Source organism: Pithys albifrons, chromosome 27 (assembly GCF_047495875.1).
Source record: "Pithys albifrons albifrons isolate INPA30051 chromosome 27, PitAlb_v1, whole genome shotgun sequence".
NCBI classification, from domain to species: Eukaryota; Metazoa; Chordata; class Aves; order Passeriformes; family Thamnophilidae; genus Pithys; species Pithys albifrons.
Genome location: NC_092484.1, coordinates 2,301,304 through 2,369,923, shown reverse-complemented (window position 1 = coordinate 2,369,923; position 68,620 = coordinate 2,301,304). Strand labels below are relative to the sequence as shown.

Sequence of the window (68,620 nt, the reverse complement as noted above, 5' to 3'; positions counted from 1 at the left end):
AAGGCAGAGTCCAGGGGAAGGGTCACTGCCCTGGGCCTGCTGGCCACGCTGGTTTGGATACTGTGGGACTCCCAATTCACAGAATCACAGAATCAGTTGGGTTGGATCCAGTGTATCCTCAGCACTTTCCCACCTTTCCCTGAGTTTGAAGCTTTCTCTGAGCCAGAAAACTCCCATCTTTTAATCCCCCACTTTTGGAGTCTCTTCCGAGTGAAGTTTGTGGAATTCAAGCCACAGGTGACACCTGGAATCAGAGAATCATGGAATGGGTTGGGGTGGAAAAGCCCTCTGAGATCAGCAAGTCCAATCCTTGATCCAACCCCACTGGGATCACCAGCCCAGGGCACTCCGTGGGCTCCAATAAAAGGCAGATAAAGAGGAAAAAAGGAACAACTTGGAGGCAAAGTGGAATTCTCAACATCCCTTCAGAACTGAGGGTTTTCCTTGGAGTTGGGGAAGGAATTCCTGGTTTTCTAGCTCCTCATTTCACTCTGGACTTCCTTTTGGGCACCAAAGCCAAAGGTTTGGGAAAGCTCCTCAGTTATTCCAGGATACTCCTTGGCCACCTGGAATTCCCAAGGAATTCCTGGAATGCACCAGCAAAGCTCTGGAGTTCCATTTGGTCACCAAAGCCAAAGATTTGGGAAAACACAACCAGGTTTTTCCTGATCCAAAGGAATTCCACTGGAGTTTCAGGAGGATTTGGGAGACTCTTTGCCCTGTTTATTCCAAGCCTTTATTAACATTATTTCCCTTAATCCCCTGCTAATTCCAACTGCAGATCCCTCAGGATTCCTCCCTTCCATACTGGGTCATTCCATAACCTGCTTTCCTGCTCTAAATTTAGGATTGATGGGATCACTTATTACTGGTGGGAATTTTTTTTTATTTTCCAGCAGATTTCAAGGGAAAAGTTTTCCTAAAACTGCTCCTTGCTTGGAATTTGGAGAATTCCTGAACTCCAAATCCCAGAGCTGAGACCAACCCCCTGGAATTAATGGGAGTTTTTAATGGAAAATCAAGATTAGGAGGTTCCCTCTTTCCAAAATAACCTTGGATGTCACTGGTATTCCCAAATTCCAGGAGGAGTTTTGTCAGGAATACAGGGGAAGAGAGAACCAGATTGAGTTGTGGAAGGTGAAATCCATCCTGGACAACAAATCCAAGTATTTCTGCTGGGAAAAAGGGAGGGAAGACCCTTCCAAGAGATGAGAAAACCTCCCAAGAGATGGGAAGACCCTCCCAAGGGATGGGAAGACCCTTCCATGGGATGGGAAAACCTCCCAAGGGATGGGAAAACCCTTCCATGGGATGGGAAAACCTCCCAAGGGATGGGAAAACCCTTCCATGGGATGGGAAAACCTCCCAAGGGATGGGAAGACCCTCCCAAGAGATGGAAAAACCCTCCCAAGGGATGGGAAAACCTCCCAAGGGATGGGAAAACCTCCCAAGGGATGGGAAAAGCCTCCCCAGGGATGGGAAAATCCCAGGAATGCCACCCAAAGCTGAACTGAAATCCATCCTGGACAACAAATCCAAGTATTTGTGCTGGGAAAAAGGGTGGGAAGACCCTCCCAAGGGATGGGAAAACCCTTCCAAGGGATGGGAAAACCCTTCCAAGGGATGGAAGACCCTCCCATGGGATGGGAAAACCTCCCAAGGGATGAGAAAACCTCCCAAGGGATGGGAAAATCCCAGGAATTCCACCCAAGCTGAGGCAGCCTTGGTTTCCCTGGCAGGAGGAGGAGGAGGAGGAGGAGGAGGAGGCTGGTCCTTCATCTGCAGGATGCCCATGGAAGTGAGAACTCCAGGGAATTGTGTGGGATCATCAGAGCTGGTTAAGAAGGAGCAGGGCAAGGACAGGCCAATCCTTCTCATCCCTGGGGGTTTGACATCCTTGGCATTGTGTCCTCAGAGGAAGGAAGTTTCTCACTTCCCCAGCTATTCCAGTTACATAAATCAGTTGTTGGGTGGCTGCTCAGGGCTCTATCCCTGGATTTGGGCCTGGGGGATATTTATCCAGAAATTCAACATAGAAACCTTTGTCATTCCTTCAGAAATTCCAGGGAAAAATGGTGGAATTCAACAGCCAGAAAAGCCCCTCCTGGAGTTCAGCCCCAATGCCAAGAGTGTTCCCAAATGTGAAGCCTTTGCACCCAAATCCCAGATTTTTCACTGAATATTGACACCTTTTCCAGCCTCCTTGGAACTTTCCCCAGGGGTCAGTGCTGGGGCCAGGCCTGTTCAACATCTTTAGTGATGATTGAGGTGAGGGGATTGAGTCCATCAGCAGCAAATTGGCTGATGGCACCAAGCTGGGAGGGAGTGTCGACCTGCTGGAAGGATGGAGGGACCTGGAGAGGGGTCTGGAGAGGCTGGAGGGATCTGGAGAAGGATCAGGACAGGCTGGAGGGATCTGGAGAAGGACCTGAACAGGCGGGAGGGATTTGGAGAAGGACCTGGACAGGCTGGAGGGATCTGGAGAAGGATCTGGACAGGCTGGAGGGATCTGGAGAAGGACCTGGACAGGTTGGAGGGATTTGGAGAAGGACCTGGACAGGCTGGAGGGATCTGGAGAAGGATCTGGACAGGCTGGAGGGATCTGGAGAGGGACCTGGACAGGCTGGAGGGCAGGAGGGCTCTGCAGAGGGACCTGGACAGACTTGAGGGATGGGCTGATCCCAATGGGCTGAAGTTCAGCAAGGCCAAGTGCAGGTCCTGCCCTTTGGCCACCCCAAGCCCTGCAGCGCTCCAGGCTGGGCACAGAGTGGCTGGAGAGCAGCCAGGCAGAGGGACCTGGGGGGACTGAGGGACAGGAAGCTCAACAGGAGCCACCAGTGTGCCCAGGTGGCCAAGAAGGCCAAGGGGATCCTGGCCTGGATCCAAACTAGCGTGGCCAGCAGGCCCAGGGCAGTGACCCTTCCCCTGGACTCTGCCTTGGGGAGGCCACACCTTGAGTGTTGTGTTCAGTTCTGGGCCCCTCAGTTGAGGCAAGAGATTGAGGGGCTGGAGCGGGGCCAGAGAAGAGCAACGAGGCTGGAGAAGGGACTGGAGGTGGCACTGAGTGTCCTCTGAAACACCTCCAGGGACAGGGAATCCACCAGGTCTTGATCCAACCCCACTGGGATCACCAGCCCAGGGCACAGAGTGCCAGAGTGATCCCAGTGGGGTTGGATCAAGGGTTGGACTTGATGAGCTCAGAGGTCTCTTCCAAGCCAAGTGAGAAGAGAAGAGCAACGAGGCTGGAGAAGGGACTGGAGCACAAGTGCTGTGGGGAGAGGCTGAGGGAGCTGGGGGTGTTCAGGCTGGAGAAGAGGAGGCTCAGAGGTGACCTCAGCACTGTCTGGAACTGCCTGAAGGGAAGTTCTGGCCAGGTGGGGGTTGGTCTCTTCTCCCAGGCACTCAGCAATAGGACAAGGGGGGCTCAAGCTCTGCCAGGGGAAATTGAAGTTGGAGATCAGAAAGAAATTCCTTACAGAGAGAGTGCTCAGGGATTGGAATGGGTGGATTCTCTGTCCCTGGAGGTGTTTAAGAGGAGACTGGATGTGGCACTGAGTGAGAATCCACCACGTCTTGATCCAACCCCACTGGGATCACCAGCCCAGGGCACGGAGTGCCAGAGTGATCCCAGTGGGGTTGGATCAAGGGTTGGATTTGATGATCTCAGAGGTCTTTTCCAACCCAGCTGATTCTCTGATCCCTTCAGAACACTTTTCTCTCCTGGTTTCCCTGGCTGTTGGATGCACAAGCCACTGAAGCACCTTCAGAGGGCACTGACTGGGGCTCCTCTGCAGTGCTGAGTTGCACATTTGGGTGTGGATGTTTCCAGAACTCTGCCTGTGACAGGCCTTGCTTGGCCACCCCCTGAGTGAAGGGAAGTTCTGGCCAGCTGGGGGTTGGTCTCTTCTCCCAGGCACTCAGCAATAGGACAAGGGGGGCTCAAGCTCTGCCAGGGGAGGTTTAGGTTGGAGATCAGGAAGAAATTCCTTACAGAGAGAGTGCTCAGGGATTGGAATGGGCTGCCCAGAGAGGGGGTGGATTCCCCATCCCTGGAGGTTTTTCAGCTGAGCTTGGCCGTGGCACTGAGTGCCATGATCTGGTAAAGGGACTGGAGTTGGACCAAGGGTTGGACTTGATGATCTCAGAGGGCTTTTCCAACCCAATCCATTCTAGGATTCTATGGATGTGGCACTGAGGGAGAACCCACCACTTCTTGATCCAACCCCACTGGGATCACCAGCCCAGGGCACGGAGTGCCCTGGGCTGGTGATCCCAGTGGGGTTGGATCAAGGGTTGGACTTGCTGATCTCCATTCTATGAGTCTCCAGATGGAGCTGGGAAGCAACAGCCTGGCCCAGGGGATGCCTTTGGAGTGACATTCCCTGTCTCCAATGCTGGAAGAGGATTCATTGGGAGCTTTGCTGCAGCTCCCCCAGCATTTCATGGCCTATCGATTGGGAGCAAAGTCCTCCCGGCCGACCGTGCCCGAGGGATGTGCCAGGGACTGTGTGAGCCCCCAGAGCCAGGTTGGCACTCCCTGAGCCACTTCCCTGCCAGGAATGCCTCTCAACAAGCACCTCTGCTCATTAGGACCTGCCCCTGATTAAAAAGGAGAATTAATCAGTTTTTCCAAAGGGAGCACAGAAGGTGCAGGAGCCTCTCCTGGAGGTGTCTCAGCTCCCAATTCTTGGTCCTCTGGACCATCAAACCCCTCAGGAGTTGCATTTGTGCTTCTGCCAAGACACTTGTGGTGCTCAGGAACTCGTTTATCCTGTTCATTCCCCCAACATTCCCAGCTTCCCATGACTCCCAAGGCTCCCAAGGCAGGTGACCAACCCACCAGATCTCACCAGCTTTGCCTCTTCCCCTTCCCTGACCTGCTCTGGGAGAGGCTGATTGTTCATCTCCTCAAGGAGAGGCTTCATCTCCTTTGTCTTCCTCCTTCCCTGACCTGCTCTGGGAGAGGCTGATTGTTCATCTCCTCAAGGAGAGGCTTCATCTCCTTTGTCTTCCTCCTTCTTTAGCCTGAATTTTCCAGGGTTTTTTTTTCCCTCCCATCCCAATCCCAAATTCTTCTCTCGCCTCCCCCGAGTTCCCCTCGTGGTGTGTGTTGTGTTTGGGGAGGTATTTTCTGAAGTTTGGTGTTAAAATGCACAGAAAAAGGTGATTTAATCCACATTATTTATGGAGTTTGTGTTTGGAAGAACAGCTGAATAGTTGGAATTTGCATCTCCAGGAAAAAACTGGGATGAGATGTTTGGTTTTATTGTGGGATTGATGCTACAAAACACCCAACTTGGGTTGAAAAAAAGGAACATTTATGGAGTTTGGGAACATTCCTGAAGGAAAATCAGACCCAAGGGAACACTGAGGGCACTTTGATCCAAACAAACAGAGTGGGGAGGAGGGAACCACCCACGGGGCTCCAGGGAATGCCCTCCTGGCACATCACCTGAGTGACACACCCCAGGGGTGCCACCCACCTTCCCCAGGGGATTCCAGCCCTCCCTCTCCCACTCTGGCCTTAATTAAGCAGCTTTAATGAGGCCCAGGTGGGAGTGCTGAGGTAACAGTGCCCAGGTGTTGCTTTTCCACCCCTGGAGGTGCCCACGTGGCTCTCAGTGCCCTGGGCTGGGTGACAAGGTGGGCATCGGGCACAGGGTGGGCTCTCTGGGCTTTCCCAACCCTCAGTAATTCCAAGATTTTGGGACTTTGGGCAAAAGCTTTGCAGAAGTTTCTGTTTGTTGACAGAAAACAACCCCTTAAATTCTTTAATTTAAATCTCTTTAATTCAGATGCAAATCCAATCATCTTAATGAGAGTTTTAATGAATATCCAGAGTCCCAAAAAGGAGGATATTGAGGATGGAGGATCTGAAGGTGCTGGGAGGGTTTGAGGGGCTGTTTTTAGGACTGCTCTAATGGAAGGTGAACTTTAAGGTCTTGTATCCTGGGATTCTGTTCCAGTTGGGATTGGGAATTCTGGGCCCATCCCCTCCCACCTGGCACAGATATTGATGAATTAAATTAGGAATCAGATACCATTAATTAATTACTGCCTGTTGGACCCAAGTAGTCTCAGCTTTATTTTTCCCTACAGAATTCCATCCCAAATCCCAACTTTTTCAACATCCAGCTGGATTTTTTTCCCCCTGGCACCATCAAGTGGGAATGTTTGTGGTTTAATCCCAACGGGAAGTGGTGCCAGTTCCTTTCCCTGTGTTTGAAAAGGCACCTGTGGCTTTGGACAGGGATTTTTTTTTCCAGCATTTTTAATGTCATCAAATAATTAGGAAGCTTTTGGAAGATGTGAGAGGGAAAGGGATACAGAGCAGAGTTGACTCTCTTGGAATTCCTTAGGGCTGGAATGTGGGGTAGGACAAGGGGATGTGACCCCCCCCAAAGGGGCAGAGGAGGATCCCTGAATCCAATTAGAGCAGCCCCATCATTAATTATTCTGCTTTTATTCCCTAAATACCACTTGGAAACCCAGCTCTGGTGGGATAATGATTTTTAGGGAATTCCATCCCTGATTCCTGGTGACATCCCCCCTGTTGGGACCTCCCTGCTCCAACTTTCACCCACCATGTGTGAAATGGGACTGTGGAGCCCAAAAGTTCATCCCTTGGGGGAGGAAGAAGGGCCTGGAATGGGGTGGGAATTCCTGAGCTGGGAATTCCTAACCCGGGAATTCCTAATCTGGGAATTCCTAAGCTCTTGTTGCCAGGGGGGTGAGTTGGGAGCCAAAAAAGAACCTTCCAGAATGGGGGGAAACGGGTGCTGGGGTAAAGAAATGCTGGAAATGGGGAGAGGGAATGGGGGAGAGGGAACGGGGGAGAGGGAATGGGGGAGAGGGAATGGGAGCCGGGAAAAGCTCCTGCCCCGCGCCGGGAGCTGCTTTGGGGAGGATTTGAAGTGGAATATTAAGGAAGGATTTGAAGGGGGTTTGAGGCCACGCGGGGAAATCGTTGACTCGCTGTTGGGGGCGCGGAGCGTCCCTGTCCCTGTCCCTGTCCCCCTCCCCGTCCCTGTCCCCGTCCCTGTCCCCATCCCTGTCCCCCTCCCCGTCCCCATCCCTGTCCCTGTCCCCGTCCCCGTCCCCGTCCCTGTCCCCCTCCCCGTCCCCGTCCCTGTCCCCGTCCCTCTCCCTGTCCCCGTCCCTGTCCCCGTCCCTGTCCCCCTCCCCGTCCCCGTCCCTGTCCCCGTCCCTCTCCCCGTCCCCATCCCTGTCCCTGTCCCCGTCCCTGTCCCCATCCCCGTCCCCGTCCCCCTCCCTGTCCCTGTCCCCGTCCCCCTCCCTGTCCCCGTCTCCCTCCCTGTCCCTGTCCCCCTCCCCGTCCCTGTCCCCGTCCCCGTCCCTGTCCCTGTCCCCGTCCCTGTCCCCGTCCCTGTCCCCGTCCCCCTCCCTGTCCCCGTCCCCGTCCCTGTCCCCGTCCCCCTCCCTGTCCCTGTCCCTGTCCCGGGAGCGGCTCCGCGGGGCCGCCCCGAGCTGGTACCGGGCCCTGCGCGCGTTATCCGCGTCCTCCGGGGGCACCCGCGGGCACGACGGCGATCCGTGTCCCGGTGCATCCCCGGTACATCCTCGGTGTACCCCCGGTGCGTCTCCGGTGCACCCCCCGTGGGGATGCCCGGTGTATCCCCTCTGAATTCCCGGTGTATCCCCGGTACGCTCCCGGTGGATACCCGATGTATCCCCGGTGTGTCCCCAGTGCACCCCCGCTGGATCCCCGGTATATTCCCGGTGCATCCCCTCTGTATTCCCGGTGCACTGCCGGTGTGTCCCCCTTGGATCCCCTCTGTATTCCCGGTGTCCCCGCGCTGTATCCCCGGCGTGTCCCCGGTGTATCCCCGGAATATCCCCGGTGCCCCTCCCCATGTCCCCGCCGTGTCCCCTCTGTATCCCCGCCGGATTCCCGGTATATTCCCGGTGCCCCCCGCTGTGTCTCCGCCGTGTCCCCGGTATATTCCCGGTGTCCCCCGCTGTGTCGCCGCTGGATCCGCCGCCGTGTCCCCTCTGTGTCCCATCCGTGTCTCTGGTGTATCCCCGGTATATTCCCAGTGCCCCCCGCCGTGTCCCCTCTGTATCCCCTCTGTATCCCCGGTATATTCGCGGTGCCCCCCTCTGTATGCCTGCCGTGTCACCGGTGTATCCCCGGTATATTCCCGGTGCCCCCCGCCGTGTCCCCTCTGTATTCCCGGTGCCCCCCCTCTGTATTCCCGCCGTGTCCCCGGTGTATCCCCGGCATATTCCCGGTGCCCCCCCGCCGTGTCCCCTCTGTATCCCCGGTATATTCCCGGTGCCCCCCCTCTGTATTCCCGCCGTGTCCCCGGTGTATCCCCGGTATATTCGCGGTGCCCCCCCGCCGTATCCCCGCCGTGTCCCCGGTATATTCCCGGTGCCCCCCTCTGTATCCCCGGTATATTCCCGGTGCCCCCCCCTCTGTATTCCCGCCGTGTCCCCTCTGTATCCCCGGTATATTCCCGGTGCCCCCCTCTGTATCCCCGGTATATTCCCGGTGCCCCCCCCCTCTGTATTCCCGCCGTGTCCCCTCTGTATCCCCGGTATATTCCCGGTGCCCCCCCGCCGTATCCCCGCCGGGCCCGGCGCGGCCGCTCCACGTGGCCCCCGGCGGGACCCGCGCCCCGCGCCCGCGGCTCAGCCAATCAGGGCCGGGCTGACATCCGTGCGCGACCCCTGCGGCCAATGGCGCCCCGCGACACAAACCTGCTGGTGCCGCCGCCGCCGCCGCCGCCGCTGCCGGCGGGACCGTGCGGGGCCGGTGGGTTCCCCCTACCGGGATCTGCCGTACCGGGATTCGCCATACCGGGATTTGCCGTACCGGGGGTTGCGTTGCCGGTGGGTTTGCGTGGCCGGTGGGTTTGCGGTGGCCGTGCTTGGCGGTGCCCGGGGCTTTGCGGTGCCGTCCCCGCTCCCCGGGGCTGTCCCCGCCCCGCCCGCCGCCCGGCCCGGCGCATGCTCGGCGAGTGACGCCGAGACTCCATGTGTGAGAGGCGCATTATTTGGCACCGGCGGAGCGGCGGCGGCGGCGGGCGGGATTAACCGGGGACATCCCCCTGCCCGGCGGCCCCGGGAGCGGCGGAGGGGCGCGGAACGGAGCGCCGGGCAGGGCTGCGGGCAGAGCACGGCGCGGGGCGCGCCCGCACCCCGAGGAGGTGCCCAAACCGGCGGAGTCCGCACGTGAAAAGTTCTCGGTGGGTTTTATTGTCTGCGGGAGGCGGAGGCGGCGGAGCGGGGGGTGGTGCGGGGCGGGGAGCGCCCGGGATGCGGGAGCGCTGCCGGGGAAGTTCCGGGAGAGCGCGGGGAGCGGGGGGAGAGAGAGCAAAGTCCCGCCGGCCGGGGCTGAGCCGGCACCGCCGGGCACCGGGGCCGCGCTCGGAGAGTGGGCACCGGGGCTCGGCCCCCCCACCCCGGCACGCCCGAACTTCGGTGCCCGCCCAGCGCCCCGGGTCGCCACCGGCTTTTGTTCGGCGCCTGCGAGGCGTTTGTTTCGGAAAGTTGTTACGGGCTTTCCGCCGTGCTGCTTCCTCTTCCTCCTCCTCCTCCTCCTCCTCCGTCGCCGCCCGGGCCGGCTCGGGGCGAAAGCGACGGGCAGGGATCCCCACCCCCCCCCCCCAAACCCCGCAGCCCCCTTGGCACGGCGGGCACGGGCAGGCGGGGCTGGGCCCGCTGCGGGGGCGGTGCGGGGGCAATGGGGGTCCTGGCCGTGCCCCCCGGGATTCCCACCCCCTCGGGGCACCCCCTGTGCATCCCCCCCCGGCGGGTGCGGGCAGTGCCCCCCCCGTGCCCCGCAACCCCCCGTGCCCCCCGCGCCCCCCGCTCGGGCAGCCCCGCCGTGGCCCCGGCCCTGGCCGGGCGGGCGGCCGAGCCTCGGCCCGTGTCACAATAAGAGTCCCCGCACGCCCTTCCTGCGGCTCAAGGTGCGCCAGGCTGAGCCCCCGCCCCGCTCCGGGGGCAGCGCGCCCACCTCGGGGTGCCCACCTGGGGGGTGCCCACCCGGGAGGCTGCGGGAGCTGGGCAATGCCCACCTGGGGGGGTGCCCACCCGGGGGGCTGCGGGAGCTGGGCAATGCCCACCCGGGGAGTGCCTGCCCTGGGGGTGCCTACCCGGGGGGCTGCGGGGTCGGGCAGTGCCCACCCGGGGGTACCCACCCGGCGGTGTTCACCCGGGGGGCTGCGGGAGCTGGGCAATGCCCACCCGGGGAGTGCCTGCCCTGGGGGTGCCCACCCGAGGGGCTGCGGGAGCTGGACAATGCCCACCCGGGGGTGCCCACCTCGGAGGTGCCCGCCCTGGGGGTGCCCACCCGGGGGGCTGGGCAATGCCCACCCTGGGGTGCCCACCTCGGAGGTGCCCGCCCTGGGGGTGCCCACCCTGGGGGCTGCGGGGGCTGGGCAATGCCCACCCGGGGGGTGCTCACCCGGGGATGTTCACCCGGGGGGCTGCGGGGGCTGGGCAATGCCTGCCCTGGAGTGCCCACCCCGGGGGGCTGCGGGGCCGGGCAGTGCCCACCCGGGGGGGTGCGTGGGCCGGGGGTACCTATCTAGGGGGTGCCCATCCGGGGGTGCCCACTCAGGGAGTTGCAGGACTGGCAGTGCCCACCCGGGGTTGCCCACCCGGGGATGTTCACCCGGGGAGCTGCGGGGCCGGGGGTGCCCACCCAGGAGGCTGCGGGGCTGGCAGTGCCCATCCGGGGGTGCCCACCCGGGGGGCTGCGGGGCCGGGGGTGCCCACCCAGGAGGCTGCGAGGCTGGCAGTGCCCACCCGGGGGTGCCCACCCAGGAGGCTGCGAGGCTGGCAGTGCCCACCCGGGGGTGCCCACCCAGGAGGCTGCGAGGCTGGCAGTGCCCACCCGGGGGGCTGCGAGGCTGGCAGTGCCCACCCGGTGGTGCCCACCCGGGGGGCTGCGGGGCTGGCAGTGCCCACCCGGGGGGCTGCGAGGCTGGCAGTGCCCACCCGGTGGTGCCCACCCGGGGGGCTGCGGGGCTGGCAGTGCCCACCCGGGGGTGCCCACCCGGGGGGCTGCGGGGCTGGCAATGCCCACCCGGGGGCTGCGAGGCTGGCAATGCCCACCCGGGGGTGCCCACCCGGGGGGCTGCGGGGCTGGCAGTGCCCACCCGGGGAGCTGCAGAGTGCGGGACAGCCCCTCACACGCACGCGGCGGGCACCGGGAATTTCGGGAATTGCAGGGAGCGAACCCCGTTTTGGGAAGCGCCCGCTCGGGCTGCTCATCCCTCCCTTCTCCCTCTTTTTCCCAGGATTATTTCCACACTATCTCGGGTTTACTTTCACTTATCTTTTTTTAATTTATTTTTTTCCTGGATTGCCCCACGCTCTCCCTGAGCATTCCCAGTCCCAATCCCTGAATTCCTGAATTGATGGATACGGTGCCGGCTCTCCCCAATCCCGGGAATGTCACTCGGCCCCTCTCGCACCTCCCTCTTCTCCAGGTGTTCCAGGAGGTCTCTCTTGTCTCCCAGAGCAGCTGGAAAAGGTGGTGGAGCTGCTGGTGGAGAGAGGGAGAGTCACACAGGAAGTGAAAGCAGAGGGGCCTTTGGGAATTGTGGCATTCCAGGAGGTTGGATCGGCCCTGGATTGGCCCTGAATCGGCCCTGGATTGGCCCTGGAGCAGGCGCTGATCCCTCCCAGCCAAACCATTGACCGGCTCTTCCCAGAGAGGGGAGGGAGGAGCAGGAGCTGCTGGGGGGGCACCGAGGGCAGGGATGGCACAGGGAAGGGAGGAATGAAGGGGCATGGAGGGAGTGGGCAAAGCTTTCCATGGCCTGGGTGGGGACAGTGCCAGCAGCTCTTTGGATGGGGCACACTGGGATGTTGGTGGTCCTGCGCTGGTGCCCACTGGGATGTAGGTGGTCCTGTGCTGGTGCCCGCTGTGCCCTGGTGCCCACTGGGATGTGAGTGATCCTGCCCTGGTGCCCGCTGTGCCCTCGTGCCCACTGGGATGTGGGTGATCCTGCTGTGGTGCCCACTGGGATGTGGGTAATCCTACCCCGGTGCCCACTGGATGTGGGTGATCTCACCCTGGTGCCCACTGGGATGTAGGTGGTCCTGTGCTGGTGCCTGCTGTGCCCTGGTGCCCACTGGGATGTGAGTGATCCTGCCCTGGTGCCCACTGGATGTGGGTGATCTCACCCTGGTGCCCACTGGGATGTAGGTGGTCCTGTCCTGGTGCCCACTGTGCCCTGGTGCCCACTGGGATGTGGGTGATCTCACCCTGGTGCCCACTGGGATGTGGGTAATCCTGCCCTGGTGCCCACTGGGATGTGGGTGATCTCACCCTGGTGCCCACTGGGATGTGGGTGATCCTGTGCTGGTGCCCACTGGGCTGTGGGTGATCTCACCCTGGTGCCCACTGAGATGAGTGATCCTGCCCTGGTACCCGCTGTGCCCTGGTGCCCACTGGGATGTTGGTGGTCCTGCCCTGGTGCCCACTGTGCCTTGGTGCCCACTGGGCTCTGGGTGATCTCACCCTGGTGCCCACTGGAATGTGGGTGGTCCTGCCTGGGTGCCTGCTGTGCCCTGGTGCCCACTGGGATGTGGGTGATCTCACCCTGGTGCCCACTGAGATGAGTGATCCTGCCCTGGTACCCGCTGTGCCCTGGTGCCCACTGGGCTGTGGGTGGTCCTGTCCTGGTGCCCACTGGGCTGTGGGTGATCCTTTGCTGGTGCCCACTGGGCTGTGGGTGATCCTGTGCTGGTGCCCACTGGGATGTGAGTGATCTCACCCTGGTGCCCACTGGGATGTGGGTGATCTCACCCTGGTGCCCACTGGAATGTGGGTGATCTCACCCTGGTGCCCACTGGAATGTGGGTGGTCCTGTGCTGGTGCCCACTGGGATGTGGGTGATCCTGTGCTGGTGCCCACTGGGATGTTGGTGGTCCTGTGCTGGTGCCCACTGGGATGTGGGTAGTCCTGCCCTGGTGCCCACTGGGATGTGGGTGATCTCACCCTGGTGCCCTCTGGGATGTGGGTGATCCTGCCCTGGTGCCCACTGGGATGTGGGTGGTCCTGTGCTGGTGCCCACTGGGATGTGGGTGATCTCACCCTGGTGCCCACTGGGATGTGGGTGATCCTGTGCTGGTGCCCACTGGGATGTGGGTGATCCTGCCCTGGTGCCCACTGGGATGTGGGTAGTCCTGCCCTGGTGCCCACTGGGATGTGGGTGATCTCACCCTGGTGCCCACTGGGATGTGGGTGATCCTGCCCTGGTGCCCACTGGGCTGTGGGTCTGGAGAGGCCAATAAGCCCCCCCAGGCCCACAGTGTGGGGGGCAGAGCTGGGTGCCACCCCCCAGTGCCACCCCACCTTCCCAACTCTCTCACTCCATGACTCCCTCTGGCATCGCCGTTGGCAGGGCAGGAATGCCAAGGTTGGGGGGAACATCCTGGGATTCTGTGGCTGGAATTTGGGTTGGGATCCCAAATCCTGCCCCTCTCAGGCTTGGGAACTGCTCTGATGGCTCTAAAATCTGCCCCCTGTGCAGGTGGGGCACCAACAGCTGGTGCCAGGGCAAAGGGGCATCCCCAGGGAGACTCCCTGGGTGGGCAAAGCACCAAGTTCTGGGTGGGCAAAGCACCAAGTTCTGTCCTTGAAGGCACAACCACCTTGCTGAGAGTGCTGGGAAGGGGCAGCTGCCCCTCTGTGGGCACTCAGTGCCCAGCAGGACTCGGGCAATTCCCTTTGCCCAGAGGAGCAGCTGATCCCACCCCTGGCAGGCACCCAGGAGGTGCCACCAGGGTGGGTGATGATGCAACAGAGCTGGGGTGTGAGGCAGTGCCAGTGTGGCACAACTGCCAGATGACTTTCTGCTGTAATTATACCCTTGCCAGACCTGTGGGGAGCAGCTCCCAACCATCCCTGGGGGGCACTGAGGGTGGCAGAGACCTCCAGGATCATCCACCCTGTGCCTGATGCCCACCTTGTCTCCAACCCAGAGCACCAAGTCCTTCCTTGGGCACCTCCAGGGGTGGGCACTTCAAACCTCCAATTCCTGACCACCCCTTTCCATGAGGAAATTCCTCCTCATGTCCAGCCTGACCCTCCCCTGGCACAGTTTAGAATCATGGAATGGATTGGGGTGGAAAAGCCCTCAGAGATCAGCAAGTCCAACCCTTGATCCAACCCCACTGGGATCACCAGCCCAGGGCACGGAGTGCCCTGGGCTGGTGATCCCAGTAGGGTTGGATCAAGAAGTGGTGGATTCTCCCTCAGTGCCACATCCATAGAAAGACAGAATCAGGTGGGTTGGAAAAGCCCTCTGAGATCATCAAGTCCAACCCTTGGTCCAACTCCAGTCCCTTTACCAGATCATGGCACTCAGTGCCACGGCCAAGCTCAGCTGAAAAACCTCCAGGGATGGGGAATCCACCCCCTCTCTGGGCAGCCCATTCCAATCCCTGAGCACTCTCTCTGTATGGAATTTCTTCCTGATCTCCAACCTAAACCTCCCCTGGCAGAGCTTGAGCCCCCCTTGTCCTATTGCTGAGTGCCTGGGAGAAGAGACCAACCCCCAGCTGGCCAGAACTTCCCTTCACTCAGGGGGTGGCCAAGCAAGGCCTGTCACAGGCAGAGTTCTGGAAACATCCACACCCAAATGTGCAACTCAGCACTGCAGAGGAGCCCCAGTCAGTGCCCTCTGAAGGTGCTTCAGTGGCTTGTGCATCCAACAGCCAGGGAAACCAGGACAGAAAAGTGTTCTGAAGGGATCAGAGAATCAGCTGGGTTGGAAGAGACCTCTGAGATCATCAAATAAAACCCTTGATCCAACCCCACTGGGATCACTCTGGCACTCCGTGCCCTGGGCTGGTGATCCCAGTGGGGTTGGATCAAGACGTGGTGGATTCTCACTCAGTGCCACATCCAGTCTCCTCTTAAACACCTCCAGGGACAGAGAATCCACCCATTCCAATCCCTGAGCACTCTCTCTGCAAAGAATTTCCTTCTGATCTCCAACTTCAATTTCCCCTGGCAGAGCTTGAGCCCCCCTTGTCCTATTGCTGAGTGCCTGGGAGAAGAGACCAACCCCCAGCTGGCCAGAACTTCCCTTCAGGCAGTTCCAGACAGTGCTGAGGTCACCTCTGAGCCTCCTCTTCTCCAGGCTCAACACCCCCAGCTCCCTCAGCCTCTCCCCACAGCACTTGTGCTCCAGTCCCTTCTCCAGCCTCGTTGCTCTTCTCTTCTCACTTGGCTTGGAAGAGACCTCTGAGCTCATCAAGTCCAACCCTTGATCCAACCCCACTGGGATCACTCTGGCACTCCGTGCCCTGGGCTGCTGATCCCAGTGGGGTTGGATCAAGACCTGGTGGATTCTCTGTCCCTGGAGGTGTTTCAGAGGACACTCAGTGCCACCTCCAGTCCCTTCTCCAGCCTCGTTGCTCTTCTCAGTTGGGTTGGAAAAGCCCTCTGAGATCATCAAGTCCAACCCTTGGTCCAACTCCAGTCCCTTTACCAGATCATGGCACTCAGTGCCACGGCCAAGCTCAGCTGAAAACCCTCCAGGGATGGGGAATCCTGACCCACTCCCAGGCCCCAGTTGCCCCCAGTTGCCTCCAGTTGGCCCCAGTTGCCTCCAGTTGGCCCCAGTTGCCTCCAGTTGGCCCCAGTTGCCTCCAGTTGGCCCCAGTTGCCTCCAGTTGCCTCCAGTTGCCTCCAGTTGCCTCCAGTTGCCTCCAGTTGGCCCCAGTTGCCTCCAGTTGCCTCCAGTTGGCCCCAGTTGCCTCCAGTTGGCCCCAGTTGCCTCCATTTGGCCCCAGTTGCCTCCAGTTGCCTCCAGTTGGCCCCAGTTGCCTCCAGTTGCCTCCCGTTGGCCCCAGTTGCCTCCCGTTGGCCCCAGTTGCCTCCCGTTGGCCCCAGTTGCCTCCCGTTGGCCCCAGTTGGCCCCAGTTGCCTCCAGTTGGCCCCAGTTGCCTCCAGTTGGCCCCAGTTCAGACAGTGCTGGTGTCATGTGGGATGTTGGGGAGGTTTGTGCCAGGCAGGGGAAGGGTTTGGATCCCTCTTCCCCACCTGTGTGTCCCTCCAGCCTTTGGGCTTCCCAGGGCTGAGCTGGAGTTTTTCCCTTCTGCTGGAATTGTGGCAGGAACTCCAAATTCTGTTTCCTCCTCAGCCCAGGTGGGGTCTGAGGATCCTCCTTCCTTCCTGGGTCACATCATTCCTTTGGGAATGATGGTTTGGGAGAGAGGGAATGATGGTTGGGAACAGAGGGAATGATGGTTTGGAGCAGAGGGAATGATGGTTTGGGAGAGAGGGAATGATGGTTTGGGAGAGAGGGAATGATGGTTTGGAACAGAGGGAATGATGGTTTGGGAGAGAGGGAATGATGGTTGGGAACAGAGGGAATGATGGTTTGGGAGAGAGGGAATGATGGTTTGGGAACAGAGGGAATGATGGTTTGGGAACAGAGGGAATGATGGTTTGGGAACAGAGGGAATGATGGTTTGGGAACAGAGGGAATGATGGTTTGGGAACAGAGGGAATGATGGTTTGGGAGAGAGGGAATGATGGTTTGGGAACAGAGGGAATGATGGTTTGGGAGAGAGGGAATGATGTTTGGAAGAGAGGGAATGATGGTTTGGAACAGAGGGAATGATGGTTGGGAACAGAGGGAATGATGGTTTGGAGCAGAGGGAATGATGGTTGGGAACAGAGGGAATGATGGTTGGGAACAGAGGGAATGATGGTTTGGAGCAGAGGGAATGATGGTTTGGGAACAGAGGGAATGATGGTTGGGAACAGAGGGAATGATGTTGGGGATGGAGGAAACCAAACTGTGACACTTTTGAGGTTTCAAACCCAACCCTGGAGCTCCCTGGGGTGTGTTGAGGCCACCCCTGAGTCACCTCCTCAGTTCAGGGACATTCTGGAAGTTCTGGAGATCCCTGGGCTGGCACCAACCAGCCAAAATTCCAAATATTTCCTGGAGTGCCTTTAGGTTGGTCCCATCTTGACCATCCTCTCACCACGTTCATGGAATCAGAGAATCCTGGAATGCAAACCTGGGTTAGTTAGTCCTGGGCAAACCTGGGTTAGTTAGTCCTGTACAAACCTGGGTTAGTTAGTCCTGTGCAAACCTGCCTGGGTTGGTTAGTCCTGTGCAAACCTGGGTTAGTTAGTCCTGTGCAAACCTGGGTTAGTTAGTCCTGTACAAACCTGGGTTAGTTAGTCCTGTGCAAACCTGGATTAGTTAGTCCTGTGCAAACCTCCTGGGTTAGTTAGTCCTGTGCTAACCTGGGTTAGTTAGTCCTGTGCAAACCTGGGTTAGTTAGTCCTGTGCAAACCTGGGTTAGTTAGTCCTGTGCAGACCTGGCTGGGTTAGTTAGTCCTGTACAAACCTGCCTGGGTTAGTTAGTCCTGTGCAAACCTGCCTGGGTTAGTTAGTCCTGTGCAAACCTGGATTAGTTAGTCCTGTGCAAACCTGCCTGGGTTAGTTAGTCCTGTGCTAACCTGGGTTAGTTAGTCCTGTGCTAACCTGGGTTAGTTAGTCCTGTGCAAACCTCATGGGTTAGTTAGTCCTGTGCAAACCTGCCTGGCTGGGTTAGTTAGTCCTGTGCAAACCTGGCTGGGTTAGTTAGTCCTGTGCAATCCTGGCTGGGTTAGTTAGTCCTGTGCAAACCTGGCTGGGTTAGTTAGTCCTGTGCTAACCTGGGTTAGTTAGTCCTGTGCAATCCTGGCTGGGTTAGTTAGTCCTGTGCAAACCTGGCTGGGTTAGTTAGTCCTGTGCTAACCTGGGTTAGTTAGTCCTGTGCAATCCTGGCTGGGTTAGTTAGTCCTGTGCAAACCTGGCTGGGTTAGTTAGTCCTGTGCTAACCTGGGTTAGTTAGTCCTGTGCAAACCTGGGTTAGTTAGTCCTGTGCTAACCTGGGTTAGTTAGTCCTGTGCTAACCTGGGTTAGTTAGTCCTGTGCAAACCTGTCTGGGTTAGTTAGTCCTGTACAAACCTGGGTTAGTTAGTCCTGTGCAGACCTGGCTGGGTTAGTTAGTCCTGTGCAAACCTGGGTTAGTTAGTCCTGTGCAGACCTGGCTGGGTTAGTTAGTCCTGTGCAAACCTGGCTGGGTTAGTTAGTCCTGTGCAAACCTGGGTTAGTTAGTCCTGTGCAAACCTGGGTTAGTTAGTCCTGTACAAACCTGGGTTAGTTAGTCCTGTGCAAACCTGGGTTAGTTAGTCCTGTACAAACCTGGGTTAGTTAGTCCTGTGCAAACCTGGGTTAGTTAGTCCTGTGCAAACCTGCCTGGGTTAGTTAGTCCTGTACAAACCTGGCTGGGTTAGTTAGTCCTGTGCAAACCTGGCTGGGTTAGTTAGTCCTGTGCAAACCTGGGTTAGTTAGTCCTGTGCAAACCTTCTGGGTTAGTTAGTCCTGTGCAAACCTGGCTGGGTTAGTTAGTCCTGTGCAAACCTGGGTTAGTTAGTCCTGTACAAACCTGGGTTAGTTAGTCCTGTGCAAACCTGGCTGGGTTAGTTAGTCCTGTGCAAAGCTGGCTGGGTTAGTTAGTCCTGTGCAAACCTGGCTGGGTTAGTTAGTCCTGTGCAAACCTCCTGGCTGGGTTAGTTAGTCCTGTGCAAACCTGGGTTAGTTAGTCCTGTGCAAACCTGGGTTAGTTAGTCCTGTGCAAAGCTGGCTGGGTTAGTTAGTCCTGTGCAAACCTGCCTGGGTTAGTTAGTCCTGTGCAAAGCTGGCTGGGTTAGTTAGTCCTGTGCTAACCTGGGTTAGTTAGTCCTGTGCAAAGCTGGCTGGGTTAGTTAGTCCTGTGCTAACCTGGGTTAGTTAGTCCTGTGCAAACCTGGCTGGGTTAGTTAGTCCTGTGCTAACCTGGGTTAGTTAGTCCTGTGCAAAGCTGGCTGGGTTAGTTAGTCCTGTGCAAACCTGGCTGGGTTAGTTAGTCCTGTGCTAACCTGGCTGGGTTAGTTAGTCCTGTACAAACCTCTGGACACAGAATAAAAACTTCCAAAGGTTTCCTGGTCCAGAAGGGGAATCCCAACTGTCCAACTGGGAGTTTTTAAGCTCCAAAAATCCCAAATCCTTCACAGAATTCCAGGAGCAGCTCCACCATCAAGCAATTCCCAGGGGATTGATGGATCCTGATCCTGATCCACCCCCTGGTGTTTCCCGGGATATCCCAAATTCCAGGTGGACTCTGCCCAACCTCCCCCAGCTGGAGCCTCTCCCAGAGCCCTCCTGGGGGGAGGGAAAAAGCTCCTTCCAGGAGCTCCTTAATCCCAGGATTCCCCCTGATCCCGGCAAATCCAACTGGTGGCAAATTAAGAGTCTCTCCCACTCCCTCCCGAATTCCTGTGCCAGGGAAAACACCCAGGGCAGGGCATGGACAGCCTTGGGATCAGTGGGAGCAGGGCTGGGATAACCCTGGAGGGATCCAGGGCTGGGAATGCAGGGCTGGGATAACCCTGGAATGATCCAGGGCTGGGATAACCCTGGAGAGATCCAGGGCTGGGATAACCATGGAATGATCCAGGGCTGGGAATGCAGGGCTGGAATAACCCTGGAATGATCCAGGGCTGGAATAACCCTGAAATTATCCAGGGTCTGGAATGCAGGGCTGGGATAACCCTGGAGGGATCCCGGGCTGGGAATAAAGGGCTGGGATAATCCTGGAATGATCCAGGGCAGGGAATGCAGGGCTGGGATAACCCTGGAATGATCCAGGACTGGGAATGCAGGGCTGGGATAACCCTGGAGAGATCCAAGGCTGGAATAACCCTGGAATGATCCAGGACAGGGAATGCAGGGCTGGGATAACCCTGGAATGATCCAGGACTGGGAATGCAGGGCTGGGATAACCCTGGAATGATCCAAGGCTGGAATAACCCTGGAATGATCCAAGGCTGGGATAACCCTGGTGAGATCCAGGACATGGAATGCAGAACTGGGAGGATAATGGGATGTTTTAACCTCCTGATTTTTGGGATAAATCTGTGCTGAGTTTCCCTGGATTATTATTATTTTTATGGGAGTCAGGAATGTTGGTGGTTCTGGAATTCTGATGGAGAAATTCCAGCATTATTTCAGGGGAAAAAAAAACTGGAAGAAAACTTGGAATGCCAAAGTAGGACCTGAACAAACAGACCCGGCTCTGATTAATGAGACCCACTCTGGAATGAAGGGCAGGGAGAGAATTCCCAGGATTTGGCTTTCCTGGAGCTGCAGGGAGGGGACAATTCCATGGATCCCGTTTTTCCCATGGAAAAGCCTCTGCTTTGCTTTCCAGGGATTAACTGTTGAACCTCCAGTTGCTTCCAAAGGGATCATTCCTGATCCTTCTCCTGCATCCTGAGCTGTTCCATCCAACATTCCCACCCTGGAGGAGCAGGAGGAGCCTCAGGAAGGGCTGGAATTGGACGTGGATCTGGGAGATCCATGTGGGAATTTCCCAGCCTGGAATGTGGCTCTGAAGGGCTTAAAAGTTCCTCAGGAATCCCTGAAGGAGGAAAATTATTTTAGAGCCGTGACAGGGACATTCCAGAGGGAATTTTGGACATGGAAAATGGTCTGGGAGGAGAAATCCCAATCCCTGGGAACCCCTGCCTGGCCCATCCCGGGAAAACTCCTCGGGAAGCTCCAGCTCCGGAGGGAAAATCCCACCTGGAGGATCCTCAAAGCAGCTTTGCCAGGCACAGGAATTCCCTTCTTGGAATTTTTAGTTGGAAAAGCCTTCAGATTTTTGAGGATGGAGCTCCAGGGAAATTCAGGACAAAGACCTGGGAGGTTTTGTCCTTCCCAAGGGAAGTTCAGGAATGGGAATGTTGATTCCAGGAGGAGTTTGGATCCTGCCAAAGGTGTGGGATGGTGGATTTTCTCCTGGCCTGGAAGCAAAGACTGAGGAAATCCGCGCTGAGAAACCCAAGCCTGACTTGCACTTCCTTCCCTGAAATCCTGGGATGAGGGTTTTTCCCTCTTTTCCCAAGATTTGGGATCAGGGAATGTGTTTTAGGGTCAATCCAGGTGTCCTGACCCTCCTCTGTGTCCCCTCAGGATCTCCAGGACGTGACTTTGCTGCCCCTCGGCCCCGCCAGGATCCCAGGGGGACCCCATGACCTTCCCTGAGAGGTGAGACTTGGGAATTCCGTGGGATGGGAGGCACAGGCTGGAATTCCAGGACTTGGGAATGGGGAATTGTGGCCTGAACCTTCAGCTCCCACCTCAGCCAGGCCAGGGGGGACCAAGAGAGGAGATCTGGGATTGAACATTCCCAGAAGTGCTCACCTGTCCCTGTAGGGGCTCACCTGTCCCTGTAGGGGCTCACCTGTCCCTGTCTGTGCTCACCTGTCCCTGTGTGTGCTCACCTGTCCCTGTGTGTGCTCACCTGTCCCTGTAAGACCTCACCTGTCCCTGTGTGTGCTCACCTGTCCCTGTCTGTGCTCACCTGTCCCTGTGTGTGCTCACCTGTCCCTGCGTGTGCTCACCTGTCCCTGCGTGTGCTCACCTGTCCCTGCGTGTGCTCACCTGTCCCTGTGTGTGCTCACCTGTCCCCGTCTGTGCTCACCTGTCCCCGGGTGTGCTCACCTGTCCCTGTGTGTGCTCACCTGTCCATGTAGGACCTCACCTGTCCCCGTCTGTGCTCACCTGTCCCTGTGTGTGCTCACCTGTCCCTGGGTGTGCTCACCTGTCCCCGGGTGTGCTCACCTGTCCCTGTCTGTGCTCACCTGTCCATGTAGGACCTCACCTGTCCCCGTCTGTGCTCACCTGTCCCTGTGTGTGCTCACCTGTCCCTGTGTGTGCTCACCTGTCCCTGTCTGTGCTCACCTGTCCCTGTCTGTGCTCACCAGTCCCTGTCTGTGCTCACCTGTCCCTGTGTGTGCTCACCTGTCCCTGTCTGTGCTCACCTGTCCTTGTATGTGCTCACCTGTCCCTGTGTGTGCTCTCCTGTCCCTGTCTGTGCTCACCTGTCCCCGTGTGTGCTCACCTGTCCTTGTATGTGCTCACCTGTCCCTGTCTGTGCTCTCCTGTCCCTGTCTGTGCTCACCTGTCCCAGGATGTTCTCACCTGTCCCTGTGTGTGCTCACCTGTCCCTGTGTGTGCTCACCTGTCCCTGTCCCTGTCTGTGCTCACCTGTCCCTGGATGTGCTCACCTGTCCCTGTCTGTGCTCACCTGTCCCTGTAAGACCTCACCTGTCCCTGTGTGTGCTCACCTGTCCCTGTGTGTGCTCACCTGTCCCTGTGTGTGCTCACCTGTCCATGTAGGGGCTCACCTGTCCCTGTAAGACCTCACCTGTCCCTGTCTGTGCTCACCTGTCCCTGTGTGTGCTCACCTGTCCCTGTGTGTGCTCACCTGTCCCTGTCTGTGCTCACCTGTCCCTGTAGGGGCTCACCTGTCCCTGTCTGTGCTCACCTGTCCCTGTCTGTGCTCACCTGTCCCTGTAAGACCTCACCTGTCCCTGTGTGTGCTCACCTGTCCCTGTCTGTGCTCACCTGTCCCTTTATGTGCTCACCTGTCCCTGTCTGTGCTCACCTGTCCCTGTGTGTGCTCACCTGTCCCTGGGTGTGCTCACCTGTCCCTGTCTGTGCTCACCTGTCCCTGTGTGTGCTCACCTGTCCCTGTGTGTGCTCACCTGTCCCCGTCTGTGCTCACCTGTCCCCGTCTGTGCTCACCTGTCCCTGTCTGTGCTCACCTGTCCCTTTATGTGCTCACCTGTCCCTGCGTGTGCTCACCTGTCCCTGCGTGTGCTCACCTGTCCCTGTCTGTGCTCACCTGTCCCAGGATGTGCTCACCTGTCCCAGGATGTTCTCACCTGTCCCTGTCTGTGCTCACCTGTCCCTGCGTGTGCTCACCTGTCCCTGTGTGTGCTCACCTGTCCCTGTCTGTGCTCACCTGTCCCTGTCTGTGCTCACCTGTCCCTCTTTGTTCCCACCTGTCCCTTCAGGATCTCCCTTTTTTTCCCGGATATCCCAAACCCATTTCCAGAATTCCCGCCTGGAATTTCCGTCCCAACCCCGAGGGAGGTTCAGGTGAAATCAAATCCCTCCCAAACATCCCCAAACTCGTCTCATTTTCCAGCTCTCCTTGGAAAAAAATCGGGATATTGGGTGGAAAAATTTGGGAATTCCGTGGGAATTGGGATTTCCCTTTTGGTGCCTTTGTGTCCATTCCCGGGGGCTGGGGCCGGGTGGGAATGACCCAATTCCTGTTGGGAATGACACAGTTCCCCTTGGGAATGACCCAATTCCTGTTGGGAATGACCCAATTCCTGTTGGGAATGACCCAATTCCTGTTGGGAATGACCCAATTCCTGTTGGGAATGACACAATTCCCATTGGGAATGACCCAGTTCCTGTTGGGAATGACCCGATTTCTGTTGGGAATGACCCAATTAAATTTACTAATTAATATTTGACATTTGCTAATTAATATTTTCAATTTGCCATTTAATGTTTGAAATCATTAATATTTTAAAATCACTAATTAACATTTGAATTTGCTAATTAACATTTAAATGTACTAATTAATATTTTAAATTTACTAATTAATATTTTAAATTGACTAATTAATATTTTTGATTGACTAATTAAAATTTTAATTGACTGATTAATAGTTAAATTTACTAATTAATATTTTAATTGACTAATTAATATTTTAATTAACTAATTAATTTACTAATTAATATTTGAAATTTACTGTTTAATATTTTTTTAAATTACTATTTAATATTTGACATTTACAACTTAATAACTTCAATGTACTAATTAATATTTGAACTTGCTAATTAATATTTGAAATTTACTCCTTAATGTTTTCAAATTACTCTTTAATGTTTTAAATTTACTAATTAATATTTTAAAAATTACTGTTTAATAGTCTAAATTTTCTACTTAATATTTAAACTTGTTAATTGGTATTTCAAGTTGCTAATTAATATTTAAATCTCCTGATTAATATTCAAATTTACTGATTAATATTTTAGAGTTACTGTTTAATATTTGAAATTCTCTAATTGGTATTTTTAATTTATTATTTGCTATTTCAAATTTATTTATTATTTCAATTTTCTTATTTAAGATTTCAAATTTATTAATTAGTATCTTTAATTAATTATTTAATATTTTAGATTTATTATTTCAATTTTATTAATATTTTACATTTATGAATATTTTTAGTTAATTAATTAATTTTTAATTTATTAATTAATATTTAAAATTTAATATTTGACATTTACTATTTAATATTTTTAATTACTATTCAATATATTAAATTCACCAATTAATATTTTAAATTCGCTAATTAATATTTAAATTTGTTAATTACCATTTAAATTCGTTAATTAATATTTAATTTTACTAATTAACATTTAAATTTTTAATTACTATTTAAGTTTGCTCATTAGCATTTGTTAAGACTATTTAATTTCATTAATTACCATTTAAATTTGTTTAATTATATTTAAATTCCCTAATTAGCATTTAAATTCCTTAATTAATATTTAATTTCCTAATGAGCATTTAATTTTTATTACTATTTAAACTTGCTAATTAGCATTAAAACTAATTAATTGCCATTTAATTTTACCAATTAACACTTAAATTTCATAATTAATATTCAAATTTGCTAATTAACATTTAAATTCGTTAATACTGTTTAATTTTATTAATTAACATTTAAATTTGTTAATTAATAGTTAACTTTGCTAATTAGCCTTAAATTTGTTAATTAATATTTAACTTTGCTAATTAATATTTAAATTCGTTAATTAATATTCAAATTTGCTAATTAGCATTAGAATTTGTTAATTGCTGTTTAATTTTACTAATTAACACTTAAAATTGTTAATTAATATTTAAATTTGCTAATTAACATTTGAATTAATTAATAATTACCTTTGCTAATTAACCCCCCCCCCCCCCGGCCAATCAAACCCTCCCTCAATTTTGGGCCCCAATTAAGGGACAAATCCCATTAATTACCAATTAACAGCCACATTCCCGGACATTCCAAACCCGGGAGGAAATTGTGGGAATTCCCTTTGGAATTTTTTCCCCCCTTTTCCTTCCCCAAATTCCCCAATCCCTGAATTGGGAGCCCCCGGAATTGTGTCCCAGGGTCGGATATTCCCAAATTCGGGAATAACAAACAGCGGGAAAAACATTCCGGAGGGAAAACCCTTCCTGGTTTGGTTCCTTTCTTAAGATTCCCCTCCCAAAACTCCTCGGAATTCCCAAAAATTCATGGAATTCCATCCCTAATTCCTCCTCCAGAGGGTGGTTTTCCCAGGGAGGAGCTTTTCCCGCTTTTCCAGCTCCGGCTTTTTTTTTCTGGGATGCTCCTCCTTTTCCAGAGCTCCCAACTGAGTCTCTTCCATCCCCTGGGAATCTGGGAATTCCAAGGTTTTCCCAACCCTCAGCCTGGAGAGGATCCCAGTGGGAGTTGGGAAAGTTGGGAAGCAGAGGGAATTTTTGGGAATGTCTCATTTCCTGGAGGGGAATTTTTGGGAATGTCTCATTTCCTGGAGGGGAATTTTTGGGAATGTCCATTCCCTGGAGGGGAATTTTTGGGAATGTCCCTTTTCCTGGAGGGGAATTTTTGGGAATGTCCCTTTCCTGGAGGGGAATTTTTGGGAATGTCCCCCCCCCAAAGCTCCGGAATTCCCAAGGCTGGAAGTTCCTCCTTCCTTATCCAGCACCACGTGGGTTGTTGCATCCCACATTTTTCCATTCCCTCTTCCCAGCTTTTCCATCACTCTGGAAAACATTCCCAAATTCCAGAAACTTCCCAGATATTCCAGCCCTTCCTGGCATAGGAAAGGGGGGATAAGGAGGGGAGGGGGGGCTCTGAATCCTGGGAATTCCAAGGTTTTCCCAACCCTCAGCCTGGAGAGGATCCCAGTGGGAGTCGGGAAGGTTGGGAAGCAGAAGGAATTTTTGGGAATGTCCCTTTTCCTGGAGGGGAATTTTTGGGAATGTTCCTTTTCCTGGAGAGGAATTTTTGGGAATATCCTCCCCAGTTTTCCAGAATTCCCAAGGCTGGAAGTTCCTCCTTCCTTATCCATCACCACGTGGGTGTTGCATCCCACATTTTTCCCTTCCCTCCCTTTTTTCCCAGCTTTTCCATCACTCTGGAAAACATTCCCAAATTCCAGGCAACTTCCCAGATATTCCAACCCCTCCTGGAGAGGGAACTTCTGGGGAGGGGGGAATAGGGACAGGGATTCAGTCTGAATCCTGGGAATTCCGAGGTTTTCCCAGCCCTCAGCCTGGAGAGGATCCCAGTGGGAGTCGGGAAGGTTGGGAAGCAGAGGGAATTTTTGGGAATGCGGAGGGAATCCATCGGGAATTCGGCCAGGGAAGGGTTAAGCGCTGCCATTTTGTTACGTAACTCCCTTAATGGACACCTCGGGAATGGCACCGAAATGGCAGCACTTTAACCCTTGGAATGCCGGAATTCCCGCCGGAATTCCCGCCGGGATCGGGCACTGCCAGCGCTGGCTGAGCTGCAGAATTCCCAGGATTTGCCTTTTCCCAAGGATTCAGCCCCCTGAGCTGTCCCAGTGACACCCCCCACCCCCCCCCAACCCCTCCCTGCTCCCCCCCCCCCAGCCAGGAAAAACTGGGAATTTTCCTTTTCCAGGTGGATTTTCCATCCCTGGGATGTTATCCCAAAAATTCGGTGCCTCCAACCTGGAATTCATCCCGAATTTTGGGGGATTTGAAGTGGATTTCTTTAATTAAGGTCGTGAACTCTCCGTGCCCGTTTTTTCCATGGATTGTCCTTGCACTTGGATTCGGGAATTCTCCATTGGGAGGGATCTGATTCCTTGAAAAACTCCCTTTAAGGGATTTTTCCAGGTTATTTCACTCCAGGAGTTTTTAGGGAAAAAAAAAAACTTGTGGCATAACTTAAAAAATCAGCTCAGTCCAACAGGGAATTCCCAGGGGGAAAGGAATTCCCAGGGAATGTTCCACATCCTGCAGGGAGAAGGGAATTCCCAGGGGAAAGGAATTCCCAGGGAATATTCCACATCCTGCAGGGAGAAAGGAATTCCCAGGGAGAAAGGAATTCCAAGGGGAAAGGAATTCCCAGGGAATATTCCACATCCTGCAGGGAGAAGGGAATTCCCAGGGAGAAAGAATTCCAAGGGGGAAAGGAATTCCCAGGGAATATTCCACATCCTGCAGGGAGAAGGGAATTCCCAGGGAGAAAGGAATTCCCAGGAGATGGGGATGGAGAGGAGGAGGAGGAGGAGGAAGAGGGAAAAAGAGGAGGAAGGAGAGGAGGAGGAGATGGGAATGGAGAGGAGGAAGAGGAGGAAGAAGAGGTGGGGATGGGGAGGAAGAGGGTGTGGAGATGAGGAGGAAGAAGAGGAGGAGATGGGGATGGAGAGGAAGAGGAGAGGAGGAGGAAGAGGAGAGGAGGAGGAAGAGGAGAGGAGGAGATGGAGGTGGAGAGGAGGGGGAGGAGGAGGAAGAGGGGAAGAAGAGGAAGAGGAGATGGGGATGGGGAGGAAGGGGATAGGGAGGAGGAGGAAGAGGAGGTGGACATGGGGAGGAGGAGGAAGAAGAGAAGGAGAAGGAGGTGGGGAGGGAGAGGAGGAGGAAGAAAAGGAGGAGGAGGAGGAGGAGGAGAAGGAGGAAGCAATGGGGAGGAGGAAGAGGAGGAAGAAGAGGAGGAGATGGGGATGGGGAGAAGGAGGAGGAAGAAGAGAGGAGGAGACGGGTGGAGAGGAAGAGGAGGTGGGGATGAGGAGGAAGAGGAGGAGGAGATGGGGGTGGAGAGGAGGAGGAGGATGGGGAGGAGGAGGAGGAGGAGAGGAGAAGGAGATGGGGATGGAGAGGAGGAGGAGGAAGAAGAGGAGGAGAAAATGATGGGGAGGAGGAGGAAGAGGAGTAGATGGTGGGGAGGAGGAGGAGATGAGGAGGAGGATGGGGAGGAGGAAGAGGAGGAGGAGGGGAAGAAGAGGAGGAGAAGATGGTGGGGAGGGGGGGGGGAGAAGGAGATGATGAGGAGGATGTGGAGGAGGAGGAGAAGGGGGAGGAAGAGGAGGAGGAGATGATAAGGAGGAGGAGGAGGAAGAGGAGAAGAGGAGGAGGAGGGTGGGAAGGAGGAGGAGGAGATGAGGAGGAGGAGGGGGAAGAAGAGGAGGAGGAGGGTGGGAAGGAGGAGGAGGAGATGAGGAGGAGGAGGGGGAAGAAGAGGAGGAGGGTGGGGAGGAGGAGGAGGGTGGGGAGGAGGAGGAGGGTGGGAAGGAGGTGATGTGGAGGAGGAGGAAGCGATGAGGATGGAGAGGAGGAGGAGGAGGGGGAAGAAGAGGAGGAGGAGATGATGGGGGGGAGGAGGAGAGTGGGGAGGAGGAGGAGGAGCGCAGGGCAGGGAGGAAGGCTCCGGGCCGGCCCCGCCGCGGGCTCAGCGGGTTTCTGGAAAGCGCTTTGTCTCCCGGGCTGCATCCTGGGAAGGGTCATGTGGAGCCCGGGATGTCACGGGATCGCAGCCTGAGCCAGCCCGGCGGGGCCGCCGGCACAGCGCGGGTTAATCCCGGGAAAAGCCTCGGGAATAGCCCGGGAGAAGGGAAGGGCCCGAGCCGGGAGTGCCAGCGGAGAACTCCGGAGTTGGCATTCCCGAAACTCCTCCCGGTGGGAGCCGCTCCTGGGGAGGGCAGGGCAGGGCGGCCATCCCGGGAAATCCCGGTCAGGGAGTCGGGAATGGCATCCATGGGCACGGCTATCCCGGGAAATCCCGGCCAGGGAACCGGGAATGGCATCCATGGGCGCGGCAGGGCGGCCATCCCAGGAAATCCTGGCCAGGGAACCGGGAATGGCATCCATGGGCACAGCTATCCCGGGAAATCCCAGCCAGGGAACCGGGAATGGCATCCATGGGCACGGGAATGGCATCCATGGGCACGGCAGGGCAGCCATCCCAGGAAATCCCAGCCGGGGAGTCAGGAATGGCATCCATGGGCACAGCTATCCCCGGGAAATCCGGCCAGGGAGTCGGGAATGGCATCGATGGGCACGGCAGGGCGGCCATCCCAGGAAATCCTGGCCAGGGAACTGGGAATGGCATCCATGGGCACAGCTATCCCGGGAAATCCCAGCCAGGGAACCGGGAATAGCATCCATGGGCACGGCTATCCCGGGAAATCCCGGCCGGAGAACCGGGAATGGCATCCATGGGCACGGGAATGGATCCATGGGCACAGCTATCCCGGGAAATCCCAGCCAGGGAACCGGGAATGGCATCCATGGGCACAGCTATCCCGGGAAATCCCAGCCAGGGAACCGGGAATGGCATCCATGGGCACGGGAATGGCATCCATGGGCACGGCCATCCCGGGAAATCCTGGCCAGGGAACCGGGAATTGCATCCATTGGCAAATCCAGCTGCTCCTGCTGCTCCCGGGGCTTGGAGTGGGGGGGGCTGGAGGGTCCCGAATTCCAGGGAGTTGTAATTCCAGGGGGGACAAACTGGAATTCCAGGGAGCTTTAATTCCAAGGAGCTGGAATTCCAGAGGGGCCAAACTCTGTGGCATAGAGTGTGGAGGGGCTGGAGTTGCGCCCATGCCTTAATTCCTTAATTCCATGGAGCTCTAATTCCATGGAGCTGGAATTCCATGGAGCTCTAATTCCATAGAGCTGTAATCCCAGGGAATTGGAATTCCATGGAGCTGGAATTCCATGGAGCTGAAATTCCATGAAACTGGAATTCCATGGAGCTCTAATTCCAGGGGACTTTAATTCCATGGAGCTCTAATTCCATGGATCTGTAATCCCATGGAGCTGGAATTCCAGGGAATTGGAATTCCATGGAGCTCCAATTCCAGGGGACTTTAATTCCATGGAGCTGGAATTCCAGGGAATTGGAATTCCATGGAGCTGAAATTCCATGGAGCTGGAATTCCAGGGAATTGGAATTCCATGGAGCTCTAATTCCAGGGGACTCTAATTCCATGAAGCTGGAATTCCAGGGATCTTTTATTCCAGGGAGCTCTAATTCCAGGGAATTGTAATTCCAGAGGGCTCTAATTCCATGGATCTGTAATCCCATGGAGCTGGAATTCCATGGACCTCTAATTCCATGGAGCTGGAATTCCAGGGAATTGTAATTCCAGGGGGTCTAATTCCATGGAGCTCTAATTCCATGGATCTGGAATCCCACGGATCTGGAATTCCAGGGATTTCTCTGCCCTGAGCCCCCCAAGGGCTCTCTCTGTGTTTCCCTTTCCCGTTTCCTTCCCACCAAACCCCAACAAGTGCCCGCCTGGCACTGCCAGGGCTGCCCCCTCCCCATCCCAAGGGATTTGAGACTCATTCCATCCTGGCATCACTTCCATGACTTTTCCAGAATTTTCCAACCTTTTCTGTGCCTTTCCCCCCCCCTCTCCAGGACCTCACAATGACGGAGGAAACATGTCGGACCCGGAGCCAGAAACGCGCCCTGGAAAACCCGCCCGGCGACGGGGACAGTAAAAAACTCCGGATGGAAAAAGGGCTGGAACTGAATTCCGAGGGGGACATGAAAATCCAGGGAGAGGCCGGAGCTGGGAAGGGGCAGGGGCTGCTCAAGGAGGTCAAGGCGACCATCAAGGTGGAGCTCCAGGCTGGGGATGAGCCCGTGGACATGAGCACGTCCAAAAGGTGGGTCCATCCAGCTGGGAATGGCTGGGAATGTTGGGATGGGGAGGTGGGAAGGGAGCTGGAAGTTCATCCCAACCCTCCCATTGCCATGAGCACCTCCCAAAGGTGGGTCCATCCAGCTGGGAATGGCTGGGAATGTTGGGATGGGGAGATGGGAAAGGAGCTAGAAGTTCATCCCATCCCTTTCCATGAGCACCTCCAAAAGGTGGGTCCATCCAGCTGGGAATGTTGGGATGGGGAGGGTGGGAAGGCAGCTGGAGGTGAAGGGAGTTATCCCTGGGTGTGGATCTTCTGGATCTTCTGAGATCCAGCAGCTCCTTCCTGACTTCCATGGGCTGCTGGAAGTTCATCCCAACCCTCCCATTGCCATGAGCACCTCCCAAAGGTGGGTCCATCCAGCTGGGAATGTTGGGATGGGGAGGTGGGAAAGGAGCTGGAAGTTCATCCCATCCCTCCCCTTTCCATGAGCACCTCCCAAAGGTGGGTCCATCCAGCTGGGAATGTTGGGATGGGGAGATGGGAAGGGAGCTGGAAGTTCATCCCATCCCTCCCCTTTCCATGAGCATCTCCAAAAGGTGGGTCCATCCAGCTGGGAATGTTGGGATGGGGAGGTGGGAAGGGAGCTGGAGGTGAAGGGAGTTATCCCTGGGTGTGGATCTTCTGGTTATCCCAGAATCCTGGAATTTGGGGTTAATCCCTCAATCCTGGAATGCTTTGCCTTGGAAAGGCCCTTCCAGCTCATCCATCCCGTTGGATGCTCACTGGGAATGCTCTCCCTGTTCTGGGAATGCTCTCCCTGCCCTGGGAATGCTCTACCTGTTCCTGGGAATCCTCTCCCTGCTCCTGGGAATTCCCACTGACCTGGGAATGTTCCCTTTGCCCTGGGAATGTTCTCCCTGTTCCTGGGAATGTCTTCTCTGTTCCTGGGAATGCCCTCGCTATTCCTGGGAATTCCCTTTGCCCTGGGAATGCTCTGCCTGTTCCTGGGAATCCTCTCCCAGCCCTGGGAATGCTCTCCCTATTCCTGGGAATTCCCTTTGCCCTGGGAATCCTCTCTCTATTCCTGGGAATGTTCTCCCTATTCCTGGGAATGCTCTCCCTGTTCTGGGAATGCTCTTCCTATTCCTGGGAATCCTCTCTCTATTCCTGGGAATCCTCTCCCTGTTCTGGGAATCCTCTCCCAGCCCTGGGAATGCTCTCCCTATTCCTGGGAATGTCCTCCCTATTCCTGGGAATATCCTCCCTATTCCTGGGAATATCCTCCCTATTCCTGGGAATGCTCTCCCTGTTCTGGGAATGTCTTCCCTATTCCTGGGAATATCCTCCCTTTTCCTGGGAATGCTCTCCCTGTCCTGGGAATTCCCACTGCATTGGGAATCCTCTCCCTATTCCTGGGAATCCTCTCTCTATTCCTGGGAATCCTCTCCCTATTCCTGGGAATTCCCACTGCCCTGGGAATGCTCTGCCTGTTCCTGGGAATCCTCCCCCTATTCCTGGGAATCCTCCCCCTATTCCTAGGAATCCTCTCCCTATTCCTGGGAATTCCCACTGCCCTGGGAATGCTCTGCCTGTTCCTGGGAATCCTCCCCCTATTCCTGGGAATCCTCCCCCTATTCCTGGGAATCCTCTCGCTATTCCTGGGAATTCCCACTGCCCTGGGAATGCTCTGCCTGTTCCTGGGAATCCTCTCCCTATTCCTGGGAATGCTCTCCCTGTTTTGGGAATTCCCACTGCCCTGGGAATGCTCTCCCAGCCCTGGGAATCCTCTCCCTGTTCCTGGCGGACACTCCCCCCTCCCTCCACCTCCAGCACCCAATTCCACCTTTCCCATGCCCGTTTCTCCCGCTATTCCCAGCGACTCCAGGCGGGATCGGGATGGGGATCGGGATGGGGATGTGGATCAGGATCAGGATCGGAGGGTCCCCTCTCCCGACGTCATCGTCCTGTCGGACAACGAGCCCTCCAGTCCCCGCCGGAACGGCCTGACCCGGCTCAGCCTCCAGGAGACCAACACGGAGACCCTGATGGTGAGTCCGGGCCGGGGACGCTCCGCGGGCCCCGACGGAGATTCCCGGGATTTGCCAACGGGGGGGGGGAATTTCGGGGGGTGTCGTTTGGCTCGGGAAGAGCCTCGGGATTGGTCCCGGGTTGGGAATTCCATCCGGGCTGGAGTTGGGGGTTGGGATCTGCCCCTGCTGGGGGGGCCCAAAACGGGTTTGGTGGACCTTGATTGGCCTTTCCTGACCTTGATTGACCTTGATTGACCTTTATTGACCTTTATTGACCTTTATTGACCTTTTATGACTTTTATTGACCTTTTATTGACCTTTTATGACCTTTATTGACCTTTTATGACTTTTATTGACCTTTTATTGACCTTTTATAACTTTTATTAATCTTTTATGACCTTTATTGACCTTTCATAACTTTTATTGACCTTTTCTGACTTTTATTGACCTTTTATAACTTTTATTGACCTTTCCTGACCTTTATTGCCCTTTTCTGACCTTTCTTTGCCCTTTTCTGACCTTTATTTCCCCTTTTCTCACCTTTATTTGTCCTTTTCTCACCTTTATTTCACCATTTTTGACCTTTACATCATTAATCTTTTTTTACCTCCATTTAACCTTTTTTAATCTCCATTTAATTTTTTTTAACCTCCATTGGCGTTTTCTGACCTTTTTTTCCCCTTTATTTCCCCTTTTCTGACCTTTCTTTGTCCTTTTCTGACCTTTTTTTCCCTTTTATTTCCCCTTTTCTGACCTTTATTTCACCATTTTTGGCCTTTAACATCTTTACCTTTATTAACCTTTTTTAACCTCTGTTTAATTATTTTTAACCTTTATTTGTCCTTTTCTGACCTTTCTTTGCCCTTTTCTGACCTTTCCCCTTTTCTGACCTTTCTTTGTCATTTTCTGACCTTTCTTTTTCTTTTTCTCACCTTTATTTGTCCTTTTCTGACCTTTCTTTACCCTTTTCTCACCTTTATTTGTCCTTTTCTCACCTTTATTTGTCTTTTTCTGACCTTTCTTTGCCCTTTTCTGACCTTTATTTGCCCTTTTCTGACCTTTTTTTCCCCTTTATTTCCCCTTTTCTGACCTTTATTTGCCTTTTTCTGACCTTTATTTCACCATTTTTGGCCTTTAACATCTTTACCTTTATTAACCTTTTTTAACCTCTGTTTAATTATTTTTAACCTTTATTTGTCTTTTTCTGATCTTTCTTTACCCTTTTCTGACCTTTCTTTGTCCTTTTCTCACCTTTATTTTCCCTTTTCTGACCTTTCTTTGCCCTTTTCTGACCTTTATTTCCCCTTTTCTCACCTTCATTTGTCCTTTTCTGACCTTTATTTCACCATTTTTGACCTTGACATCATTAATCTTTTTTTACTTCCATTTAACCTTTTTTAATCTCCATTTAATTTTTTTTAACCTCCATTGGCGTTTTCTGACCTTTATTTTACCCTTTCTGTCCTTTATTTCCCCTTTTCTGACCTTTATTTCCCCTTTTCTGACCTTTTTTTCCCCTTTATTTCCCCTTTTCTGACCTTTATTTCCCCTTTTCTGACCTTTTTTTCCCCTTTATTTCCCCTTTTCTGACCTTTATTTCACCATTTTTGGCCTTTAACATCTTTACCTTTATTAACCTTTTTTAACCTCTGTTTAATTATTTTTAACCTTTATTTGTCTTTTCTGACCTTTATTTCCCCTTTTCTCACCTTTATTTGTCCTTTTCTCACCTTTATTTGTCTTTTTCTGACCTTTACCCTTTTCTGACCTTTCTTTGCCCTTTTCTGACCTTTATTTCCCCTTTTCTGACCTTTCTTTGTCCTTTTCTCACCTTTATTTGTCCTTTTCTCACCTTTATTTGTCCTTTTCTCACCTTTGCCCTTTTCTGACCTTTCTTTGTCCTTTTCTGACCTTTTTTTCCCCTTTATTTCCCCTTTTTTTCCCCTTTATTTCCCCTTTTCTGACCTTTATTTCACCATTTTTGACCTTTAACATCTTTACCTTTATTAACCTTTTTTAACCTTTATTAATCTTTTTTTAACCTTTCTTAACCTTTTTTAACCTTTTCCAACCTTTTCCAACCTTTTCCAACCTTTTCCAACCTTTTCCAACCTTTTCCAACCTTTTCCAACCTTTTCCAACCTTTTTTAACCTTTTCCAACCTTTTCCAACCTTTTCCAACCTTTTCCAACCTTTTCCAACCTTCCCAACCTTCAACCTCCTTAAACCTTCCACCTTTTCCCACCTTTTTCACCCATTCCCACCCTCCCCAACCTTCCCCACTCCTCCTTTTCCTCCAAACCTTCCCAAAACCTTTCCAAAAAACCTGAATTTTCCCCCTCTCCGAGTCCTTCCCTTTCACCCCCGAGTGACTCCAATGAGGCTGGGGGGGCTTTGCCCTCTCCCAGTTCTCCCAGTTCTCCCAGTTCTCCCAGTTTTCCCAGTTTTCCTGCTCTCCCTGCAGAAGAGCAGCCCCGAGGAGAGGGAGAGGATGATCAAACAGCTCAAGGAGGAGCTTCGGTTGGAGGAGGCCAAGCTGGTGCTCCTGAAGAAGCTCCGGCAGAGCCAAATCCAGAAGGAAACCACGGCCCAAAAGGTGGGAATTGTCCCCGGGGTTTTCCCACCCTCTGGAATTAGAACGGTCGCCATTCCCGGTGGGGGTGGGAGAGAAACATTCCAGGAGCCCAACAGGGAATGGGGTGGGTGGGAAAGAGCTCAGTGGCCACCCAGGGGCAGGGGGGGATTCCTGGGTGGATTCCTGGTGGAATTCCAGTTTGGATTCCAGGTCTGGATTCCTGGGGGGATTCCTGGTTGGATTCCTGGTCTGGATTCCAGGTTGGATTCCATTTCTGGATTCCTGGTCTGGACTCCATTTCTGGATTCCAGGTTGGATTCCAGGGAGGGGATTCCTGGTTGGATTCCTGGTCTGGATTCCTGATCTGGACTCCAGGTGTGGATTCCTGGTTGGATTCCATGTTTGGACTCCAGGTCTGGATTCCAGGAGTGGATTCCAGGTCTGGATTCCTGGTGTGAATTCCAGGTTGGATTCCTGGTGTGGACTTCAGGTTGGATTCCTGGTCTGGATTCCTGGTTTGGATTCCTGGTCTGGATTCCAGATTGGATTCCAGGTGTGGATTCCAGGTTTGGACTCCAGGTCTGGATTCCCAGTTAGATTCCTGGTCTGGATTCCTGGTCTCAATTCCAGGTCTGGATTCCTGGTCTCAATTCCAGGTCTGGATTCCTGGTGTGGATTCCAGGTTGGATTCCAGGTCTGGATTCCAGTTGGATTCCAGGGGTGGATTCCTGGTCTGGACTCCAGGTTGGATTCCATGTTTGGACTCCAGGTGTGGATTCCTGGTTGAATTCCAGGTTTGGATTCCAGTTGGATTCCAGGGGTGGATTCCTGGTCTGGATTCCTGGTGTGGATTCCAGGTCTTAATTCCAGGTTTGGACTCCAGGTCTGAATTCCATGTGTGGATTCCTGGTCTGGATTCCTGGGTGGATTCCAGGTCTGGATTCCAGGTTGGATTCCAGGTTGGATTCCAGGTCTGGATTCCAGGTTGGATTCCAGGTGTTCCAGGTCTGAGCCTTCACTGAGCTGCTCATCCTCCAGAACAATTCCTGGCAGGAATGGCTCAACATTCCCACCTTTATTCCCTCCCCTTCCTGCTCTTCCCACCCCTCATCCCGGACTGCTGAGGGGGAGCTCTTTGCAGCAGGAACTATCCAGGAAAAACGCTGGAATTCTGGCAGGGTGGTTCCCTGGGCTGCAGGAATTATCCAGGAAAAGGCTGGAATTCTGGCAGGGTGGTTCCTATCCCAGAAAAAGGCTGGAATTCTGTCAGGATGGTTCCCTGGGCTGCTCCCAGTGTGGGATGAGCAGAGGGATTTGGGATTTGGGATTTGGGATTTGGGATTTGGGATTTGGGATTTGGGAGGGGTTGGGAACCCCCCCAGGATGTTCCCGAAATTCCATTCCCTGTAAGGATGGAAATGACCCCCCCCGGCTGTGCTGCTGGATGGGAGGGAATTTTGGGATGGATGGGAGGGAATTTTGGGATGGATGGGAATGCTGGAGCAGCTCCTGGCGCTGCTTTGGCTCCCAGAATTCCCAGGAGGGATCAAAACTCCAGGATCTGAGCCAGGAGCTCTGGATGTTGGAAAAACAATGGGAAACAAATCCTGAAATTCTTCTTATCCAAAGGCGCTTTTTTTCCCCAAACTTTTTCCCACTTTTCCTCGTGCTGGAGCTTGGGAAGAGCGGTGGGAAACTGGGATTTTCCTGCCCTAATTCCCTTTAAACCTCCCTATGGATCCTCTTGGAGCAGCCAAAGGGCCGTGGGAGGGTTGGAAAATCCCAACTCGGAGCATTCCCTGCAGGAGATGAACTTTTCCTGTCCCTTTCCCTGCTGTAATTCCTGCTTTTCCATCCTTATTCCTTTCCTTTCTCTCTGGTTTCTCCTTTTCCAGCCTGCTGGTTCCTCTGGGAATTCTGCAACTCCTCCGCCCTTGGTGCGGGGCCCGCAGAGCGTTCCTGCTGGGAAAGGCTCCCTCCAGGTCAGTGGGAATTCCCAGGGACAGGGACAGCATTCCCAGGGCTGTGGGAATTCCCAGGGACAGGGACGGCATTCCCAGGAATTCCCAGGGACAGGGACGGCATTCCCAGGAATTCCCAGGGACAGGGAGAGCATTCCCAGGGCTGTGGGAATTCCCAGGGACAGGGACGGCATTCCCAGGAATTCCCAGGGACAGGGACGGCATTCCCAGGAATTCCCAGGGACAGGGAGAGCATTCCCAGGGCTGTAGGAATTCCCAGGGACAGGGACGGCATTCCCAGGAATTCCCAGGGACAGGGACAGCATTCCCAGGAACAGGGAGAGCATTCCCAGGGCTGTGGGAATTCCCAGGGACAGGGAGAGCATTCCCAGGGCTGTGGGAATTCCCAGGGACAGGGAGAGCATTCCCAGGGCTGTGGGAATTCCCAGGGACAGGGAGAGCATTCCCAGGGCTGTGGGAATTCCCAGGGACAGGGAGAGCATTCCCAGGAACAGAGAAAACATCACAAGGAACAGGGAGAGCATTCCCAGAACAGGGACAGCATTTCCAGGGCAAGGAGAACATTCCCAGAGACAGGGAGAGCATTCCGAGGGCAAAGGGAACATTCCCAGGGCAGTGGGAATTCCCAGGAACAGGGAGAGCATTCCCAGGAACAGGGAGAGCATTCCCAGGGCAGGGAGAACATTCCCAGGGCAGGGAGAACATTCCCAGGGCAGGGAGAACATTCCCAGGAACCATTACAAGGAACAGGGAGAACATTCCCAGGGCTGTGGGAATTCCCAGGAACAGGGACAGCATTCCCAGGGCAGGGAGAACATTCCCAGGAATAGGGAGAGCATTCCCAGGGACAGGGACAGCATTCCCAGGGCTGTGGGAATTCCCAGGGACAGGGAGAACATTCCCAGGAACAGGGACAGCATTCCCAGGGCAAAGGGAACATTCCCAGGTCAGTGGGAATTCCCAGGGACAGGGAGAGCATTCCCAGGAATAGGGAGAGCATTCCCAGAACAGGGAGAGCATTCCCAAGGAACAGGGAGAGAATCCGCAAGGAACAGGGAGAGCATTCCCAGGGCAGGGAGAACATTCCCAGGAACAGGGAGAGCATTCCCAGGAATAGGGAGGACATTCCCAGGACAGGGAGAGATTTTCCCTGAGGAATCCTGAATTTTTCCCTGAGGAATCCTTAACTTTTCCCTGAGGAATCCTGAATTTTTCCCTGTGGAATCCTGAGGTTTTCCATGAGGAATCCCAAAACTGAGTTCCCAAAATTCAGATCCCCAAATTGAGATCCCGAAATTCACATCCCGAAATTCACATCCCAAAATTCCGATCCGTGTGTGGTTGCTCAGGGAAGTGGGAGATTCCCTGGGCTTTATTCCCAGAGTTTGGGAAGTTTGGGAAGGGGGAGCAGCAACTTTGGGAAGCTCCAGGAATGGGATGAGAGGAACGTTGGAGCTCCTGGAGGAGCTTGGAATGTCCCCAGGAGGAGGAGGAGAAATTCCATCAGGAGGAATTCCAAGGATTGAAGAGCTTGGGCAGCACTTCCCAAACTCCTTTAGGCTGATTCCTTTTCCTTTTTCCACGATTTTTTTCCTCAAGCTTTCCCATTTCCCAGCTTTTTTTTTCCCCCATCCCAATCCACAAAGTCCAACCCTTTCCATTCCCTTTTCCCAACACTTTTTTTTCCCACTCTTGGCGTCGTTTTTTTGCCACCAAATCCCATTTTTCCCATTCCCTCCTCCCTCCCAGCCCCCAAGCAGTGACAATTCCCTGTTTTCCAGAGCTCTTCCACACGGATTCCTGGCACTGTGATCCCTCCTCCCTTGGTCAGGGGGGGCCAACAGGCGTCTGCCAAGGTGGGCACTGCCCAGAACACCCAGATCGTGATGCCCCCCTTGGTCCGAGGGGCACAGGTGGGTCCTGCCCTGATTCCTGATCCAGGGGGGCTCCATTCCCTCCTTTCCCTGATCCAGGGGGGCTCCATTCCCTCCATTCCCTGATCCAGGGGGGCTCCATTCCCTGATCCAGGGGGGCTCCATTCCCTGATCCAGGGGGGCTCCATTCCCTCCATTCCCTGGTCCAGGGGGGCTCCAGTCCCTGATCCAGGGGGGCTTCATTCCCTGATCCAGGGGGGCTCCATTCCCTGATCCAGGGGGCTCCATTCCCTCCTTTCCCTGATCCAGGGGGGCTCCATTCCCTGATCCAGGGGGCTCCATTCCCTCCTTTCCCTGATCCAGGGGGGCTCCAGTCCCTTATTCCTGATCCAGGGGGCTCCATTCCCTCCATTCCCTGATCCAGGGGGGCTCCAGTCCCCGATCCAGGGGGGCTTCATTCCCTGATCCAGGGGGGCTTCATTCCCTTATTCCTGATCCGGGGGGCTCCAGTCCCTTATTCCCTGATCCAGGGGGGCTCCATTCCCTTATTCCTGATCCAGGGGGGCTCCATTCCCTGATCCAGGGGGGCTTCATTCCCTTATTCCTGATCCGGGGGGCTCCAGTCCCTTATTCCCTGATCCAGGGGGGCTCCATTCCCTTATTCCTGATCCAGGGGGGCTCCATTCCCTGATCCAGGGGGGCTCCATTCCCTGATCCAGGGGGGCTCCATTCCCTTATTCCTGATCGGGGGGCTCCAGTCCCTTATTCCTGATCCAGGAGGGCTCCATTTCCTGATCCAGGGGGGCTCCAGTCTCTTATCCCTGATCCAGGGGGGCTCCAGTCTCTTATCCCTGATCCAGGGGGCCTCCATTCCCTCCATTCCCTGATCCAGGGGGGCTCCATGCCCTTAATCCTGATCCAGGGGGGCTCCATGCCCTTATTCCTGATCCAGGGGGGCTCCATGCCCTTATCCCTGATCCAGGGGGGCTCCATTCCCTCCATTCCCTGATCCAGGGGGACTCCATTCCCTCCATTCTCTTCCTGCCCTTCCTGATCCAGGAGGGCTCCAGCTCCCCCTGTCCTCAGCCCTCCCTGTTCCCCCTGTCCCCTGATGCCAACCCTGTGCTGATGCCACCCCCCTGTGCCCTGTGCCCACCCCCCCGTCCCCTATGCCCCTGATGCCACCTCCCTGCCCTGATGCCATCCCCCCGTGCCCACCCCCCTGTCCCCTGATGCCCCCCTGTCCCCTGACGTCCCTCCGTGCTGATGCCCCCCCTGTCCCCTGACACCCCCCCTGTCCCCTGATGCCCCCCCATCCCCTGATGCCCCCCGTGCTGATGCCCCCCGTGCTGATGCCCCCTCGTCCCCGATGCCCCCCCGTCCCCTGATGCCCCCATGCTGATGCCCCCCCGTCCCCTGATGCCCCCCTATCCCCTGACACCCCCCCTGTCCCCTGATGCCCCCCCATCCCCTGATGCCCCCCTGTGCTGATGCCCCCCGTCCCCTGATGCCCCCCCGTCCCCTGATGCCCCCCCGTCCCCTGATGCCCCCCCATCCCCTGATGCCCCCCTGTGCTGATGCCCCCCCGTCCCCTGATGCCCCCCCGTCCCCTGATGCCCCCCCATCCCCTGATGCCCCCCTGTGCTGATGCCCCCCCATCCCCTGATGCCCCCCCGTCCCCTGATGCCCCCCCGTCCCCTGATGCCCCCCGTGCTGATGCCCCCATGCTGTTGCCCCCGTGCTGATGCCCCCCCGTCCCCTGATGCCCCCCCCATCCCCTGATTCCCCCCGTGCTGGTGCCCCCCATGCTGTTGCCCCCGTGCTGATGCCCCGTGCCCGGCAGATCCACACCATCCGGCAGCACTCCAGCACGGGGCCGCCCCCCCTGCTGCTGGCACCGCGGGCATCGGTGCCCAGCGTGCAGATCCAGGGCCAGAGGATCATCCAGCAGGGCCTCATCCGCGTGGCCAACGTGCCCAACACCAGCCTGCTGGTCAACATCCCCCAGGTGAGTGCCCAGTGCCCCCCCTGCCCACACCCCAGCCCCTCAGTGTGCCACCTAAACTGGGGGATCAAACTGGGCACCCAGTGTGGGCTGAGCTGTGCCCACCTATACTGGGGGATCAAACTGGGCACCCCAGTGTGGGCTGAGCTGTGCCCTCCTAAACTGGGAACCCAAACTGGGCACCCCAGTGTGGGCTGAGCTGTGCCCACCTATACTGCGGAATCAAACTGGGCACCCCAGTGTGGGCTGAGCTGTGCCCACCTAAACTGGGGGATCAAACTGGGCACTCCAGTGTGGGCTGAGCTGTGCCCACCTAAACTGGGGGATCAAACTGGGCACCCCAGTGTGGGCTGAGCTGTGCCCTCTCAAACCGGGGGATCAAACTGGGCACCCCAGTGTGGGCTGAGCTGTGCCCTCCCAAACTGGGGAACCCAAACTGGGCACCCCAGTGTGGGCTGAGCTGTGCCCTCCTAAATGGGGAACCCAAACTGGGCACCCCAGTGTGGGCTGAGCTGTGCCCACCTAAACTGGGGGATCAAACTGGGCACCCAGTGTGGGCTGAGCTGTGCCCACCTAAACTGGGGAATCAAACTGGGCACCCCAGTGTGGAAACTAAACTTTCCCATTGTGGGCTGAGCTGTGCCCTCCCAAACTGGGGAACCCAAACTGGGCACCCCAGTGTGGGCTGAGCTGTGCCCACCTAAACTGGGGGATCAAACTGGGCACTCCAGTGTGGGCTGAGCTGTGCCCTCCTAAATGGGGAACCCAAACTGGGCACCCCAGTGTGGGCTGAGCTGTGCCCACCTGAACTGGGGGATCAAACTGGGCACCCCAGTGTGGGCTGAGCTGTGCCCACCTAACTGGGGAATCCAAACTGGACACCCCAGTGTGGGCTGAGCTGTGCCCTCCTAAATGAGGAACCCAAACTGGGCACCCCAGTGTGGGCTGAGCTGTGCCCTCCTAAATGGGGAACCCAAACTGGGCACCCCAGTGTGGGCTGAGCTGTGCCCTCCTAAACTGGGAGATCAAACTGGGCACCCCAGTGTGGGCTGAGCTGTGCCCTCTCAAACTGGGGGATCAAACTGGGCACCCCAGTGTGGGCTGAGCTGTGCCCACCTAACTGGGGAATCCAAACTGGGCACCCCAGTGTGGGCTGAGCTGTGCCCTCCCAAACTGAGGAACCCAAACTGGGCACCCCAGTGTGGGCTGAGCTGTGCCCACCTAAACTGGGGGATCAAACTGGGCACCCCAGTGTGGGCTGAGCTGTGCCCACCTAAACTGGGGAATCAAACTGGGCACCCCAGTGTGGAAACTAAACTTTCCCATTGTGGGCTGAGCTGTGCCCTCCCAAACTGGGGAACCCAAACTGGGCACCCCAGTGTGGGCTGAGCTGTGCCCACCTAAACTGGGGGATCAAACTGGGCACTCCAGTGTGGGCTGAGCTGTGCCCACCTAACTGGGGAATCAAACTGGGCACCCCAGTGTGGGCTGAGCTGTGCCCACCTAACTGGGGAATCAAACTGGGCACCCCAGTGTGGGCTGAGCTGTGCCCTCCCAAACTGGGGGATCAAACTGGGCACCCCAGTGTGGGCTGAGCTGTGCCCACCTGAACTGGGGGATCAAACTGGGCACCCCAGTGTGGGCTGAGCTGTGCCCTCTCAAACTGGGGGATCAAACTGGGCACCCCAGTGTGGGCTGAGCTGTGCCCTCTCAAACTGGGGGATCAAACTGGGCACCCCAGTGTGGGCTGAGCTGTGCCCTCTCAAACTGGGGGATCAAACTGGGCACCCCAGTGTGGGCTGAGCTGTGCCCACCTAAACTGGGGAATCAAGCTGGGCACCCCAGTGTGGGCTGAGCTGTGCCCTCCCAAACTGGGGGATCAAACTGGGCACCCCAGTGTGGGCTGAGCTGTGCCCTCCTAAACTGGGGGATCAAACTGGGCACTCCAGTGTGGGCTGAGCTGTGCCCTCTCAAACTGGGGGATCAAACTGGGCACCCCAGTGTGGGCTGAGCTGTGCCCTGTTCCCCTCCAGGCATCCCCCACGTCCCTCAAAGGTGCCACGGTGGGCTCTGCCCCTGCCAACGCCGCCGGTGCCCCCCTGGGTGGCTCCGGGGAGTCCCCTGGCAGCAGACAGGCCGCTGCCAAGCTGGCACTGAGGAAGCAGCTGGAGAAGACGCTGCTGGAGATCCCTCCACCCAAACCTCCTGCTCCAGAGATGAACTTCCTGCCCAGCGCTGCCAACAACGAGTTCATCTACTTGGTGGGGCTGGAGGAGGTGGTGCAGAACCTGCTGGAGACTCAAGGTGAGGGGTGGGCACGGTGGGTCGGAGCAGCCCAGCATGGGGGGGGCTCTGCCCGTCGTGTATCAGAGCCCCCTGTGCCACTCTGGGGGGGTTTAAGCCCCTCTGTGCCATTCTGGGGGTGTCTCAGAGCCCTCTGTGCCATTCTGGGGGGTTTTCAGTCCCTCCTGTGCCACTCTGGGGGGATCTCAGCCCCCTGTGCCACTCTGGGGGGGGTTTCAGTCCCCTCTGTGCCATTCTGAGAGGTCTCAGCCCCCCCTGTGGCACTCTGGGGGTGTCTCAGCCCCCTGTGCCACTCTGGCTGTCCCCCCATGTCACTCTGGGTGTGTCTCAACCCTCCTGTGCCACTCTGGGGTGTCCAGCCCTCTGTGCCACTCTGGGGTGTCTCACCCCTCTGTGCCACTCTGGCTGTCCCCCCTGTGCCACTCTGGGTGTGTCTCAGCCCCCTGTGCCACTCTGGCTGTCCCCCCATGTCACTCTGGGTGTGTCTCAACCCTCCTGTGCCATTCTGGGTGTGTCTCAGCCCCCTGTGCCACTCTGGGATGTCCAGCCCTCTGTGCCACTCTGGGGGTGTCTCAGCCCTCTGTGCCACTCTGGCTGTCCCCCCATGTCACTCTGGGTGTGTCTCAACCCTCCTGTGCCGTTCTGGGTGTGTCTCACCCCTCTGTGCCACTCTGGGGGTGTATCACCCCTCTGTGCCACTCTGGGTGCGTCTCAGCCGTCTGTGCCACTCTGGCTGTCCCCCCTGTGCCACTCTGGGTGTGTCTCAGCCCTCTGTGCCACTCTGGCTGTCCCCCCATGTCACTCTGGGTGTGTCTTAACCCTCCTGTGCCATTCTGGGTGTGTCTCAGCCCCCTGTGCCACTCTGGGGTGTCCAGCCCTCTGTGCCACTCTGGGGGTGTCTCAGCCCTCTGTGCCACTCTGGCTGTCCCCCCATGTCACTCTGGGGTGTCTCAGCCCCCCTGTGCCCTCCTCTCTGCCCCCCGTGCCTCACCCCGCGCCGTGCCCACAGGCAAGGTGCCGGTGCCCGCGCCGTGCCGCGAGCCCTTCGTGTGCGCGCAGTGCCAGACGGACTTCACGTGCCGCTGGCGCGAGGAGCGCGACGGGGCCGTCATGTGCGAGACCTGCATGAGCTCCCCCTGTGCCACTCTGGCTGTCCCCCCTGTGCCACTGTGGGGTGTCTCAGCCTCCCCTGTGCCACTCTGGGGGTGTCTCAGCCCCCCTGTGCCATTCTGGGGTGTTTGTACCCCACTGTGCCACTCTGCCTGTCCCCCCTGTGCCACCCTGGCTGTCCCCCCATGTCACCCTGGCTGTGTCTCAGCCCCCTGTGCCACTCTGGCTGTCCCCCCATGTCACCCTGGGGGTGTCTCAACCCCTCTGTGCCACTCTGGGGGTGTCTCAGCCCCCTGTGCCACTCTGGCTGTCCCCTCTGTGCCACCCTGACTGTGTCTCAGCCCTCTGTGCCACTCTGGGGGTGTCTCAGCCCCCCCTGTGCCATTCTGGGGTGTTTGTACCCCACTGTGCCACTCTGCCTGTTCCCCCTGTGCCACCCTGGCTGTCCCCCCATGTCACTCTGGCTGTGTCTCAGCCCCCCGTGCCACTCTGGGGGTGTCTCAGCCCCCTGTGCCACCCTGGCTGTCCCCCCATGTCACTCTGGGGGTGTCTCAGCCCCGTGGGCCACTCTGGGGTGTCTCAGCCCCCTGTGCCACCCTGGCTGTCCCCCCATGTCACTCTGGCTGTGTGTCAGCCCCCTGTGCCACTCTGGGGTGTCTCAGCCCCCTGTGCCACCCTGGCTGTCCCCCCATGTCACTCTGGCTGTGTGTCAGCCCCCTGTGCCACTCTGGGGGTGTCTCAGCCCCCTGTGCCACCCTGGCTGTCCCCCCATGTCACTCTGGGGGTGTCTCACCCCTCTGTGCCACTCTGGGGTGTCTCAGCCCCCCCTGTGCCACCCTGGCTGTCCCCCCATGTCACTCTGGGTGTGTCTGTACCCCCCTGTGCCACTCTGGGGTGTCTCAGCCCCCCTGTGCCCTCCTCTCTGCCCCCCGTGCCTCACCCCGCGCCGTGCCCGCAGGCAAGGTGCCGGTGCCCGCGCCGTGCCGCGAGCCCTTCGTGTGCGCGCAGTGCCAGACGGACTTCACGTGCCGCTGGCGCGAGGAGCGCGACGGGGCCGTCATGTGCGAGACCTGCATGAGCTCCAGCCAGAAGAAGGCGCTGAAGGCCGAGCACACGACGCGCCTCAAGGCGGCCTTTGTGAAGGCCCTGCAGCAGGAGCAGGAGATCGAGCAGCGCATCCTGCAGCAGCCCCAGCCCGGCAAGGGAGAGCCCCTGGCACAGCATCACCCGCTCAAACAGGTGGGCACGGGAGGGGAGCGGGGAGGGGGCACGGGGATGGGATGTGGGGATGGGAGCGGGAATGGGATATGGGGATGGGATAGGGGGGTGGGATCTGGGGATGGGATATGGGGAATGGGGCACAGGGATTGGGATATGGGGATGGGATATGGGGAGGGGATGTAGGGAGGGGATGTGGGGAATGGGGCACAGGGATGGGATATGGGGAATGGGGTAAGGGGGGGATATGGGGATGGGATACAGGGATGGGATATGGGGAATGGGAGCGGGAATGGGATATGGGGATGGGATAGGGGGGTGGGATCTGGGGATGGGATATGGGGAATGGGGTAAGGGGGGGATATGGGGAATGGGGTTAAGGGGGGGGTATGGGGATGGGATACAGGGAATGGGATATGGGGAATGGGATGTGGGGAATGGGATATGGGGATGGGATAGGGGGGTGGGATCTGGGGATGGGATCTGGGGAATGGAGTAAGGGGGGGGATATGGGGATGGGATACAGGGAATGGGATATGGGGAATGGGGTAAAGGGGGGGGATATGGGGATGGGATACAGGGAATGGGATATGGGGAATGGGGCACAGGGATGGGATATGGGGAATGGGGTAAAGGGGGGGGTATGGGGATGGGATACAGGGATGGGATATGGGGGGAGGGATATGGGGAATGAAGCACAGGGAGGGGATACGGGGAATGGGATATGGGGAATGGGATATGGGGAATGGGGCACAGGGAATGGGATATGGGGAGAGGATATGGGGAATGGGGCACAGGGATGGGATATGGGGAGGGGATGTAGCGAGGGGATGTGGGGAATGGGGCACAGGGGTGGGATATGGGGAATGGGAGTGGGACACCGGGAATGGGATACGGGGAGGGGATATGGGGAATGGGATGTGGGGATGGGATATGGAGAGTGGGGCACAGGGATGGGATACGGGAAATGGGAGCAGAGAGTGGGATATGGGGATGTGATATGGGGAATGGGAGCAGGGAGGGGATATGGGGAATGGGATATGGGGATGGGATATGGGGAATGGGGCACAGGGAATGGGATCTGGGGAGGGGATACAGGGAATAGGATACAGGGAATGGGAGCAGAGAGTGGAATATGGGGAATGGGGTACGGGGATGGGAGCAGGGATGGGATATGGGGAGGGGATATGGGGATGGGCACAGAGAGGGGATATGGGGAATGGGAGCGGAGAGTGGGATATGAGGATGGGATATGGGGAATGGGGCATGGGGAGGGGATATGGGGATGGGAGCAGGGAGGGGATGTGGGGAGTGGGGCACAAGGCTGGGAAATGGGGAATGGGATACAGGAAGGGGACACAGGGAATGGGAGTGGGACACGGAGAATGGGAGCAGGGATGGGATATGAGGAATGGAACATAAGGGTGGGATACAGGCAGTGGGGCACAGGGAATGGGAGCGGGACACAGGGAATGGGAGGAGGACACAGGGAATGGGAACTGTGGGATTGGGAATAGGGAATGGGAGCTGGGCACACTGGAAAGGGAAGCTGGACATGCCAGGAGTGGCAGCCATGGCATTGGGACCCGGCAATGTCCAGGCTGCCCCCTGCATTCCCTGCATTCCCTGCTTTCCCTGTGTTCCCAGAGCTCCAGCCAGATGTCCCGAGGGGCCGGAGCCTCCCGGGGGGTCCTGCACACCTTCAGCCCCTCCCCGAAGCTGCAGAGCCCCTCGGCCTCCCTGGGCGGCCGCGCCGGGAAGCACGTGGAGCGCTCCGGGGGCAAGGGCAGCGCCTGGAAGAAGAGCCCCCTCTCCACAGGTACCTCTGCCCTCTCCCTGTGCCCCCTGCCTGTGCCCCCTGCCACCATGCCAGGGCTCACATCCCCATCCCAGAGCTCAGATCCCATCCCAGAGCTCACATCCCCATCCCAGAGCTCAGATCCCCATCCCAGAGCTCACATCCCCATCCCAGAGTTCAGATCCCCATCCCAGAGTTCAGATCCCCATCCCAGAGTTCAGATCCCTATTCCAGAGGGTTCAGATCCCCATCCCAGAGCTCACATCCCCATCCCAGAGCTCACATCCCCATCCCAGAGCTCAGATCCCCATTCCAGAGTTCAGATCCCCATCCCAGAGTTCAGATCCCTATTCCAGAGGGTTCAGATCCCCATCCCAGAGTTCAGATCCCCATCCCAGAGCTCAGATCCCCATCCCAGAGTTCAGATCCCCATCCCAGAGTTCAGATCCCCATCCCAGAGCTCAGATCCCCATCCCAGAGCTCAGATCCCCATCCCAGAGCTCAGATCCCCCCCACGGGGGGCTCCGTGCTGTGATTCCCCTTTCCCTGTGGATCCAGCTGGGATTCCCCTTTCCCTGTGGATCCAGCTGGCATTCCCCCTTTCCCTGTGGCTCCGGGTGCTCTTCCCTGCCCTCCCTGACTGTTCCCTCCCCACCCTGGGCCGCTCCGTGCTGTGATTCCCTTTTCCCTATGGATCCAACTGGCATTCCCCTTTCCCTATGGATCCAACTGGCATTCCCCCTTTCCCTATGGATCCAGGTGCTCTTCCCTGCCCTCCCTGACTGTTCCCTCCCCACCCTGGGCCGCTCCGTGCTGTGATTCCCCTTTCCCTGTGGATCCAGCTGTGATTCCCCCTTTCCCTATGGATCCAGCTGGCATTCCCCCTTTCCCTATGGCTCCAACTGGCATTCCCCCTTTCCGTATGGATCCAGCTGTGATTCCCCCTTTCCCTATGGCTCCAACTGGCATTCCCCCTTTCCCTATGGATGCAGCTGTGATTCCCTTTTCCCTATGGCTCCATCTGGCATTCCCCTTTCCCTATGGATCCAGCTGGGATTCCCCTTTCCCTGTGGATCCAGCTGTGATTCCCCTTTCCCTATGGATCCAGCTGTGATTCCCCCTTTCCCTGTGGCTCCGGGTGCTCTTCCCTGCCCTCCCTGACTGTTCCCTCCCCACCCTGGGGGGCTCCGTGCTGTGATTCCCCTTTCCCTGTGGATCCAGCTGGGATTCCCCTTTCCCTATGGATCCAGCTGGCATTCCCCCTTTCCCTGTGGCTCCGGGTGCTCTTCCCTGCCCTCCCTGACTGTCCCTGTCCCCCAGGTGGGGCCCTGCCCTTCGTCAGCCCCGGCCTGGCCGTGCACAAGGGGGGCTCAGCCGTGGACCGGCAGCGCGAGTACCTGCTGGACATGATCCCTCCGCGCTCCATCCCACAATCCGCCTCCTGGAAATGATGGGAATGACGAGCCCAGCAGGACTTGGCCTGTTTTCTGCCACCCTTTTTCTACCACACCTCCGTGGCATCTGCTTTAATCCCAGCTGGATTCGCCCCAGGCTTTCTAGGATGCAAGAATTCCACCCCGAGCCCTCCCCTGGGATCCAGGGAAGGGACAGCAATCCCTGCCTTTTTTTTTTTCTTTTTTTTTTTTTTTTTTTTGGCTTTCTCTCTTTAGTTTGGAATTTTGTTTCGTCACCAGCACAAAAAGGACTCAGCGACTTCTTCTTCTTCTTCTTCTTCCTCTTCTTGCCTTCGGGGGGGGTCATTCCCAGCGGCAGATCCCGCGGATTTGGGGGCTTGGAGGGAGCAATTCCAGCCCCATCCTGCGTTCAGAGCCGAGGCTGTGGCTGCTCCTTTTCCCTGCTGGGAAAGGAGGCCACAAATCCCGAAAAGAAATTCCCAAAAATTCCCCTTGTGGTGATGACGAGCTCACGACCAAGCAGTGCAGACTCCGAGTGCGGCCGATCCCGGCCCTTTTCCCGAGGGATTGGAACCTCTGGGAGGTGGGAACAGCGCAGGAGCCTCTCACTTTTGTTGGATTCTGTTTGGAATAGACTTTGGAAACGTTGGTAGTTTAAAAAAAAAAAAACCAAACAAAAAAAAAAAAACTGATTTACTGACAAGACAAAACCTTTGTTGGGTCTTTCTAATTCCACCAAGAGCAGTTTGGGCCTTCCCGACGTCCCCGGAGACTCCGAAGGAAAAAAGTTCGGGATCGTTTTCCCTTTGGGTTTGGGTTTGGTTCCCTTTTTTTTTTTTTTTTTTTTGTTTCTCTCGTTGTTGTTTGGAGGAATCTTTTCCTCCCCCAAGAGCAGGAATTCCAGGAGCTGCAGCAATCAGGGAAGAGCGGGAGGTGCTCCAGATCCTCCCTCTGGTGATTCCCACTGGGAATTCCCGTTGAATCCCTCTGAGTTCTTCCAGCCATCCCAGGCACGCTCCTCTAGCCATCCATCCTTCCATTCCATCCTTCCATCCCATCCATCCCACCCATCCTTCCATTCCATCCTTCCATCCCATCCATTCCCTCCATCCAGTCCCTCCCATCCATCCCTCTATCGATCCCTCCATCTGTTCCTCCATCCATCCCATCCATCCCGCCCATCCATTCCCTCCATCCCTCACATCCCATCCCGTCCATCCATCCCATCCCTCCCATCCCTCCCTCCCATCCATCCAATCCATCCCTCCCATCCCATCCATCCAATTCGTCCATCCCTCCGTCCCTCCCATCCCATCCCTCCATCCATTCCCTCCATCCCATCCATCCCTCCCATCCATCCAATCCATCCCATCCCTCCCTACCATCCCATCCATCCCTACATCCCATCCATTCCTTCCATCCCTCCCATCCATCCCATCCCATCCCATCCCTCCCATCCATCTATTGCTCCATCCATCCCATCCATTCCCTCCATCCCTCCCATCCCATCCCATCCCTGCCATCCTTCCCATCCTTCCCATCCATCCCATCCATCCTTCCCATCCATCCCATCCATCCTTCCCATCCATCCCATCCATCCCATCCCTCCATCCCTCCCATCCCTCCCATCCATTCCCTCCATCCCTCCCATCCCATCCCTCCCATCCCATCCCTCCCATCCATCCATCCCATCCATCCAAGGGAAATTCCCACCCCCCTCTGGCCATTCCAGAGGCAAATCCCAAATCCAGCAGAGCCTTTTCAGTCTCTTCTCATTCCTCCTCCTTGTGCATCTCCCGAATTCCAACGGGATGGAAGTGCCGGAATTCCAAGCCTTGTGTTGCCCATCCGTGTTGGAAGGAAATGCTGATGGGAATTATTTGGGAATTTCTCTCTCTATAATTATAAATCTTTATATTAAAGGGGGATCCGAGTTTTATTTTCGTAGCTGGGAGATGGAAATTCCAATCCAAGAATTCCTTTGGAGTCGTTCCCTTCGGATCTGACAAAATTCCAGCCCTTCCCTGCTGGATGAAGAGCAAAACTGAGGCATTTCCCAACCTCTGGAATAGCCCTGAAACCCTTTCCTGGTTTTCCAAACTGGGATTTGTTGCTGGATAAACCCCCCCCCCCCCCCCAACCCCGGGAATTCCGTTTGGTTTTCCAAAGGGATCTGAAAAACCAAAGGAATTGGGGGGAAAATTGGGAAGTTTCTGTTCATTCCAAGCTGATTTTTTTTTGGGAATGTGGAGGGAGAACCACTCGAGATTATGGAAAAATTTCAGTTCCTGTTTGGAATTTTTTGGTTGGATTTGGGTTTTTTTTTTTTCCCTCTGAGGAAATTCCAGCATTTTTTTTCCTTATGGATATCGAGGTTTAATCTTGGAAAATTCATTTATTTTTCTAAAAAAAAAAAAAAAAAACTCAAATTAAAATTCCAAAGCCTTTTTTTTTTTTTTTTTTTGGGAATCCTGGACAAGCTCCCAGTTAATTCCAAGTGTTGGGAAAGAACTTTGGATAATTCTGGGAAAAGGAAAAAAAAAATGGGAATGAAAGAAAAGGCAAAAAAAAAATTAAATATAAAATTAAATGTTATCAAAGTGATGCCAAAACCTTTTGGAAAAATGGGAATTTCAGCCTTAAATAATTGGGAATATTTTTGTTTTAAGGTTTGGAACCAAAAAACAAAACAAGTTTTTATGTCCAGACTTTAAAAAATTAATTTTTTTAATACATAATTTAGAATAAAAACCCCCAAAAAAATTCCAATATTTTAATTTTTGGAGGAGATTCCTTTGGAAAAGAAAAATTCCCACCTGGAATGAGGCTGAAACCCCCAAATCCACCATGGAATGAGGTTGGGAATGGGGAATTTGAGGGCTTGAATTTGTTCCTGCCCAATCCTGGAGAACTTTGGGAAGGGCTGAAGTGGCTCCGGGTGGGAATTCCAGAGGAAAAAAACCTTTTCCTTTGGAGTCAGAATTCCATGTTCGGTTTGGGAATTTTGGGATTGGGCTCCTTCGGGTTGTTCAGACTCTTCAATACAGTTTGTTCCAAACTCCTCATCCTCCTGTTCTCCTTTTCCTTGGAAAAATCCCATAAAAAATTAAAAATACAAAAAAATCTCCATTAAAGGGAATATTTGGAATTCCTGAATCCCTGAGAGCTTTGGGAAGTTCTTGGATCACCTTTGGGATTCCCAAATTCCTGAGGGCTCTGGGATCATCTTTGGAATTCCTGAATCCCTGAAAGTTCTTGGATCACCTTTGAGATTCCCAAATTCCTGAGGGCTCTGGGATCATCTTTGGAATTCCTGAATCCTTGGAAGTTCTTGGATCACCTTTGAGATTCCCAAATTCCTGGGGGTTCTTGGATCACCTTTGGAATTTCCGAATCCTTGAGGGCTTTGGAATTCCTGAATCCCTGGAGGCTCTTGGATCTCCTTTGGAATTCCTGAATCCTGGAGAGCTCTTGGATCATCTTTGAGATTCCCAGATTCCCAAGGGCTCTGGGATCTCCTTTGGAATTCCTGAATCCCTGGAGGCTCTTGGATCATTTTTTGAATTCCCAAATCCCTGAGAGCTCTTGGATCAACTTTGGAATCCCTCAATTCCTGGGCACTCTTGGATGACCTTTGGAATTCCCAAATCCCGGAGAGCTCTGGGATCACCTTTGGGATTCCTGAACCCCTGGAAGGAAGTTCTTGGATCACCTTCGATATTCCCAAATTCCTGGGGGTTCTTGGATGACCTTTGGAATTCCTGAATCCCTGAGGGTTTTGAAATTCCCAAATCCCTGGAGAGCTCTTGGATCACCTTTGGAATTCCCAAATCCCGGAGATCTCCTGGATCTGTTACAAAACCCCCTCCTGGAGTGGCCGAACCGTCGGAACCCGAGAGAGCCCTGGGGGTCCTTCCAATGGAATTCCCGGCCCCAGATCCCATTTTCCCACCCTTCCCTAACCCCATTCCCACCTTTCCTGGGGAGAGGAATCCAGGAATTCCCATAAAACCTCCCCTGGCCATGATGGGAATCTTCGAATCCAACGATTGGAAAACTGGGAATGTTGTACTTCAGTTTTCAGCAATTTATGAAATAAATCCCTGGATTTTCATTGGAATTTTGTGTTGGGATTTGGGAGCTGTGTGGGAATTTTTTTTTTTGGGAATTTAATTTTGGGAATGGTTTGGAATTAATTTATTTTTGGGATGATGTTTTTGTTCTTCCCTCCAGGCAATTCCCAACATTGGGGGGAAAAAAAGGGAATTCCAGAGGGTTTGATATTCCAGGGATTCCTATTCCTGCCTTTCCAGCTGGGAAAACTCTGGGATAATCTTCACTCCAGGTTCATTTGGGGTTGGGATTTATTTCTCCAGGGATTTTTGTCCTTATTTCGGGAAAAAATTCTGGAGCTTCTGCACCTTTTTTTTTTTTTTTTTTTTTGCTGATTAATTAAGGAAATTAATTAAGGAAAAATTCAATTCCCAAATCACAATCCAGGCTGGAAAATGAGGAATTTTGGGATACAGGAGGGAAGGGATGGAGCAAATTTAGGGAAGGAAAAAAATCCAATTTTTCCTCATTTTTTTTCCCTCCTTTTGGAAGGAGGAACCACAAGGTGGGATTTGGGATTTTTCCCTTGGATTTGTTGGGATTTGGAATGTTCCTTAATGAGCCCCCAGTTAATTAGAGATGCTAATTAGCCATTAACCCCCCGAGTGCCGAGGGCAGAAGGATCTGGAGTTGTTAATTAATCACTAATTGTGTCGTGGGGAGTGTTGGAAGGACAATAAACAAATGGAGAAACATTTGGATCTGCCTCTTATTCCAAGGATTTGGGGTTGGGATGAACCTCCTGGCAAAGATTCTTCCCGGGAAAAACGGATTGGTGGGAAAAGAGGGAGGGGAAAAGGCAAAAATCCGGAATTTCTGTGGAATTTTTGTGGAATTTCTGTTGAATTCCGGTGGAATTTTTGTAGAATTTTTCTGGAATTTCTGTGGAGTTTCTGTGGAATTTTTGTGGAATTTTCATGGAATTTTTGTGGAAATTTTTTGGAATTTCTGTAGAATTTCTGTGGAATTTCTGTGGAATTTCTGTGGAATTTTTATGGAATTTCCGTAGAATTTCTGTGGAATTTTCGTGGAATTTCTGTGGAATTTCTGTAAAATTTCCATGGAATTTCTGTAGAATTTCTGTGAAATTTCCGTGGAATTTCTGTGGAATTTTTGTAAAATTTCTGTGGAATTTCCGTAGAATTTCTGTGGAATTTTCGTGGAATTTCTGTGGAATTTTTGTAAAATTTCTGTGGAATTTCCGTGGAATTTCTGTGGCATTTTTGTGGAATTTCTGTAGAATTTTTGTGGAATTTCTGTGGAATTTCCGTGGAATTTCTGTGGAATTTCCATGGAATTTTTGTGGAATTTCCGTGGAATTTCTGTGGAATTTCCATGGAATTTCTGTAGAATTTCCGTGGAATTTCTGTAGAATTTCTGTGGAATTTCTGTAGAAATTTTGGATTCCTGCCCGTGCTGGGTGTGCTGGGATGTTCTGGGACACTGACTGGTCATACTGGGCAGAACTGGGAGCTCTTCCATCCTCGTGGAGCCTCCCAGAGTCATCCCATGGGTGGAATTCCAGCCCTGAGGAGGGAGAAGGTGATCCCAAGGAAATGATGGATCCCAGTGGGTGGGAAGGTGATCCCAAGGCACCAATGGATCCCATTGGGTGGGAAGATGATCCCAAGGAACTGAGGGAACCTGCTGGGTGAGAAGATGCTCCCAAAGAAGCAATAGTGCCCATCAGGTGGGAAGATGATCCCAGAGAAGTTCTGGAGACCTTTGAGTGGCAAAAGGATGCCAAGAAAGTGATGGATCCCATGGGGTGAGGACATGCTCCCAGATGGATCCTGTTGGGTGGGAAGATGCTCCCAAGGAAGTGACGGATCCTGTTGGGCAGGAAGGTGATCCCAGAGAAGCACTGGATCCCACCTGGCTCCAAACCTGCCTGCTGGGAACACCTGGAATCCCTGAGGAGGAAGAGGGGCTGCTCTGGGTGGGAGTGAGAATGACCCGGGATCGTGGCTGGAAGAGCCGAGGAGGTGGAAGGAGTGTCTGGAGGAGGAGGAGGAGGAGGAGGAAGAGGAAGAGCCCGTTCCTGCCCAGGACCCCTCGATCCGGGGGCAGCAGGGGCTGATCCAGGTGCCCCTCAAGATGCTGATCCCCCCAGGACTCTGATCCCCCCAGATGCTGATGGTGGGGGTGTGGAGGGGGGTCTGCCGCCTCTGGGGCCCACTCTCCGCGTTGCCCTTTTAAGCCAGTGGGCTTACCCTTTTTAAACCGGGAGGCGTTACCCTTTTAAAAGGGGGCGTTGCCCTTTTAAACAGGGGGCGTTACCTTTTAAACTGGCACCGTTGCCCTTTTAAAGAGGGGGCGTTACCCTTTTAAACAGGGACGTTGCCCTTTTAAACAGGGGGCGTTGCCCTTTTAAACAGGGACGTTGCCCTTTTAAACAGGGGGCGTTGCCCTTTTAAACAGGGGGCGTTGCCCTTTTAAGCCGCCGCCGCTCGTTCCCGCCCCCCCCGGCCCGAGCGCTGCTGATCCCCACGCGGGGTCGCGGACGAGTGACGTCATCGGGGAGCGCCGCGATGGCGGCGCCGAAGGTGAAGCAGGACATGGCCCCTCCGGGCGGGTACGGCCCCATCGACTACAAGCGGCACCTCCCGCGCCGCGGCCTCTCAGGTGGGGCCTCCCCCGGGGGTCGCGGGGCCGCTCGGGGGGATCGCGGGGGGATCTCGGAGGCGTCGCGGAGCCCCCTCGGGGATCGCGGGGCCTCCCCCTGACGCCCCCCCCGCCCCCTCAGGGTACAGCCTGTTCGCCATCGGCGTCGGGAGCCTCTTGCTGGGCTATTACACCCTGATCCGCTGGAACCGCGAGCGCAGGTGACGGGCGGGGACCCCCCGGCACCCCCAAACCCCCCACGGGGAGGGGGTCCCTGTTTAACCCCCCCCCCCTTGTCCCGCAACCGCTCCCGGGACCCCCTGCCCGACCCCCCCCCCCCCCCCCGGTGCTCCTGAACCCCCAAACCACCCCCGGTGCTCCTGAACCCCCAAACCCCCCCCCGGTGCTCCTGAACCCCCAAAGCCCCTGCCCGACCCCCCTCCCGGGGTTCCTGAACCCCCTGCCCGACCCCCCCCGGTGCTCCTGAACCCCCAAACCCCCTGCCCGACCCCCCCCAGCTTTCCCAGCCCCCCCCCCCCCAGTGCCCCCAATGCCCAGAACCCCCCGATCCCCCCCGGGACCCCCCGATCCCCCCCAGGACCACCCCCGGCCCTTCCCAGCCCCCCCCACAGTGCCCCCCCATACCCAGGAGACCCCCCAGATTTCCCAGTGTACCCCCAGGGACCCCCCCAAATTTCCCAGTGCCCCCCACAGTGCCCCCCTGTACCCAGTGCCCCCCCAGACCCCCCTGACCCCCCCGGTGCCGGCACAGGCGGCTGCTGATCGAGGAGTTGGAGGCTCGGATCGCGCTGATGCCGCTGCTGCAGGCGGAGTCTGACCGCAGGTACGGGGGGCTGGGGACCCCCCATGGGCATTGGAGACCCCCCTGGGGCATTAGGGACCCCCCTGGGGGGCTGGGGACCCTCCTGGGGGCTGGGGACCCCCCTAGGGCATTGGAGACCCCCCCATGGGCATTGGGGACCCCTCCCTGGGCTCTGGGGACCCCCCTGGGGGGCTGGGGACCCCCCTGGGGCATTGGAGACCCCCCTGGGGCATTGGGGACCCCCCTGGGGCATTAGGGACCCTCCTGGGGGGCTGGGGACCCCTCCCTGGGCATTGGGGACCCCCCTGGGGCATTGGGGACCCCCCTGGGGGGCTGGGGACCCCCTGGGGCATTGGGGACCCTCCTGGGGGGCTGGGGACCCCCCTAGGGCATTGGAGACCCCCCCTTGGGCACTGGGGACCCATCCCTGGGCTCTGGGGACCTCCCTGGGCTCTGAGGACCCCCCTGGGGGGCTGGGGACCCCCCTGGGGCATTGGAGACACCCCTGGGGCATTGGGGACCCCCCTGGGGCATTAGGGACCCTCCTGGGGGACTGGGGACCCCCTTGGGGCATTGGAGACCCCCCCATGGGCATTGGGGACCCCTCCCTGGGCTCTGGGGACCCCCTGGGGGGCTGGGGACCCCCCTGGGGCATTGGAGACCCCCCATGGGCATCGGGGACCCCCCTGGGGCATCGGGGACCCCTCCCTGGGGCATCGGGGACCCCTCCCTGGGCATTGGGGACCCCCCATGGGCATTGGGGACCCCCCGGGGCATTGGGGACCCCTCCCTGGGCTCTGGGGACCTCCCTGGGCATTGGGGACCCCCCTGGGGCATTGGGGACCCTCCTGGGGGGCTGGGGACCCCTCCCTGGGGCATTGGGGACCCCTCCCTGGGCTCTGGGGACCCCTCCCTGGGTGCTGTGCCCCCCCAGCCCTGCTCCGTGCCGAGCCTTCCCCTGTCCCCAGAACCCTCCGGCTGCTCCGGCAGAACCTGGATGAGGAGGCCAAAATCATGAAGGATGTTCCCGGCTGGAAGGTTTGTGGTTCCTGGGAGGGGCATGACGGGCAGTGGGGGCTGAGAACGGGCCATTCCCATGGATTTGGCTCCGTGTCCTGCTCTGGAGAGGCGGGATCGCCCAAGAGGCATCCCCGGCAGAGACGCTCCTTCTCCTTCCTGCTCCTTCCCCTCCTTCCTGCTCCTTCCCCCTGCTCCTTCTTCTCTTTCCCACTCCTTCCCCTCCTTCTTGCTCCTTTTTCCTGCTTCTCCTTCCCCTCCTTTCCTTCCCCCCCTTTCCTTCCCCTCCTTTCCTTCCCCCCCTTTCCTTCCCCTCCTTTCCCTCCCCTCCTTTCCTTCCCCTCCTTTCCTTCCCCTCCTTTCCTTCCCCTCCTTTCCTTCCCCTCCTTTCCCTCCCCTCCTTTCCCTCCCCTCCTTTCCCTCCCCTCCTTTCCCTCCCCTCCTTTCCCTCCCCTCCTTTCCCTCCCCTCCTTTCCCTCCCCTCCTTTCCCTCCCCTCCTTTCCCTCCCCTCTTTTCCTTCCCCTCCTTTCCTTCCCCTCCTTTCCTTCCCCCCTTTCCTTCACCTTCCCCTCCTTCCTTCTCCTTCCCCTCCTTCCTTCTCCTTCCCCTCCTTCCTTCTCCTTCCCCTCCTTCCTTCTCCTTCCCCTCCTTCCTTCTCCTTCCCCTCCTTCCTTCTCCTTCCCCTCCTTCCTTCTCCTTCCCCTCCTTCCTTCTCCTTCCCCCTTGGAGCCGGGACTGGGGGCCCCTCTCTGGTGCCTTTCCCTCCCCTCCCATCATTCCCTCTCTCCCTCCGTCCCTCCCCTCCCATCATTCCCTCTCTCCGTCCCTCCCATCCCATCATTCCCCCTCTCCCTCCGTCCCTCCCATCCCATCATTCCCTCTCTCCCTCCGTCCCTCCCCTCCCATCATTCCCTCCCTCCCTCCGTCCCTCCCCTCCCATCATTCCCCCTCTCCCTCCGTCCCTCCCATCCCATCATTCCCTCTCTCCCTCCGTCCCTCCCATCCCATCATTCCCTCTCTCCCTCCGTCCCTCCCATCCCATCATTCCCCCTCTCCCTCCGTCCCTCCCAGGTGGGACAGTCCGTGTACCACACGGACCGTTGGGTGCCACCCTCGGTGGACGAGCTCTATTTCCTGCGCCCCTCGGCCGAGATGGACAACGAGAAGTTCGGCCTTCAGTATTACGTCTGAGTCCGGCCCTTCCCGCCCTCCCTCTGCCCAAATTCCAGCGTTTCCCACCTTGTTTCCCCCCCTCCCGCCTCTTCCCGGGCTGTTTTCCCCCCATCCCGGCACTTCCCAGGCTCCCCCTGTTCCAACTCTTGTTATTAAACCACGTGGATCCGTGGCCGGTGTGGTCGGTGCATCCCTGAATCCCCCCAGCAGGAATTCCGCAGTTCCAGGGGTGTTTCCTGCTCTTCCCTGCCCGGGAATGGGGGTGGGAATGTGGGATGAGGTCCCCCCTCCCTGCCTGCCCGTCCCCTGCCACCCTCGGTGCCACCCTGGGGGTCAGGGCGGGTTTTCCGAGCTCTCCCTCCACCCGCCGATTCCTGGGATACGATTCCCACTGGAGCGGGGCGGGGGAAGGGGGTGAAACCCCCACCGATTAGGAGCGTTTAACACAATTCCCACAGAATCTGACACCGTTCCCATCGCTCGGGGGATGGGAAGGGGCTTCCCGGGCTGGAATGACGGCCGGGATTCCCGGGAGGGGCGGGGGCAGCGGGAGCCGCCGCCCCCCGGGCGGGGCCGGGACCGGGGCCGGGCCAGCCGGGGGTCCCCGTTCAGCCGCCACCGGGGCCACTCCAGCCTCGGGGTCGGGTCCGGCCGGAGGGTCCGCTCCATCCCCCGGGGGTCCCGATCCCGCCGCCGCCGGTGCCAGTCGAGCCGCGGGGTCCGGTCCGGCCGGAGGGTCCGCTCAGCCCCGCAGGGGTCCCGGTCCCGCCGCCTCCGCCGCTCCCGGTGCCGCCGCCCGCCATGAGCTCCGCGTCCTGCCCCTCCCGGGAGCCCCCCCGGTACCTCAGGTGAGCCCGGGGGTCCCCCCGGTCAGCGCCCACCCGGGGGGCTCCCCCCGCGCCGCCGCCTCTCCCCGGTGCGGCCGCACCGGCGCTGCCCGCTGGCCCCGGGACCCCCCGGCCGTGCCCCCCGACCCCCCCCTCGCCCCGCGCTGGTCCCGCTGCCCGCGGGGTCGTGGCCGGTGCAGAACGCGGTGGGGACTCCGAGGGGCTCCTGGGGGGTCCCGCGGTCCCGGTGGAGAGGCGGGACTCCCCCCCCCCGATGTCCCGGCACGCCCCTCGGTGGGCTCCTGCCCCCCATGGTGCTCCCGCGTCCCCCTGGGAAGGGTCTCGGCCCCCACCCGTGTCCCCCGGGACGATCCCCCTCGGGAGCCGCGGGCCCGGGGGGGGGTTCGGTACCCACGGAGCCTCCGTTGCCAGGGAAACCGCATCCCGGGTCTCCATGGCGGCGCGGGGATGCTCCGGCAGCGGGAGCGGAGCGGGGGGACCCGCCGGGGGTCCCGGGACCGGCTGGGGTGGTGGCACCGGGGACCACCCGCTGCAGCACAGGAGGGTCGGGGGGACCCGGGGCGGGAACACCGGCGGGAACGGGAGATGGAGTCGGGATACGGGGCTGGGATACGGAGTTGGGATGCAGAGCGAGGATACGGGGCTGGCAGGATGCAGAACAGGGAGGTGGAACTGGGATGTGGGACTGGGATTTAGAATCGGAGTATGGAACTGGGAGGTGGAACTGGGAGGTGGAACTGGGATGTGGAACTGGGATGTAGAACTGGGATGTGGGACTGGCATGCAGAAATAGGGATATGGATCTGGGATGCAAAACTGGGATGTGAAAGTGGGATGTAGACCCGGGATGCAGAGGAGGGACACGGAGCCTGGATCCAGAGCTGGGATGCAGTGCCGGGATGTGGAGCTGGATGCAGACAAGGGACACGGATCCGGGATGCAGAGCCCGGGATTCCAGGCTCCTGGGGCTGGGATGGAGGAGGGGACACAGGGGGCTCCTCTCGTCCCCTCAGCCCTTTGCTCCCCTCCCTCCGGCCCCCGCAGCAGCCCCGCACACCCAGTAACCCTTGGAGGCACCAGTAACTGGGCTGCACTGGGTTGGACTGGGCGCTGCTGGGCTCCGGCGGTGCCTCCCAACGGGCAGGGAACGGGAATGGCGAATCCCGGAGGGAGCGGGGAGAGCTGGAGGTGACCCCGGAGTGTCCGGGAGGGGACACGCTGTCCCCGGGGAGGGCTGGAGGTGACCCGGAGTGTCCGGGAGGGGACACGCTGTCCCCGGGAGGTGACCCCGGAGTGTCCGGAAGGGGACACGCTGCCCCCAGGGAGGGCTGGAGGTGACCCCGGAGTGTCCGGGAGGGGACACGCTGTCCCCGGGAGGTGACCCGGAGTGTCCGGGAGGGGACACGCTGTCCCCAGGGAGGGCTGGAGGTGACCCGGAGTGTCCAGGAGGGGACACGCTGCCCCCAGAGAAGGCTGGAGGTGACCCCGGAGTGTCCAGGAGGGGACACGCTGTCCCCGGGGAGGGCTGGAGGTGACCCGGAGTGTCCGGGAGTGGACACGCTGTCCCCGGGGAGGGCTGGAGGTGACCCGGAGTGTCCAGGAGGGGACACGCTGTCCCCGGGGAGGGCTGGAGGTGACCCCGGAGTGTCCGGGAGGGGACACTCTGTCCTCGGAGAGGACTGGATGTGACCCGGAGTGTCCGGGAGGGGACACGCTGTCCCCGGGAGGTGACCCCGGAGTGTCCGGGAGGGGACACGCTGTCCCCGGGGTGGGCTGGAGGTGACCCCGGAGTGTCCGGGAGGGGACACGCTGCCCCCGGGGTGGGCGGCAGTCCCGGGGAGCCCCGTGACGCGTGTCCCCTCCCTGGGGACACTGCCAGGACAGCGGGTGCCAGCCCGGGCTGGTGCCCAGGATCTTCCCTGCCAGCAGCGATTATGGATAATCTTCTCCCGGGAACAGACGTGGGGAATTTTGTCAGTACGTGCCTTTTGTTGGGTGAGGGACAACACGCACAGCTGTGCCCGCCCCGGCCCCGCGGGGACGACACGGGGACAACGTGGCTCCCTTCGGCCACCGCGACCCCCGCCCCGATCTGCCCCCCAGACCCCCGTGTGGGGCCGGGCCAGGGCTGGGACTCACTAGAGGGCACCAAAGGATTGGGGGACAGGGATGGGATGGGATGGGATGGGATGGGATGGGATGGGATGGGATGGGATGGGATGGGATGGGATGGGATGGGGTGGGGTGGGGTGGGGTGGGATGGGATGGGATGGGATGGGATGGGATGGGATGGGATGGGATGGGATGGGATGGGATGAGGTGGGGTGGGGTGGGATGGGATGGGATGGGATGGGATGGGATGGGATGGGATGGGGTGGGGTGGGGTGGAGTGGGATGGGATGGGATATGAAAGGATGGGATGGATGGAATAGGAAAAACAGGATGATGGGATGGGATGTGAAAGGATAGGGTAGGATGGAAAATAGTGGGATGGGATGGAATACAAAAGGATATTCAGGATGGGATGGGATGGGATGGGATGGGAAGGGATATAAAAAGATGGATGGGATGGGAAAGGATAGGAAAGGATGTGATGAGGAGGGATGGAGCAGATGGGAAAGGATAGGATGGGATGAGGTGTTTCTGGGAGGTTTTTCAGGACAGGCAGGGGATGGGATGGGATGGGATGGGATGGGATGGGATGGGATGGGATGGGATGGGATGGGATGAGATGGGATGGGATTCAGGAATGGGGGATTGAGAGGGGGGCTCACTGTGGGTCTGCCTGAATGACAAGGGGGTGCCGGATCCAGATGGTCTCTGGGATCTGCTGGGACACTTGGGGCAACCAGGGACCCCCCGAGCTCCAGAAGCACCACACAATCCCTGCCCGTGGCAGGGGGTGACAAGTCCCTGAGCGAGGCGTGATTGTGCCCCCCAAACCGGGGGCACGGCCAGGGCTGGTGCCACCCCCGTCCCCGCCGGGCTGTGCCTCCCATCCCCGCCGCTGGAATCTCGGCTCCGGCCTCTCCAAGGGGGTCGGATTCCAGCAGCGCGTCCCCAGCCCGCCCCCGGGCCGGCACAGCCCGTTCCACCCGCGCAGGTGAAGCCAACAGATGTGAGCAATTATTGTCCCATCCGCGGCTCCGGGCCCTGCCAAGTCCCGGCTCGGCAGCCACGGAACAACCGCAGCATTGTTCGCTTTTATGTAACAGCCCGAGCCCCACGAGCCCGGGGCCGCTGCCAGGGCCGTGCCTCGCACGGATCCAGCCCCGCCACCCCTGGCCCTGGGCCCCCAAACGTGCCAGCCGTGCCCGTGCCCACCCCTGAGCCACCGGCCGTGCTCACCCCAGGCCCCACAAGCCCCCAGAGTGCTCCCCCCCGTCCCAAGACCCTCTGCCCGGTGTCCTGGGAAGGGAGTGAGGACCTGAATCCTCTCCGAGGGTGGGGAGACACCCCTGTCCCCTCTGTCCCCACTGGTGCCCTCGCCCCCCACAGCAAGGCAGAGGCCGAGGCCATCGAGAAGGAGCTGCTGGAGGATTATCGGTTCGGGAGGCAGCAGCTGATCGAGATCTGGGGACACGCCTGTGCCGTGGCTGTCACCAAGGTGAGGTGGCCAGAGGGGCTGGGGACATCCCACTGGGGCTGGACACTCTGCTGGGGCTGGGGACACCTCACTGGGGCTGGGGACACTCTACTGGGGTTGGGGACACCCCACTGGGACTGGGAACACCTCACTGGGGCTGGTAACACTCTGCTGGGGCTGGGGACACCCCACTGGGGCTGGGGACACTCTGCTGGGGTTGGGGACACTCTGCTGGGCTTGGGGACATCCCCTCAGGGCTGGGGACACTCTGCTGGGGCTGGGGACACCTCACTGGGGCTGGGGACGCCCCCCCAGGGCTGGGGACACCCCAGTGGGGCCCAGGGCTTTGGTGCCAGCTGCTCTCCCACCCTCATCCTGTCCCCCTGTGCCACCCACCCCAGCTTTGTCTCCCTCCCACCCCAGACCGAGGTGTGGGGACAAGGGACAGCAGGGCTGGTGTCACAGCCTGGTGGGCAGCAGTGGGTCATGCCAGGGCTCCAGCCTCTCCTTGGGTGGGTTTTTTTGCATCCCTCAAGCCCCTCCTTCACTATTCCCACTGGGAATTGGGCTCAGCCAGGTCTGTGGGTCACACAGTCCATGGAGGGTGATGGGGATGCTCCTGTCGCTGGATCACGGTGGGTTCGTGCTGGATGTGAGGAGGAGGAGGAGGAAGAGGAGAGGAGGAGGAGGCAGCTGGCCCCGGGGCAGCATCAAGGGCAGCATCAAGGGCAGCTTTGTGCCGCCAGCTCCGCGCCCGCCCTGCCTCAGCTTTTCCGTCGGAGGTGGCTCTGCCCTTCCCTTCTCCAAGGGCAGCCCAGTTGCCTGAGGAGGAGAAATATTTTGGTGTTGGAGCCTCCCTGGACTGCCCCGGGGCTGCCCCCGATGTCGCGGCATCCCTGGCCCCGCAGGGGCTGAGCATCCTCCCCGTGGGGCTGAGCATCCTCCTCCTCCTCCTCCTCCTCCTCCTCCTCCTCCTCAGGGAGGCCCCAGCTCCGAACCGTCCCCCCCCGGCGGGGTCCCCCCGGCATCGCCCCCTCGGGCACGGCCCCGGGAGGGGCTGGCAGCGTGGCCAGGGCCGGGCTCCCCCGGGCGGGGGGACGGCCCCGGAGCCGGCTCCGGGAGCAGGAAAAAATCCGTCAATGGATAAACAGCCTCCCTGGGCAGGCCGCTGGTATGTGGAGCGCGGAGCCGCCTCCCTGCAGCTGGCAGAGAGCCCCGCGGGCACGGCCCGGGCCGGGCAGCGTCCTCAGCCCACCGTGGGCATCATCCACATCCCACCGTGGGCATCATCCACATCCCACCATGGGCATCATCCTGAGCCCACCGTGGGCATCATCCACATCCCACCATGGGCATCATCCTGATTCCACTGTGGGCATCCTCCTGATCCCACTGTGGGCATCATCCTGATCTCACCATGGGCATCATCCTGATCTCACTGTGGGCATCATCCACATCCCACCATGGGCATCATCGTGATCCCACTGTGGGCATCCTCCTGATCCCACCATGGGCACCATCCACATCCCACTGTGGGCATCATCCTGATCCTCTCCATCAGCAACTTCCACATCCCACTGTGGGCATCATCCTGACCCCACTGTGGGCATCATCCTGATCCCACCATGGGCATCATCTTCCTCCTGCTGTGGGCACCATCTGCATCCCACCACTGGCATCATCCTCACCCCAGTACGGGCACCATCCTCATCCCACCCTGAGCATTGTTCTCAGTCCACTGTGGGCCCTGTCCTGTCCTACCCCAGGTGCCACCCAAGTCCTGCTGTTGATGCCAACCCCATCCCATCCCATTCCATGTCCTGCCATGGATCCCATCCCCATCCTGCCATGTGGGCCATCCCCATCCCACCCTGAGCATTGTAGCCATTCCACCCCATGGCCTGTCATGCCCTGGCATCCTCATCCCACTCCATGTGCCATCCCCATCCCACCCTGGGCATCATTCCCATCCCACCCTATGCCTTGTCCTGCCCTGCGTGCCATCCCGCTCCTGCTCCATGTGTCATCCCCATCCCACCCCATGCCCTGTCCTGCCCTGGGTGCCATCTCTATCCTTTTCCACGTGCCATCCCCACCCCACCCTGGGCACTGTCACCATCCCACCCCACCCCCATCCTGCCCTGGGTATCATCCCCATCCCCCTCCATGTGCCATCCCAGTGCCATCCCAAACACCATCCCCACCCCAACACCCGGTACCTCCCACCCCATCCCCACCGTGTGGGTCCATTTGCCCCTCCCTCCCTTCCCCCCGTGCCCCATCCCCGTGCCCGGCTGGTGGCACGGTGGCACCACAGTGCCCCGGTGCCAGGGCATTCCCGTCTCCTCCAGGCCTTCCCGCTGCCGTCTCTGCCTCGCAAGCAGCCCACGGTGCTGGTGGTGTGCGGGCCGGCGCAGAACGGGGCCATCGGGCTGGTGTGTGCGCGGCACCTCCGCAGCTTTGTGGGTACCTCCCTCCCCTCCTCCCCCTCCTCCTCCTCCTCCTCCTCTTCATCCCCGAGCGAGGCGCCGATCCCTCCCCTCGCCCCACAGGACTACGAGCCCACCATCTTCTACCCCAAGCGCTCGCCGGATCCCCTTTACCGGGATTTCACCACGCAGTGTGAGAAGATGGATATTCCCTTCCTCTCCTACCTGCCCACCGAGGTGAGACCCCCGAGCCCCCTCCCGTTCCCCTCCCCGAGCCCCTCCTGCCGGTGCGGGCGCTGAGCGAGCCCCGGGAATGCCATGAAATCCAGCGGCTGCTGCCGCGGCCCCGCCAGCCACCGGCTCTTGTTGTTTTTGGAAACCGCCGGGCTGGGACGGGAGGAATTTGACCCAAAATCGCTGCCCTGGCCGAGGCCGCGCGTCTCGGCGTGCCCCCCGTCCCTCCTCCCTCCTCGGCTTAGGGGGGCATTTGCTTGGCACAGGCTGCGGGGTGAGACTCTTTCTGCAGGAAAACGGGATCCCCGCGTGGGTCTGTGGCGGTCCCGGGGAGCGGGGGGTGACAGGAGGACACCCCCGTGTGTGTGTCCCCCCTCCCCAAAAGGTGCAGCTGATCAACGACGCCTACAACGCCGTGGTGGACGCCGTGCTGGGAGCCGAGGCGGAGGTGGGCGAGGGCAGCGCGCCCTGCGCTGCCATCCTGGCCACCCTCAAGCACATCCGCATCCCCATCGTCAGCCTGGATGTGCCCTCAGGTGCTCAGCCCCCTCCGCGCAGGATGAGATCCCCCCCATCCCAACCCGCTGCTCCTCACTCCCTTCACACCCCGGCGTTGTCCCCGTGCCCGCCGCGGTGTCACCTCAGCGCCCGGGCGGCCACGGAGCCCCCGCTGTGCCCTGCCAGGGTGGGGACATCCCCGGGGACCCCCCGGCGGCCCCCCCCTGCCTGGCAGCATCGCGAGCAGCGAGGCGGGGCCGCTCTCTGCGATGCGTTCGGGGCATCCACGGTAAATAACAAACTCCCTGAACTGAGACATGATGTAATTTGAAAACACCCGGGCGTCTGGTGGCCAGGCCTGGAATTGTCATCACCCCCCCGCGCTCGCCGTGTCCCCCCCCCACGCCGCGGGAGCAAACAGGAGCCCTTGGCACGGCCACTGGTGAATCCCCACCAAGAAAAACCCCGCGTGGAGCCAGAATGCGGCGGGAGCGGTGGCGGTGCCGGAGGGGGAACACTCAGCTCACCCTCCCCGTGCCCACCCCGCCTCCATCGCCCCAGGGCATCCCCCACCGGCAGCACCTCGACCCCTGGGGTCACCCCTGATGCCCTCTGTGTCCCCACACGGGGGGTTGTGGCCTTTGGGGTCACTCTTTGGACCTCCTTCTGTGTTCCCACAGGGTGGGATGTGTCCTTTGGGGTCACCCCCACTCCGTATCTTCACAGCATGGGATGTGTCACTTGGGTTCATCCCCTCTCTGTGTCCACAGGGTGGGACATGTCCCTGGGGTCATCCCCTTCTCTGTGTCTCTGCAGGGTGCTCAGCAACCCCTGGGGTCATTCCTGAGCTCCTCTCTGTGTGCCCACAGGGTGGGACATGTCCCTGGGGTCACCCCTGAGCCCTCTCCATGTCTCCACAGTGTGAAGGTGGCTCCTGGGGTCACCACTTCTCTGTGGCCCCACAGGGTGGGACACGTCCCCCGGGGTCACCCCCGAGCCCCTCTCCCTCTCTTCTCGGGGTGAGATGTGTCCCTTGGGGTCACCTCCTCCCTGTGCTGGTGGGGATGGGATGTCTCTCCTGGGGTCACCACCTCTCTTTGTCCTCAGTGACACATCCCAGTGTCCCTTGGGGTCACTCCCTAAACCTCTCTGTGTTTCCACAGAGTGGGGCACATCCCCTGGGGTCACTGTGACCTCTCTCCGAGTCCCTTCAGGGTAGGAAGGGTCCCTGTGTGGTCACCCCCTCTGAGTGTCCCCAGGGGGTGGGACATGTCCCTATGGTCACCACATCCGAGTGTCCCCAGGGGGTGGGACATGTCCCTATGGTCACCCCATCCAAGTGTCCCCACGGGGTGGGACATGTCCCTGTGGTCACCCCCTCTGAGTGTCCCCAGGGGGTGGGACATGTCCCTGTGGTCACCCCCTCTGAGTGTCCCCAGAGGGTGGGACATGTCCTTGTGGTCACCCCATCCAAGTGTCCCTAGAGGGTGGGACATGCCCCTGTGGTCACCCCCTCTGAGTGTCCCCAGAGGGTGGGACATGTCCTTGTGGTCACCCCCTCTGAGTGTCCCCACGGGGTGGGACATGTCCCTCTGGTCACCCCCTCTGAGTGTCCCCAGGGGGTGGGACATGTCCCTGTGGTCACCCCCTGTCCGTGTGTCCCCAGGGGGTGGGACATGTCCCTGGAGTCACCCCCTCTGAGTGTCGCCACGGGATGGGACATGTCCCTATGGTCACCCCATCCAAGTGTTCCCACGGGGTGGGACATGTCCCTGTGGTCACCCACTCTGAGTGTCACCACGGGGTGGGACATGTCCCTGTGGTCACCCCCTGTCCGTGTGTCCGCAGGGTGGGATGTGGAGTCCGGGAGCAGCGGTGGGATCAGCCCCGATGTCCTGGTGTCCCTGGCAGCCCCCAAGGAGTGTGCCCGTCGCTTCCTGGGCCGCCAGCACTTCGTGGCCGGGCGGTTCCTGCCCTACGACGTCCAGAAGAAGTTTGAGCTCAACCCCCCCGAGTACCCTGGCACCGAGTGCGTGGTGGCTCTGTGAGCCCACCCAAATAAAGTGTTTGGTGGCTCTTCATCAGGGTCTTTCTGGGGACAGGGTGAGGGGACGGTGCCATCCTGGTGGGGTTTGGTTGGGGGGTCGTGCCAGGATTCATTTCCACACTCAAGGACTCGGCTCAACCCCACAGTGTTTGCCCTGGGAGTTGTTCTTGGGGACAGCCCTGGTGTGACCTCCCCTGTGGGGACATGGGCAGCTCTTGGGTGCTGCCACATCCCCCCATAGCCTGAAACATCCCAAAAACACCGGGAAAGGGTCACTGGAGCAGCAACCCCTCTATGGGGTTGGCATTAAACTGTGACAAAGCCCCCGCTGGGGACTGTCCCCTCGTGTCCCAGC

The 68,620-nt window shown here is 57.4% G+C and overlaps 3 protein-coding genes across 3 annotated transcripts; all 3 read left to right on the top strand.

The window, feature by feature from the left end:
* Nucleotides 1-8,996: 8,996 nt before the first annotated feature.
* Nucleotides 8,997-53,703, top strand: GATAD2A (GATA zinc finger domain containing 2A). Its single transcript, XM_071577952.1, has 11 exons — nt 8,997-9,212; nt 21,015-21,089; nt 30,352-30,602; nt 32,458-32,629; nt 35,076-35,207; nt 38,950-39,081; nt 40,886-41,050; nt 43,081-43,351; nt 45,420-45,700; nt 47,327-47,498; nt 48,798-53,703. The coding sequence occupies exons 3-11, from the start codon at nt 30,361-30,363 to the stop codon at nt 48,926-48,928; spliced, it is 1,698 nt and encodes a 565-aa protein (XP_071434053.1). The 5' UTR covers nt 8,997-9,212; nt 21,015-21,089; nt 30,352-30,360; the 3' UTR covers nt 48,929-53,703.
* Nucleotides 53,704-55,472: 1,769 nt separating this feature from the next.
* Nucleotides 55,473-58,795, top strand: NDUFA13 (NADH:ubiquinone oxidoreductase subunit A13). The gene is made up of 5 exons (XM_071578040.1): nt 55,473-55,630; nt 55,752-55,830; nt 56,382-56,453; nt 57,401-57,470; nt 58,522-58,795. The coding sequence occupies exons 1-5, from the start codon at nt 55,537-55,539 to the stop codon at nt 58,639-58,641; spliced, it is 435 nt and encodes a 144-aa protein (XP_071434141.1). The 5' UTR covers nt 55,473-55,536; the 3' UTR covers nt 58,642-58,795.
* A 406-nt stretch (nt 58,796-59,201) lies between these two features.
* On the top strand, nt 59,202-68,266 carry YJEFN3 (YjeF N-terminal domain containing 3). Its single transcript, XM_071578100.1, has 6 exons — nt 59,202-59,471; nt 62,970-63,078; nt 65,409-65,519; nt 65,610-65,723; nt 66,106-66,256; nt 68,067-68,266. The coding sequence occupies exons 1-6, from the start codon at nt 59,425-59,427 to the stop codon at nt 68,264-68,266; spliced, it is 732 nt and encodes a 243-aa protein (XP_071434201.1). The 5' UTR covers nt 59,202-59,424.
* Nucleotides 68,267-68,620: the final 354 nt, after the last annotated feature.

Coding starts and splice junctions, on each gene's coding strand:
- YJEFN3 (XM_071578100.1), top strand. CDS start 59,425: ATGAGCTCCGCGTCCTGCCCCTCCCGGGAGCCCCCCCGGTACCTCAG. Junction 63,079..65,408: donor GTGCCGTGGCTGTCACCAAG/GTGAGGTGGCCA, acceptor CGTCTCCTCCAG/GCCTTCCCGCTGCCGTCTCT. Junction 65,724..66,105: donor TCTCCTACCTGCCCACCGAG/GTGAGACCCCCG, acceptor CCTCCCCAAAAG/GTGCAGCTGATCAACGACGC.
- GATAD2A (XM_071577952.1), top strand. CDS start 30,361: ATGACGGAGGAAACATGTCGGACCCGGAGCCAGAAACGCGCCCTGGAA. Junction 43,352..45,419: donor GAACCTGCTGGAGACTCAAG/GTGAGGGGTGGG, acceptor CCGTGCCCGCAG/GCAAGGTGCCGGTGCCCGCG. Junction 45,701..47,326: donor AGCATCACCCGCTCAAACAG/GTGGGCACGGGA, acceptor CTGTGTTCCCAG/AGCTCCAGCCAGATGTCCCG.
- NDUFA13 (XM_071578040.1), top strand. CDS start 55,537: ATGGCGGCGCCGAAGGTGAAGCAGGACATGGCCCCTCCGGGCGGGTAC. Junction 55,631..55,751: donor CCCGCGCCGCGGCCTCTCAG/GTGGGGCCTCCC, acceptor CCGCCCCCTCAG/GGTACAGCCTGTTCGCCATC. Junction 57,471..58,521: donor AGGATGTTCCCGGCTGGAAG/GTTTGTGGTTCC, acceptor CGTCCCTCCCAG/GTGGGACAGTCCGTGTACCA.